The 70,717-nt window shown below is 34.0% G+C and overlaps 11 protein-coding genes across 11 annotated transcripts in view; 7 read left to right on the forward strand and 4 right to left on the reverse strand.

The window, feature by feature from the left end:
* The first annotated feature begins 5,035 nt into the window (after window positions 1-5,035).
* LOC143541019 (uncharacterized) lies at window positions 5,036-8,093 on the forward strand. Its single transcript, XM_077033940.1, has 6 exons — window positions 5,036-5,357; window positions 6,527-6,593; window positions 6,682-7,016; window positions 7,097-7,238; window positions 7,340-7,465; window positions 7,548-8,093. The coding sequence occupies exons 1-6, from the start codon at window positions 5,036-5,038 to the stop codon at window positions 7,930-7,932; spliced, it is 1,377 nt and encodes a 458-aa protein (XP_076890055.1). The 3' UTR covers window positions 7,933-8,093.
* Window positions 8,094-12,007: 3,914 nt separating this feature from the next.
* Window positions 12,008-13,724, reverse strand: LOC143541045 (uncharacterized). Its single transcript, XM_077033961.1, has 2 exons — window positions 13,493-13,724; window positions 12,008-12,640 (listed from the first exon to the last, which is right to left on the reverse strand). Exons 1-2 carry the CDS (start codon window positions 13,640-13,642, stop codon window positions 12,008-12,010), a joined length of 783 nt encoding a protein of 260 aa, XP_076890076.1. The 5' UTR covers window positions 13,643-13,724.
* Window positions 13,725-22,881: 9,157 nt separating this feature from the next.
* Window positions 22,882-24,056, forward strand: LOC143541046 (mitochondrial fission 1 protein A-like). The gene is made up of 5 exons (XM_077033962.1): window positions 22,882-22,981; window positions 23,336-23,474; window positions 23,561-23,682; window positions 23,795-23,858; window positions 23,925-24,056. Exons 1-5 carry the CDS (start codon window positions 22,901-22,903, stop codon window positions 24,008-24,010), a joined length of 492 nt encoding a protein of 163 aa, XP_076890077.1. The 5' UTR covers window positions 22,882-22,900; the 3' UTR covers window positions 24,011-24,056.
* Window positions 24,057-27,438: 3,382 nt separating this feature from the next.
* LOC143541047 (uncharacterized) lies at window positions 27,439-29,153 on the reverse strand. The gene is made up of 2 exons (XM_077033963.1): window positions 28,922-29,153; window positions 27,439-28,071 (listed from the first exon to the last, which is right to left on the reverse strand). Exons 1-2 carry the CDS (start codon window positions 29,069-29,071, stop codon window positions 27,439-27,441), a joined length of 783 nt encoding a protein of 260 aa, XP_076890078.1. The 5' UTR covers window positions 29,072-29,153.
* A 3,901-nt stretch (window positions 29,154-33,054) lies between these two features.
* On the forward strand, window positions 33,055-36,337 carry LOC143541048 (UPF0481 protein At3g47200-like). The gene is made up of 3 exons (XM_077033964.1): window positions 33,055-33,100; window positions 34,427-35,179; window positions 35,573-36,337. Exons 1-3 carry the CDS (start codon window positions 33,078-33,080, stop codon window positions 36,330-36,332), a joined length of 1,536 nt encoding a protein of 511 aa, XP_076890079.1. The 5' UTR covers window positions 33,055-33,077; the 3' UTR covers window positions 36,333-36,337.
* A 5,387-nt stretch (window positions 36,338-41,724) lies between these two features.
* LOC143541020 (uncharacterized) lies at window positions 41,725-43,722 on the forward strand. Its single transcript, XM_077033941.1, has 3 exons — window positions 41,725-42,046; window positions 43,216-43,282; window positions 43,371-43,722. Exons 1-3 carry the CDS (start codon window positions 41,725-41,727, stop codon window positions 43,720-43,722), a joined length of 741 nt encoding a protein of 246 aa, XP_076890056.1.
* Window positions 43,723-43,763: 41 nt separating this feature from the next.
* Window positions 43,764-44,787, forward strand: LOC143541050 (uncharacterized). The gene is made up of 3 exons (XM_077033965.1): window positions 43,764-43,927; window positions 44,029-44,154; window positions 44,237-44,787. The coding sequence occupies exons 1-3, from the start codon at window positions 43,779-43,781 to the stop codon at window positions 44,619-44,621; spliced, it is 660 nt and encodes a 219-aa protein (XP_076890080.1). The 5' UTR covers window positions 43,764-43,778; the 3' UTR covers window positions 44,622-44,787.
* Window positions 44,788-48,697: 3,910 nt separating this feature from the next.
* Window positions 48,698-50,414, reverse strand: LOC143541051 (uncharacterized). Its single transcript, XM_077033966.1, has 2 exons — window positions 50,183-50,414; window positions 48,698-49,330 (listed from the first exon to the last, which is right to left on the reverse strand). Exons 1-2 carry the CDS (start codon window positions 50,330-50,332, stop codon window positions 48,698-48,700), a joined length of 783 nt encoding a protein of 260 aa, XP_076890081.1. The 5' UTR covers window positions 50,333-50,414.
* A 9,156-nt stretch (window positions 50,415-59,570) lies between these two features.
* On the forward strand, window positions 59,571-60,745 carry LOC143541052 (mitochondrial fission 1 protein A-like). The gene is made up of 5 exons (XM_077033967.1): window positions 59,571-59,670; window positions 60,025-60,163; window positions 60,250-60,371; window positions 60,484-60,547; window positions 60,614-60,745. Exons 1-5 carry the CDS (start codon window positions 59,590-59,592, stop codon window positions 60,697-60,699), a joined length of 492 nt encoding a protein of 163 aa, XP_076890082.1. The 5' UTR covers window positions 59,571-59,589; the 3' UTR covers window positions 60,700-60,745.
* A 3,391-nt stretch (window positions 60,746-64,136) lies between these two features.
* Window positions 64,137-65,851, reverse strand: LOC143541053 (uncharacterized). Its single transcript, XM_077033968.1, has 2 exons — window positions 65,620-65,851; window positions 64,137-64,769 (listed from the first exon to the last, which is right to left on the reverse strand). The coding sequence occupies exons 1-2, from the start codon at window positions 65,767-65,769 to the stop codon at window positions 64,137-64,139; spliced, it is 783 nt and encodes a 260-aa protein (XP_076890083.1). The 5' UTR covers window positions 65,770-65,851.
* Window positions 65,852-69,744: 3,893 nt separating this feature from the next.
* Window positions 69,745-70,717, forward strand: part of LOC143541054 (UPF0481 protein At3g47200-like) — a 3,283-nt gene continuing 2,310 nt past the window's right edge. Inside the window, exon 1 of the mRNA XM_077033969.1 lies at window positions 69,745-69,790. Coding sequence (XP_076890084.1) covers window positions 69,768-69,790 — 23 coding nt within the window. The 5' untranslated portion in view covers window positions 69,745-69,767. The remainder of the gene's footprint in view (window positions 69,791-70,717) is intronic.

Consider the following 70,717-nt stretch of genomic DNA (forward strand, 5'->3'; position numbering starts at 1 on the left):
AAAATGATTCGGTTCATTGCATGATATTGCATATGATGTTGGCAATGATACAAACTTCAATTTTTTTTTTAACTTTTTGAGGTTTTATTATAGAAGAAGGATATCATTCATAGAAAATTGACAAATGGTAACTCGTTACTAGCTATGTAACCGAATCAAACTTTATTGCATTGCTTGACTAGGAACCCGTTTATATCCATTAATTTGATGAGAAAATAAACTCTTGTTCGTTCATTTACGTTCATGAACATAGTTACTATTATTTATGGTTGTTCATTTACGTTCATTCTTTCATATATTCGTTTAAAAGTTATTAGTGACTAGTCTCATCATGTATCAACCAATCTTCACAGTCAAATTTTGAAACCAAGACTTAGGTTACTGACTAATGACTACGTACAAGAACACCTTCGTTTTCCCTGTTTATATTCGTACATTTAACTTCACTTAGAATATTAACAAAAGAATATAAACGAACTCAAAACACATTTGCTTTCTTAAAAGATAACTGAAGTAACGCACTTGTAGTTGTAGACTTGTAGTTGTCCTCCTGTCCAATTGTCCAGTCCATACTATAACCATATTCTTATAACCCATAACAGCTATATGGGCCCGATAGGCCCAACAGTTCCCAGAATGGTCCGGTCTAATAAGCAAAATGGTTACATTTTAAAGATCTACAATTTGTGGACACAAAACCAATTTAAAAATTAAAACCAACAAAATTTGTTTTAAACTTATTCGAATCAAATCAAGAAAATCAAAACTGGATCTGATCTGTCCAAACGGTTTATTTAGAAACCAGTTTATAAGAGAAAAAATTTGATCAACTCGGTTTCAACCAGTTTCATCCTATTTAAATCTCTATTTTTGATATAAAATAAAAAAGACGTGCTCTGCAATCTAGACATGACAAACTTACAGTATCAATGAACCTAACAAATATAGGCGGAATGCACTTATGATCTGCTTCATAAATGGGAGATTGGCTCGAAATCTCATTGTGAGATTAGGGATTCGTATATATTATCACACGCATAAACATAAGTGAGGAAACTCCTGATTCTAAATAAAAAGAACCCCTATGAAGGTACCCTTGGGCACCAATGACGTTCTTCTTGTTTGAAATTGGGATTACCTCTCTCTTAATATGATATTCTTTTTGCTATTTTTCAAACCGACGAACCAAATCGATTATGGACCAGTTTCATCCAAATCGATTTCATTATAAGACTATGTGTTGTGGTTGTAGGAATATGGGTAACCTTTTATATTAAAATTAATACAAATAATAACGATACTCTCGTTATTAACATGATAAAATAAGTAGTACAAATACCGTAATACAAAATAAAAATAAACAATGAAAAACATAACAGATATGTTAAATGATTCAACTCAAGAACTTCAAATGATAAAGTCTTCAACTTGTTATTCAGCGACATCTTCTTGTAATCTCCCTGACAAGAACTTAAAAATATTTTTTTCAATTTTTACCACAACAACGGCTTCTAGTAGTCTCTTTGGCTGCAAGAATGAACAAAACAAAAGTGGACGGTTGAGGCTGAGACACATGTTTAACACGCTTCCCTTAAAACAGATTATACGCCTCTACATAAGATAGCGCGTCTGTCTCCCATGGTACAATATCCGAAGCAGTTTGTACTGTGACGTAAGCTGTCGCGGTCTACTCAAAAACAATTAATTAAAGACTTAAATACCTACAACTAGTACGGGTAAGTAAGGTCGTCTCCACATGGACTGAAGGAAAGTGCAAGTTTATTTAATTTATAACTAATTATTTAACCTAAGCGGACAGACGATGTCAAGCGGTTTTTAGAAAAAGATTTAATTAAAACTAATTATTACTTAAAAATATTTGTAAACAATATTAATTAAAAGTATTCATTCTAGGTTCGGGTTATGTGTTCCATACGTTAATCATAGATTCTCTGGTCTTTGATTTTATAATACAGTAGAAACTCTATAAAATAATACACTTGGGATCACCAAAATTTATTAATTAAAAGAGTTATTAATTAATCGATAAATTAATAATTATTAATTTATATATTAATTAATATTTTATTAATTTATAGTAGAATACTTAGTTTACAAACATCTTTCAAGCTTCCACTTAATTATTGTATACAATGCATGTATATCAAATGAACGGCCCAATTTGAAAAAACAACACCAGAAGTTCTTACCATGCTAAGGAAAATTAGAGACGAGATTCAAGGGGAAATTGATTTCAACAAAAAACAAAAGACAATTGAGTCATTTTTCAAGAAACCTTCATAAATCATTCATGTAATATGCTATATATAAGGAATTATTAATTTATATTTTATATGGGGTCTAAAGAAATTATCAAAAATGTATTATCTTATAATTTTAACGAATTATTAATTTAGCACCCTATCCCCGAGTCGGGACCGGCAAAAAACATTATCTTAGAGAGTTTATTAAATAATCGAGTTTCTACTGTAATTGCTAGTCCTATGGTTTGATTTATGATGACAAACGATACCCTAACCGAATTGTTGACACAAATGAACCCGGACACCACAATTACCAATTCTATGTCTAAGATGATTAACTCAATGATAAGGTTTGATGATTCTAAGCCAATGACATAAGAGCTTAACCCTAAGTATTGATGAACAACCAAACAAACGTTACACAAATCAATAATCGCAAACTCAAGCTTTAATCAACCAAATACTAATTAAGTAAGACAAATCATATAAAATCGATCAAGCTATATTTATGAAGCACAAGAATCTGATCATAACAGTATATTACACAAAACCTTAGCCTAGAACGAACACACACGACTAGCCGGACATCGACATAATCGTTAAAGCACTTATCTTGATGAACATATGATCGTAGGACAAACCGGAAGCCTTGGGATGGATGAAAGTCGCCTTAGAACACCTCTTCTGCCTTTGGAAATCGTAATTAGCCGAATGGGGAGGTTAAGGGGTTTATATAAGGCAAACCTAAATTTTTGGCCGACTTAAGCATCTTCGCGTATTGCGAAGATGATAGGGATGCTTCTTCGCGTATCGCGAAGGACAAAATAGTCGCGGCCGGATTTCTGCAACTTCGCGTATCGTGAAGTTGCCCTTCTTTGCATCTTCGCGTATCGCGAAGATGTAAAACTTCAGATTTTTTTATTTTTCTTTTCTTGACTGCCTCGTGATGCGTGCACGTCCAATCTCTCACTTCTCGATCTTCATTCCAAGCCCGTAAATATTCTCATTAAGCTCCAAAGCTTCCAATGTCCTGAAAACACATAACAACGCTTGAAGTGCTAATGTTCATTCGATTATTTAACTAAAATTAACTAATTAATATATAAAATAAACTAACTTTTACCCAACCATCATACTGTCGAAGATGTCCACGCGCCCGAGGTTACATCAGGTAAATTTTAGTGTTAGGACTTGTGGAAAAAAAAGAATGAAAAGGTAGATGAATAATAGAGAAACTAATCTCTATATGTTCTTAACATACGGGTCTTTTCAAGACTTTCTTCTTCACCAAGAACTTTTCATGTATGCATACATTTTTTCTTCTATTTTCAAGCTTATATTTTTTTTCTACCATTATAAAAAATGAGGCAAATAGCCTACTATGTATAAGGGACTGTTTGGTAGCCTACTTAAGAGTTTTTCACCATGTGAAGAATTTAATATTAATATAAATTCAAATGGATTGTGAATTTTTAGTAGCCTACTTAAGAGTTTTTCACCACATGGATGGTGAATAATCTCTCTTAATTAGAGAAATAAAGTCTAATAAAAACTAATCAAGTTCATTGAGAGCTCTACTTAAAAGTTTTTCATATATGAAAAATTTAATATTAATATAAATTCCAATAAATTAAACAACTAACATGAAGAATTTACTATTAATAATTTAATAAATTTCCATTCACATTATCCAATTTTTTAACAGTGGCCAGCCAACGGCTGGCGCACGCCACAACACCCTCGCTTCACCACTCGCCGTGAGCGGGTGCTGCGACTTCGGATGAACATACTCGCTAAAGGAGGAAAATTGATGGGTTAGCTCGTGAATGGATGAATTTAGCGGCGCGAACGACAACGGGGTGAATTCAACAGTGGCACGACCGACAAGGGTTGAAGAGTTTGATCCAATAAGCGCCACGTCCACATCTAACTTCTAACTACTATTAAAGCAAGGTGGTTTTTCCACATGGCACCATTATAAACTGTCCACATTGAATTCCACATATACAATTCACTTATATACATTTTCCACCTAATTAACATTCATTAAAATGTATAACAATTCATTAAATACATAAAATCTTCTATATGTTATTTTTCATTTAATTACCATTATAAAATTATATTAACTTATTCACATAAATTTATAGTGTCTAATCATTAACCTTTTACAAATCAATATAAAATTCTTCATTAATTTTATTTTATAATCATTTAAATCAATAACAAAAGTTTGACTATATAAATCAATACAACGGCTAATCTTGAAAAATTATTAAATGGTGAAAATTTTGAACAAATATTTTAATATTTTTTTATATACATGTATTTCAATTTTAATGCTTTAAGTTATAATTTGATTTAAATGAATATAAAATAAAAGTTATAGAAAAAAATTATTATATAATAATTTTTATTTTTATTATAATTTCTACCCGTTTAAAATACGGGATCTAACCTAGTTACAAAATAAGATAGGATACCATGACAGATAGTCTAAGTTGCATCGGTTATCCATATAACTATATTTATATTTTTTTAAAGACAAATTTATTGTACTTTCTGAATTTCACCAAATCAGATATCTATTTGTGATGGGAAACTTACCTGTGTCTACAATTAGATACGACAAGAAGATTGAGTTTTCCTTGGTGAGTAAGAAATAAATAATTTTGTTCCTTTGATAAGCCCACGTACCTTACCTTCTCTCCAGTCTCCACCGTTTCAAACCCACCGCGTTCATAGTAATCAGGTGCTTCCTTCATCCAAATATGGAGCAACCGCTGCTCAATGGTACAATTTCCCACTCAATTACCAATTTAACTCTACCTACTTCCTTACGTAATAATAATAATAATAACAATAATCCAAACCTTTGCTTGCTTACTTGTTTTGCAGAAAAAGAAAAAAGCGGAGAAATCGAGAAGTGGCATTCGTATCCCTCCGTGGGACGAACAGGATCCATGGTTCCGACTGCTTCTGAAGTCAGCGTTGACGAAATTCGATCGGCTGCCACCGCCTCCGATCGCTATCCACCTTCTCTCCACTCTCCCTTGATCAGTTCTCCTGAGCCTCCTCCGTATATTGCAGCTGGTACACTACATCTCATCTCAATTGATTGATTATCTGTTTCTGTTATGTTGCTTTGCTTTCATTTCATTTCATTTCATTTCTAGGGTTTAGATATATATCCCCTTTTTCGTCTAATTTCATAAGCTGTAAACTAGCCGAGCCCGAGCTTGCTCATTTTGACTTCTGAGAACTCCAGCTATTTAAGGCTCTTTTTCTGAAGGCTGGGTTCAGCGTGCGAGTCGCTTTTTTAACCTTGGGCTCGGCTCGTTTATAATTTATTAAATTAGTTTATACATTTTTAATTGCTTTTATATCATCATCATCATCGTACTCAGTATATCCCACCAATAGCAATGCTATGGTAGGGTCTGACGAGGGTAAGATGTAGACAGCCTTACCTCTATCCCATAGGGATAGAGAGGCTGCTTCCGGTGAGACCCCCGGCTCGATAGTAGTTTTGCATCAAGCAATGCTATGGTAGGGTCATCGGGACACCGGCTGATCGGTGCATGTGCCCTTGTCTTTCGGCTATCAACGCCACCACATGATGCCTGATTAACCTTCCGCCACTTTTAACGTTATTTTCACGAGATTAGTAAAATAACGTCAAAATTAGTGCAATTTTACTTTTGCCCACCCGAGGGTTCACACATATATACATTATATGCGCGCACCGCAAGCAGGGCGTTTTAATTGCTTTTATATAAAATGAGAAAAACATTAAACAAGCTTAAGTTCAGCCAGAGCGGCCCGACCTCGTGTAGTACCTTAAACGAGCCAAAGCTCGGCTTGAGCTCATATTTGCAGTGTGAAATTAGTACATAGAAGTCTTAAAAGAAGTAAAACTTAAAAATACACAAGGCTCGACGAGCCTCCCATACATGGTTCGAGCTCGGACTTAATAACTAAACAAGCTTTATTTGAGGCTCAGGCTCGGCTTGAGCTTGAAAACCTTGGCTTGTTTCGAACTTTTTATCAATCCGATCTCGAGCAGTTCATGTGCGGCTCGGCGAGCTTATATGAGCTTTTCATACAAGGCTTAAGCTCAGGCTCGATAACAAAACACGCGTTATTTGAGGCTCGGTTAGATCTTGAAAAAGCTGGGCTCGTTTTGAGCTTTTTATCGATTCAAACTCGAGTACACTTCTTTGGGGTAGTTGCACCACTAAAATTGTTTTCTTTTCTTTCAGATCAAGCTTATCCTTATGAGGCAGGATATGGAGGGCAAATTGGTAAAACTGAACATCAACCTGCTAGGTATAAGTTAGATTCTATTTTATCTTTATTTGAATTAATCGAAATGGGCTGACAGTTTAACATGTATATTTGTTGTGTATTTTAACAGGCAGATATTGGATGAAGTTGAGATTCGTGAATTACTGATCGATCATGTTGGCCATCGTTGTTGTTGGGGAAGTCGTCCTGCACGCACATGGAAAATCCATTCTATTGAAGACTGCAATGTTTATATCGGGACTCTCGAAACGTTTGTGGAAGAACGGGAAGTTATAACCGAAACAGAACCGTATAATGGTGATAGCAATGTTGATGGAAAAGATAAGGGGCCTGAACTTGGTGTTTGGGAGCTAGATTTGAGGTCAGAGTTCCCGGTTTTGTTCACGAATCACAAAGAGTCACGGGCCAACATTCCTCACTCTGAGACCGTTGGCAAATGTTCAGGTAATTGTGTTATATGACCTAAAGTATGGTTTTAGTTCATCTTATTGTTGGACTCGTATGATATCTTGTTTTGATGGCAGATTGTGCGGGAAAAGGAGATGTTATTTGTGTTGCATGCAATCCGGATCAAAAACCGGGAGTGAATAAAGAAGATTTAATGGCCCATTGTGCTGCATGTTATGGCAGGGGTTTGATTGCTCACAGAGATGGTTCTGATACATTGTAAGCCATTTTACATTTAATGATGATAAAAATTAAGGCTTTATAAATTACAAGACGACCGACCGACTTATTATTATTATTTTTTTCAATCTTTTTTGTAGATGTGTGAAATGTAATGGGAAAGGAAAGATACCTTGTGCAACTTGTGGATCTAGCGGGCTCGTTAAATGCTTGAAATGTTTAGGCAGTGGTTCGCTTTTGACACACAAAATAGCAGTTGTTAAATGGTACGTCTACTAGATGTTAATTTACCAAATCCTTTATTGAATTATTATTTGTTAATTTAACCAAATGATGATATTTTTGTAGGAATACACATGCAACCAGAAAACTGAATGCGACAAGTGGGGCCGCCTCAGTGCCTGATGATGTGTTCCACCGAGCCAAAGGGGTGCAGTTGTGCAACACGCAAGCGTACCAATGCACACCGGCGTTCTTTGCTGATTCCTTTTTCCTGAACCAGTTTTCTTCAGAGGTAATATCTGAGCGGCCTCTGATTCCGCCTACGGCTAGGGTGATATGTGAGAGGCATACCATTTCTGTGATCCCAGTTACGCGTGTGACGATGGTGAACCGTGGTCAGGCCTTTAGTTTCTACATTGTTGGTTTTAGCCGAGAGGTGTATCTCAAGGATTATTATCCTTCTAGGTTTTGTTGGGGGTGTTGTCCTTGCTTAGACTGGCTCAATATATGATTTAAGTGTGGGTGTGTGCTACTTTGAGGTTGGAAAGTGTTTATTGTAATGCATTGTTTATATGTTTGAAGTATGGATGGGTGCGTAGTAATGTGAATAAATGTTGAGAAAATATTATTATCATGGTATTACAGAAGTGTGTTTTGAAACACGGTCTTTGATTGTAATGCTCTGTTTTTCATTAGTGGCTTTTTATGTTATTTAAAATGGTATCTTTGTTTTTCAAGATAACTTGAGCCTTGAGGTGATAGCCTAGTCATTTTAGCTTTGGATGGCCAATTTGATAAAAATGCAATTAGTTTGTTTTGTAATCCAATAGCCCTCAAATCTTATTATGATTAGAAAACTTTTGAGCCCATAAGTTACCATATAGTCACGGGTCAATCCTCCTGACTTTATGTGGCGTTCAAAGGTCAGTAGATTCGTCCTGCTTATGATAAGGGTCTAATGATTTCGTCATGCCTTGGACTCATTAGGCTAGCGACACCAGCTCGCGACCAATAATGCGTTCATCGTGCAAGCACAACTAGACATGTACACGTCAATTATCCCGCTGAGGCTATGTCTGGTGGAGTCGTAACTAGCCAGCAAACCCAAGCCTTCAAACTTACTAAGCAATTTGACCTTTAGATGTTTGGTCTGGGACTGTATACCCTTGTCAAATAGTAGGTTGGCTAATTTTTATAAGCTAATTATTAATTGTAAAACAACACAAAAGAATATTAATTAGTATGGAGTTGGATCCTATTCACGTTCAAGCAACTTAATCTTTGTTAACTTCATCATCAAGATAATCATTTTATCTTCCGGATCACTCAAGAGTGTGCTTTGTTTAATGATTTTTTGGTGATCAATCTAAGAACCATGACCATACTAGAAAAACGAAAAACAAACATATAAATATGCATCATGACAAACCAACAATATAGAAATATCATAACTGATTTAAATACAAAATTGGGTTTTCTTGTGCCAAACTTAAGTCCTCCCTAAGCAAACACTATGTCTATATTCCAAATGCAATAACAATTAACATATATACACGTTCATGTAATCATGTTGTCACAATTTAAAAGAATAAACATCAATGAGTAAATGAATTAGGTATTGCAACATAGCAATAGTAATTCAGGGACTTGAATGTCATTTTGTAACAGAAAAGAACTAAAACTGTAATAGTTGGTTAGTAACTTAACTAACGAATTGAATTTTAGGGGTGTTCGTCGGATCGGATAGCTAATTATTTGATTTATTCGGTTCGGATTTTTTGGATTTGAAAGTTTTAGATTAGGGATATTCCTATCTTAATTCAATTCGGATCAGATTCGGATAAAATTCGAATACTCAAAATTATCCGAATAATCCGAAAATAACCTAATAACAAGATTTGCCTAGTTTTTGGTCCTAACATTTTTCACACATTTAGAATAACAACAAACATACAAAACCGGAAAAAAGAAATTAGTCTTGAACATAAATTCAAAGCTCAAACTTCAAACAATTGAAATAAACATACAAAACTAGAAAATTCCACTAAAAACATGTTATTTATTCAGATTAAACGGATATCCAAATAATCTGAACAATCCGACCTTTTAAATTACATATCCGAATCCGAATTAGTTATTCGGATATTTGGATTGATCATATCCGAATAAGAATTCGTATTGGTTTATTTGGTTTTGGCTTGGATTTCGATTATTTTTGGATTTCGGTTTTCATGAACACCACTAGTTAATTCTATTAAATACCTAATACACAAACGAGCTGGCCATGCTTGATTGATCGAATTCTCCCTCTCTCTGATTTCTCATTTATATTTTATTAAGTGGTATCAGAGCCTTCAACTTCTTAAAAGCTATTGATCGAAATCCAATTTCAAACCCTAACGATTCGGAATCACACACTTGAACAAGTCGAAGATATATCACTGTTATAGCATCAACCCCCCCCCCCCCCCCAACTATATAATTTGTATTGCATGACGACAAACAAGTCGAATAAATAATTATATATGAAAAAATGAGGTAGGTAGTCATTTTACTAATAATCCAAGGAAGTTACATAAGCAATTCTTAAACTTTGTAATCTTATCAAAAGTACTATTTGTCTGTTAAGTCATTCATCAATTTGATAAAAGTGATGGTTGTTAACTCAATTTCCAATCAAAGAGTGCAAGCATTAATCCGGAAAGGTCAAATTATTGTGTGTAAGCATTAATCCGGTATTGGTTTTGCTAATTTGGTAAATGAGTCTGGAATTTAGTGGGTGGGATGAATTGAAATAAAAAAAAAAAAAAAAGTAAAAAATTGAAGTCTTTCACAATTTTAAAACATGTTGGATTCTTTACTTATGAATTTGAGGGATTTTAACTAGACCTTGTTATTTATAACATGCACGTCTGAAAACCAAGATTATGAAGTAATACAAACTTTAGGTTTTTACATTTTAATAGTATAAAGCATACACGAAACAAACGAAAGAAAAATAAAACTTGTAGTAAAAACGGTTAGATTCCTTTGTTTAAAACCAACCGAAAACCGGTTCCAATACTCCCAACCCACGTCCTTAGGCTTAGAACCCTTTCACGTTCCATGTACCCACGTTTCATCCGTTACCAACACATCCATTCTCCTTATCTTCTTCATTCACAATCTCAATCACCCCCATCATATCATGTCAGACTTCCAAATCACCAAGAAATGGAGGGAAAAAACCAAACTCTTACGATCAATCATCCACGGCACACTTCTCAGCAACAACAAGTTCAAACTCAACTTCAAGTTCAAGTCATTTTCTCTTCATGCAGATGATCATAAGGTTCACGACAGTGTTGATCATCACCAGTCTCCTGTGTTTTGTAAACTCGGGTTGCTGCCCTCGTTGGCTCGGGTTCCTAGCCAAGGGTTGAAGAAGATCGGTCGAGCGGTTTCGATGCGTAAACATGAAGATGAAGAAGTTGGGAGTTTGGAACTGTGCAAGAAGAGGATAATGATGGGGAAGAAGTGTCGACCGTTGAATGTATCGGGTGCTCTTCATTATGATAAGAATGGTGTTTTGGTACCTGAAGCATTGTAGTTTAGTAGCTTTTGTATTTTGTTAACTAACTATTACTAGCTTAAGTTTTACTGCTTTGGTTTAGTGTTTGTTGCATGTTATCATACATATTACATAATCAAATTGCTAAACACAATCATTGTCTAGGAACATTAACACGTACTTTTATATTTAATCGTCTGATGAAGCAAGAGCCGAGTGTAATGAAGAAGGATTTTCTCAGACAAAATGGATAAAATCAGTGGCAAATCTAAAAGAAAAGTTGAGGGGCAGCTCGGGCTAAAAAGATTATAAATAAAATAAAAAATAAAAAAAAAGATGTACTAAAAATGAACTTCCCCAAGAAAATTGATGGTCAACGTTGGATAAATTGTTCTCTACTCGTCGCTTTTTTTCTTTCTAATGCTCAACTAAAAGATACACCAATTATGAAATCGAAATCGGTCTGTAAAGAGTTGATTAACTGAAAGTAGTTCACAAATCACAACCATTTTCATCCACAGATAACCACTCACTTTTCTCCTAATTAAACACCTTTTCTTTTTGGCAAGCAATTCAGTCAAGACCAATATATATTACAAAGTAGTAGAAAACTGTAACGGAATCTCAACTAATACAATAAAACATAAAACGAAGAAACCGAATGTAGGGAACAGAATGACAACCTTGGGAGCGATGCTCGAGGCTTTAGATCAAGAATCATTGGCAACTATGGTGGCAGCTTGGGTTTTGGCTTCAGAAATGCAAATGTGAAATGCTATGAGGGCCAAGGCCGGGTTGTGTTTGCATCGAAAGAACCACATAACGAGAGATCCAATTGTCTTTAAAATTTGATGTACTGAATGCAAAACATGACACCATCTTGGTAGCTATTATCATATATATTATGTTTTATTTCATCATTGACAGTATGAAAAGAAACTGATTATTGGTACACACAGCAATCACTCCATACAAAAATACATTATACCATAATACCAAATAATTATTGATGTTCATGCCATAACACATGCCCTGTTTATCCAACTTTTCCAATCCTTAAATAAACCGGATACGTCAGGCACTTTTCGCCATTATCATCTTCTTTCCAAGCACTTCTAAACTCTTCAATCACACCATCATTCAACAACTCCACGCCCTTCTCTTTAGCCGTTTGGTACGCCGACCACGACCTAATATACGTAAAGAAATCACTCAAACTCATCACCTGCTTCGTTTCAAACTCAAACGGGCCAGTGTTATCACATCCATCCACCGGTTCAAAAGGAAATTTGACACTCGTATACTTGTCATCCACCAATCCACGCTGTGATTCCCAATAAGGTTTTGATTCCGAGTAAAATTTTTGGAACACAGGATCGAATTGGTCGTCGATTTTTGGAATAGTGTAGCACCATGCTGCGATTACACCGTTCGGTTTCTTCAGTATCCATTTGACTTGATTGTAGAAGGCGTCGTTATCGAACCAATGGAGTGCTTGAGCAACTGTAACCAAATCGACACATGATTCTGTCCCGATCTTTTCTTCTAACTCAGACCTTGAAATACTGGCGGAAGTACATTCGTAACGAACGTTCGGGAGCTTTGGAGCGAAATCTAGCTGCGATTTGCTTGTATCGGTGCCAATTACGGTTTTGAATATGCTCGCAAGCTATGAGGAACACATACAATCGATCACGAAATTCAGTTGCTAGTAAATAAATAAGGATGCGCCTTTTATTATCGAATACTGGTACTGTTACTATACAGTACTAAACTGGATCAGCATGTTTTCGGTTTTGGTATCATCTGGTTTTGGTATTTTCAATGATTCCTGTACCCATAGGTACCGAACTGAAAAAGTTGGTACCGTATTATTTGATTTATAGATTCACTCAGTTTGGGTTTCTATAATTTTTGGTACGGTACCGGTGCAGCACCTACACAGTACCAAACCTATATTCGTTTTCCATGTTACCAGTACCCACCGGTGTCAAGCTGAGAAAATCAATACAGTATTTGGTTTATACTTTCCCCCATTTCCGGTTTTGATATATTTTTTCTGGGATGGTACTGGGGATAAATAGGTCTGAGTTTTAATAATTGCATCGAATACTTTTTGATTGGATCAAATACAATGATTTTTATTGTGAGAAGTATACAAATAACTAGAGGAATTATGTGACGTAATTATTAATATTGAATAATTTTGAAGTAGAATAGTTATAATTTACTTTTTCAGCTCGTAAGTACCAAAGTTTCGTTTTTAGTAGGATTGACTTTCCTATTCAAGAAGATTGCGGTGCAGCTTGTTGCTCGTTTGTCTGTCTCATGATTATAATCTTTTATTTAAAAAAAATAAGAGTAAGTACACTTGTACACTGTCTTGTAAAAAAAAAAAAAAGAAGAAGCTGTAATCGTAGTAGCTATTTATAACTTTATTAGTTTAGTAGGTTAATTTTATTTATATGCAATCCCCACTAAAGTAACATAATAGCGGTGAGGGGGTTTTGAAATAACTTACGGAGGTGGCGGCCTGGCCGCTGCCGGTGCCGACGTCCCAAACGACGTCGTGGGTGGGGGACTTGGAGGCGATGAAATCAAAGAGTTGTTGTGGATAGCCTGGTCGAGTCTTCCAGTATTGCTTTGCTTGCTTGAAGAACAGATCAGCCATAGTTAATAACCTAGGAAGTGGGTTATCTCCTTGTCAGCCGCCTCAAAATGGTACAAATTGAGTTTTAGGATATTTTGGGATTTATAGACTCATAAATTACCCAATGTTTTGAAAAGTATTATACGCATGGGAAAATCATGAAGATACATACACAAATTGATCTTTTCTTTGATGTTGATAAAACAACCATTCACTTGTAGCCATTCAATTAACAGTTTATTATAAAATATGGGTGTATAAGTCATCATTTAAAAAAAAGTAATCTATAATATATATAATTGAAAACCCTAAAATCCTACGTGTCGTGATATAGTCGCTCCCCCTTTTATGAAAGCCAACAGATTGTTTGATTTTTAAATGGAGGCCTCTCATTGATTTAACCCAAATTTATGGGTATGGGTCTTACCAAAACCTGATAGCTCTTAAACAGGTTATAACATCTCATTAAATTAAAAATTAATCTTACGAATTATTTGATAAAAAAATCCTATACAATAGGGATATACTAAAATTTAATATCCAATTTAAAAAGAAAAAGATATTATTTATAATTAATAAACAATTTTATAGTAAAAAACATAAGCAGGTCATGGGTCACCAAATCCTGATAGCTTTTAAACGGGTTATAACATACCATTTTTTTATGAAACTCTTTCATCATCAAACCGTAAGTATATTATTAACTTTCCTATAATAAAGAAAATTAAAATCTAAAAAGTAAATATTAAAAAATGAAAAATGTAAAATAAGTATTCTCTCAAGCCATCAGATTGCTTTATTTTTAAATGAAGGCTTCTCACGCATTTGACTCGAATTCACGGGTAAAGGTCTCACTAAATCCATATAGCTCTTAAACGGGTTATAACATCTCATTATATTAAAAATTAATCTCATCAAATATTTGATATAAAAATCCTATAAATTAGGGATATGCTAAAAATTAATATCCTATTTTATTTAAAAAAAGATATTATTTATAATTAAGAAACAATTTTATAATAAAGAAAATAAATGGGTAATGAGTATCACCAAACCCAGATAGCTTTTAAACCGGATTATAACATATCATTTATTTGTGAAACAATTTCATCATCAAACCTCAAGTATATTAATTATTAACTTTCTTATAATAAATAAAATTAAAATCCAAATAGACATATATAAATATTAAAAACAAATAATGTAAAACAACCTCCGTAATACAGGGGATAAAATCTAGTATATGTATAAAGAACGATAAGAATAAGATATTCCCACGTGCATTAATTTTATTAGTTGTTATTGTAAAACCCATTAGGTTTTTTTGTGTCCGTTGAAACCTAGCTACTCGTGTTCTCCAATTTTGCCGGTTGGATTTGCCTATTTTAGTGACGGCTTAATTTCATTGTCTATTTTGTTAATTTTAAAGGTAAAGTTTTCTATTCTCATGATTTTCATTATTCTATTTGCAATCGACATTTAAAAACTGTTATAGGATCCATGATCCTAAATTAAAGAAACAATTTATGATTGATAATTGAAGTGAATGCAAATAATTTAGTACTTTTATGCCACATCAACAATTTTAAGGTTATTATTAAAGTTTGATTTGCATCACCAATTTCTTATGTTTTTTCTTCCAACAAATCTCTTTAATACGAAATTTGTTGGGTTTAATTTTGATGGGTTCTTTGACGGGTTACCAGAAACGGGCCATGGGTTCTTCGATGGGTCATAACAGTTTGCATGTTAAAGTTTTGATTAAGAGGTGGACCTAGTATTATGGAAGTGTGTGGAGTTGTGGACCATAAAAGTAGGACTAGTTGTTTATTTGTTTTCTATTTAAATGCATGTATTTGGTTGTTTTGGATAATGAATTAAGTTGCATTTCAAATGTTATTGTTCTTTCTTTTCTAAAACTTAGGTACAAACTCCTGAATCATTTTGTGTGTGTTATATTTGAGGCTAAACCAACAAAATTTTTATGAGAGTTAACACAGGCCACATAATCATATTACAAATATCACAATAATATTACGAAAGGATAAACTTACGTATTTATTCCCCATAAGTATTCTAAGTAATAAAAACTTAAGTAGTTGAATTAAAATTATATTTTGCAACGCAAATGAAAGAACCAAGAAGATTAAGAAAAAGTAAAACTGTATTTTTAATGTGGCTGAGATATTCGAAATGAACAAATCTCAAAAGTGCTTTTGTCGGCAGAATATATTCAACGTGTCATTGGGCTTGAACTTGGGCCTCAGCTTCCATAAGCTTCCATTTGGGCTCAACAGGTGGGCTTAGGTCCTTTTGGGCTTGAATCCCCTTAATGGGCTTGTGAGACCCATTATCACCATACCCGGCCCAATAAGGCCCAAACTTTCAATTTTGCAATCTTCTTTAAATTTACAAAACAAATGTCCTAATACATTTTTTTCTATAAAATAAAGATATTACAAATAATCTATTTATTACATACCCATATGAATAAATAATTACAAAACTGCCCCTAATTAATTATTACAAACCGAAACTTTGAATAATTAATTACAATCACAACAAACATCCATTTGGTCTACGGCTCGGTCTAGTTTTAACAAATATAACCCGTTATGTCTTAGGAACCCGTTCCAAAACCCCTTGATCTTATCGGGCCTAGCCCAACCCATTTGGGCTTGACCCAATAACTAGATTATGGGCTTCGGCCCACATGTCCAAAACACATGGGCTTCGGCCCAATGAAAGGTCTTATGGGCTTCGGCCCATTCATCCAAAATGGGCTTCGGCCCATTTCACTCGGTTTTATATATTTTTTTTTAACAAAGCCAAAAAATATAACAAGATTAAATACAAAAAAATCATGCATGTTTATTTTTGTATAAAATCTTTCAAGGGGAAAATATAAAACCGAAAACCCGAAGCTTAGTTTTCCGTATCCCAGCTCTGATACCATTTGTTGGGTTTCTATGGAATTTTTAAACTTAGTTAACCATTTAACTAGTCATTAATTAAGGCGGAAGCGTGATATTTACAAACTAAACATATGTATATATTACAAGTTTATATAAGAAGTGTTCATGAACAACCTAGTTTATTCATGTCATAAGATTACCAATAATCTATTTATGAGAAACCCGAAACAAGGATCAAATGATACGGAAAAACTAAACTATCAAAGCTATAAAACTTACATTCTTAACCCTTTAAGAGTGTAGTTGATGTTGAAGAAGATGATGATGTTGATGCTAGACTTTCAAAGGGAAAATCCTCAAACAGAATATACCCCGAGCCTCCAACACACACCGAGCTATGTTAGGAAGCTTGAACACGAGAAACCGAGACCCAAACCTTTTCTTCTAGATTTCGGCCGAACCAAAAAAACAAGAGAGAAAAAGAATGGTGTGTGTTACTTGAAAGGTATGTTTGGTTACTTGTTCCAAAGATATAAAACAAAACCTTTCTCACATCATATGTTAGGTATTTTGGTCAAGTGAAGTTTACTCCATCTATACCATATCCATGACAAGATTTTTGACCAAAACTTTGGGGTGTGGGGCCCACCCAAAACCGGCCCCAAAATATATATATATATTTTTATTTATTTATTTTATACTTTATAAAATATATAAACACCCCATCTTTTATAAACTATTTTATAAAAGAACACATAGTTAAATAATCATTCCAATAATAATTATTTGAATAAATAAATTAACCAACTAATTTATTTAACACTTTCAAGTAGGTATTCAGAAACCCGATTTTCTGAATGTATCGTGTTCTGTATTTGTCTCATAGATCTTATCTTAACAAATACATAATTGGTGTGTGTCTAACTCGTTATTGGGTATGACCCGACTTGGATCAAACACAACTAGCCACATTAACCTAATTATGTGTCTCGGGCATACGGTATTCCAACAAATTGATCGGATGACCGACCGAATCAGTTTGTACAGCCCTAGGGGGGTTTAAGGGCTGTGGAAAAAATTAATTTTTGATGCTCGGGGCTGTTTTGGTTAGTGCTTCGTCAATCGAGTCGGCGGTGCGCGAATTTTCGTTTAAATGTTAAATTGAGAGTTGTAAAAAGGAACCGTCAACCCTATCAACTCGGGTGACATAATCATGATGAATGAAAAGATTAAAATGAGAATTTGGTCCATTTGGGGCTGATTCATTTAACAAATGGTTTTAGGGTTTATTACGCGCGTATTCGACTCGATTTGATTACCCTTGGGCCAAGTGGTTGGGCCTTGGGCCAATTTGTTGGGCCTTGGGCCAAAGTGTTGGGCTTGAATGGCCCATTAGGCAAGAGTTTCTTACGGTCTAGTTTAGTAACGCGTTGTGTATAATTTACAGGCCCTTGCTTGTGATTGTGCACTTAGGGATTTCCTAGCTCGTTGCATGTGTTCGATTGATTTCAGGTGAGTTCATGATGCCCTTTTTACTCTTTTAACTTTTGGGCTAGCATGCACACCTAAGTGATTTCCTACTGGATGAAATGTTTAAACGATTTTATATAGGCTTGCTAGAATAGGGTAGGCCTTGGAATGTTAACGTATATACATATATATAAATTATTGTTTGGCCTCTATTTGGAGAATGTTGTAGTCGTTTCGACTACTAAATGTTGTGCATGCCTACTTTGTGTTTGCATGCGCTGAATGTTACGTGTTTGGGTTGTACGTTTGCTGGACCCTGAATGTTATACGTGAATGTTATATATATATATATATGTTGTTATACATATATGGATGTATTTAAAGGATGTTTACATATGGATGAGAATGTCTAGTCTTCGGTAATGATAACTTAATGAATGTACTCTTTTATTTTTACTTTAAAAACTTTTGGTATGATTATCATGATTTCCATTACTGGTAATATTTATTTAAAACTTGAACTCACTCAGCTCAAGCTGACTTTATGTGCATGTTAGTGTGAGTTTCAGGTTAGGAAGAGGATGCCTTATCGCTTGGACGTGCACGGAGTTACTTGAACGGTGAAGGGCATACTGGGATGAAGAATTGTTTATGAACATTTTATTTCAAATGACTTCTACAAGTTATACTTAATTTGGTTTTGGGCAAAATTCTCGGGTTTCGGGAACTTGTTTCATTTTTCATGTTTTCCGCTAAATTAACACTCTGATATGTTCGTTTTAATGGAAGAAACGGTTTTCAAGTTCAACTATTTCATTAAGTATTTAGAATGAATACCAACTGTGGGGTTCTCGAGATTCGAGGCCTTACAAAGAGCTTTCTCGGCAGGTCCCTCATCCCTATCTTTATAATTACACTAAAAATCACTATATTTATCTCTCATGTTCAATTAAATAATACGTTTTTATACATTTATTATTACAGTTTTTCTCTCCTCTACTCACACCTAGTTCAACAAATATAAAAAATAAATTGACGCAAACAAAGTCTCCCTAAATTTACAAAAATCACTATATTTCTCTCTTCATCCTATAATTTGCATTCATAACCCAACCCTATAATTTGCAAAACCCTCTCATATCATCTTAAGAGAGCTATTGGGAATGCTCTAAGGTCGTGTGTAGTGGACGGCAAAACCCGGCGATTTTGGGCTATAAGGAGGAGGAACACCACCCCCATTGGCGATAGGGGGGCGTGTTTTTGTCGCTGGTGAACATTAAACAAAATTATTATTTTATTCTATATGACCGTTGAACGGTCAAATTTTAAAAAATATCTATATAATTTACAAAATTAATGTAAATACCAAACCAATTCAACCATTTTCATCATTTTCATATACCAACTCAACATTCAAAAACCATTTTCATCATTTTCATATATCAACTTAACCTTCAAAACCCATTTTCATATATGTATTAAAATGTATTTTTCTTTTACTTAATTAATTTAATGAATTTTTTATACCCCTAAAACAATAATTCTTCACTTGCTGACTGGACGTCACATGTCAAAAATCGCCCCGGTTTATAGCTTCTCCACTACACATATCCTAAGAGAGAGAGAATGAAAATACAGGAATAGGAATCTACCGTTTACAATTTTCAAAAAGCATGAAAGAAGACGAAGAGAGCGTCACTTTCAAATTAAAGTAATTGGTAAAAAGTGTTAATTGAAAATTCATAGAGTTTAACTATCTCAATGTTTCGTCAATGAAAAAAGAAGTTCAATTTGAATGTTTAAGTTTAAGTTGTAAAGAGACCAAATACTTTCTTTTTATAGGCAACGAAGTATCATAATGTTTAAGTTGAAATGTCGTGACTCTAGATGAAAAAGTGTGTTAGTTGATGATTGTAACCGTTGTTGATTATTTAGTTATCATAAATATAATTTCGTTATCAATCTAAATTTGGTGATGATGACATGTTATTGATCACCCAAGTTTTTGTTGGTGCAAACTAACTTTTGATAACCCAATTTACTTTTGATCATGGTTGCTACTGACTGCAGTTCTTAATAACGACCAGTTCCCACTTATGTTCATTTACTATTTATATTAGCTAACGACTCATACTCTATTCTTGCTTATGATCGGTTCCTCAACAACTTCTTATCAACCATGCTAATCTAAAACAATTTCTAATTGCTTGTTATAACAATGAGTGAAACTATGTGATAAATCACGAGTTATCACCCCACCCCCATTATATGCATTTGAATAGTCGGTTGATGCCCTGAACACAAGGATGCCCGAACAAGGCGCAAGCTAGGCATGTCTGGACACCAAATCCATACCATACTAAAATAAATATAAGAAACAAGTAAAATTATAAATCAAATACTACACCAACTTCTATCCCAAAATACTTAAAAGGGAGAAACACTCGTCTTTAGAAAAAAAAAATAACTAAAGCTATTTTTACTTTTTAGACCTCCCACTATATTGTATACTATGTAATGTCTTGATTACATATCCTTTTATTTTTGTGTATTTTTTGAACTATATAATCTCTCTACCGTCTCTTTATTTTTTTCTTTTATCAGGGTTGTTTTACATTATTCATTTCTAATATTTATATATATTTTTAGATTTTAATTTTATTTATTGTAAAAAAGTTAATAATATACATAGGTTTTGATGATGAAAGCGTTTCAAAATAAATAGCATATTATAACCTGGTTTAAAAGTTATCTGGGTTTGATGAGACTCATGATCCGCTTATTTTTTTACTATAAAATTGTTTTTAATTATAAACAATATCTTTTTTTAAATCAAATATTAATTTTTAGTATATCTCTATTTTATAGGATTTTCACATCAAATATTTGATTAATTTTTAATTTCATGAGATGTTATAGCCCGTTAAGAGCTATCTGGGTTTGGTGAGAACCATACCCATGAATTCAGGTCAAATGTATGAGAAGCCTTCATTTATAAATAAAACAATCTGGTGACTTGAGATAATTTAGCGAGTAACCAGAGAGCTTTTAAATGTTTGTTTATATATATTTAAGATAAGATTTATCAAACACTTGTTTCTTCATTATCAAGCCTAGGTTATTGACTCGTGTATTACACGGGCATAAATATAAAAAATCGTTCAAGTAAACATATATAATTTCAAACGACAACATTTTTTTAATATGTATTTTGAGACAGCAATATAGTTTATAATTGTAAGTTATATTCAAACGAAAGCATAATACTGAAAGACATGGACTTACAAAAAATGACATTACGTAGTAGAATGTTTACAAGCAAAATTTTAAACTTTAAAACATAAACTTCAAAAGCTACAAATTTTTACTTATAAACAATATTTTTTTGCTTTGTTTGCAAATTTCTCTTGCTTATTTAAAATAAATATTTATTTTTGTTCGTCTCTACTCTTCACTCTTGATAAATCTACATAAAGTTGACCATGTGTAAAACGGGTATTTTAAATATGCCAACCCTTGCTAGAGACCGGCCTAGAATTTTGTTGATGATCATTGCAAAACCTAACTACAACAGAAAACTGTCTTCTCTAAAACTTAAACGGAATCTTTTTTATCTGAAGGTGTCAATTGTGTGTGTGTGTGTGTGTGTATGCTTATATATTTGAACAATTTATAAATTTTGTATTGTGTCAAATTATTTAAAATAAATGCTACACATATAAAAACGCATTTTAATAATCACAAAATTAATAATTCATTTTAGCAAACATAACACTATCTGCCAAACAAATGGTGATTCGTAAACAGTGAGTTGGAGAGAAAGGAATGTAATTTAGGATTATGAAATGTATACAGGTCCATAATTAGTTGTCTAGGAGAAAACGCATCCAATTAAATGATTATTATGATTTTAATTTTGAATTATTTTATTAGTAACAAATTCTATAAAGGTTTATTATTTTTAAAATATAGTAAGATCAACCCACAAAAATGAGCCAAAAAGAATGCTTTTAATGATATTTATTATATAGATTAAATGATTATTATGATTTTAATTTTGAATTATTTTATTAGTAACAAATTTTATGAGGGCTTTTTATCTAATCTAATCTAATCTAACTATATATTAAAGCAACATGATTTTTTCATATGACATTATTCTAGGATTTTCACATAGAATGCCACATAGATGCTAAAGCAACATGATTTTCCCACATGGCATCATTCTAGGGTTTCCACATAGAATGCCACATAGATGCCATGTGAGCAGTTTCCTCAATATGGAGCATGAACCTGTTTAGTTATGTTATAGCCCATAACCCGGTTTCGCTTCAAATACAACCATCTTCATATGAAGATAACACTTTGTAAAATTTTGAAAAATAAATTATTGTTTGATACAAGTTTCGAACCCAATACCTCATGGTTCAAACTAAAGATGCTTACCTACTCTACTTAAATTGTGATGGATTTCTTGACTTATAAATGATATATTGCTAATTCACTTATAATTAATACTAGAAAACCATTAAACAATTAAGTTAACATCCAATGTTGTATTCAAAAGGGCTTTTAGAGATTTATGAATAGTAAAATTTTGTTTAATATCTTATGAATCTATAACGTATGTTATCATGTATATTACTAAATTTAACTTTTGTTGTTTTTAATCATCCATGTATCTATCCTAGTTTTTGGAATATAAAGAATGAGCTAAAATGAATTTTTTAATAGTATATATAGATATAGATTATTTTAGTTTGAATTATATAAAGAAAAACAAATAAAAGTTATATGATATATCTTCTTCACACACGCGTATTTATTCATTGTTATTGTTTCTAGTTTCTACGTTTGGGTGTTGATTACGTGAGTCATCAAGGGTTGTGCAAAGATGAACAAGTTTTCCGAGTCGGTTAACTCCTTCTTCTCCGGCGGCGATCAGCTTCCATGGTGCTCTCGTGATATCATTGCGGTAAAACCCCTAATCACTCTTTGATTCGCTTCTCTTCCGTTATTATTCGATGATTCATGATCAACTGTGCCTGCCGAATATGCGTGTTTATTATTACGTTTTATAATTGAAGGCTTTGGCTTCTTCCATAAGGGTTTAATGTGCTTTTGCATAATTACTAAACCAAATATATAATGTTAAATAACTGCCCTAATTTTATTTTCTCTTCTGAGATGAATTTGTGAATTTAAGCATTATGTTATCATATTTGAATTTGAAGTTGTTATGAATGCTTTATATAAATACAAGTATTAATATAATAGTTATTTTTAATCTTAATTTAAGTGATCTTTGATAATATTACTTACTGAACAGGGTTGTGAGAAAGAAGTTGCTGAGGCTGCAAATGATGCATCTGATGAGGCCAAGAGTGAGGGCATCATGCGCTTGTCGTGGGCTTTGGTTCACTCTAGGCAACCTGAAGATGTGCAGCGTGGAATAGCTATGCTTGAAGGTTATATAATAATAAAATAATATTGTAGATTAGTGTATCGGTATATGTAATTTAAAATCATAAGCTAATTAAACTTGTGTCTGCAGCTTCAATAGTCAACACCAACAGCCCGTTGCAAAAGAGAGAGAAAATCTATCTGTTGGCGGTTGGATATTACCGAAGTGGTGATTTTGCAAAGAGTAGGATGCTCCTTGAACAAGCTTTAGAGGTTTATTTATTTTTCTTTATCATTGAGAGAACAAATTATTGTTGTTTTCAGCTTTTGATCTACCTAATAAAGAAGATTTAGTATTTACATTTTTAAATTCATATTAATCTAGATTGCACCTGATTGGAGTCAAGCTTTGTCACTTAAGAAGGCGATAGAAGATCGCATCACTAAAGGTTGGCCTTCAATTTGTTTTTTATTGTGTCATAAACATCGAATTAATGATTAATATGATTATGCAGATGGTGTGATTGGAATTGGTATTACTGCTACTGCTTTTGGACTTATAGCTGGTGGGATTGCTGCAGCGTTGATCAGGAGGAATTAGTTAACTTCTATGACTGCATTAATAATATCACTCAAACCTTTTTAAGGATTAACACGGTTCCATCTTTTGTAATTTACTGGTAATGAGTTATGCAGCCTCTTTAGTTTTAACTAGTGTTTGTTGCTTGGCAGAAGGTATTTACCTTGTTTTTTTTCTAATAATGCAGTACATAGTAGATCGGTTATTAACGCGCTCAGTTTGCAAATGTATCGTTTTAGGCTTTGAATCATCGTTGCTGTGATTGAATTTTTTGGGTGCAAAAACGTATCTGTAAACTTGAATTATGAAATATGCAATTCTTGGAAAGGGCAAATATGCAATTCTTCTGCTCTGTTTCAAATAAAGTCATAAATATGTGAAATTTGAGTTAGGATCGGGATTTGAGAAATGATTTGGGTTCAATCTGGGTTATGGCCTTTTGATAAGGCTGTTCGTTGTGGTCTCAAGTGGGAGACGCCATCCGGCCACCTCACCCGTTAAAGGGACGCCAAACAACACTCCATTTGTAACTTCGGCACCAAACCATTTTTTGCCCTCTAGCGCCATTCCCTCTTGGTGGGTGGGATTTACTTCAAACAACCAATGACTTTTAAAAAAAAATTATTTAAACCTATTAAACCACCACGTTTGAATTAGTGGGTGACTAGTTATTGGCCCACTACCTATGTGTCCATGATAACAAGCTCTTGCTTGTTATCACATAACACGCAACCTAAGCTTAATTAGTTAATTTGTTAATGAAATACAATACAACCCGTATCTGATCTGGCCCACTGAGCCAAGATCCGGTCCACTTGACTTGGAACTGGCCCACTATAGGCTGGACTAAGCCTAGGGGTGCATAAAAAACCCGAACCTGGAACCTGACCCGAAAAAATACCCGAAACCGGTTTTTTATACCCGTACCTGACCCTATCCATAGGGTACGAATAGGGTATGCATTTTAGAACCAAAACCTGTACCCGGAACCGGACCCGATTTTATACCCGGTAAATACCCGAAACCCGGAACCGGGTTTTTCCAATACCTGAAACTGGGTTTTTTAAATACCCGATCTATACCCGAAATTACCCGAAAATAGCCCTAAAAATTGTAACCCCTTAAAAGAAATCTAATCTATACTTGAAAAAAAACCCGGAAAAAACCCCAAAAAATCCAAAAATAGGGTTTTCAATACCCATAAATAGGGTATTTAAATACCCGGTTTTAGAATACCCAATTCTATACCCGACCCGAACCCGATGCATAGCGTATGGTTTTAGAGACAATACCCGGACCCGAACCCTATCCGGGTATTACCAATACCCGATTTTTCAATACCTGGTCACACCCGAACCCAGTTCCATACCTGAACCCGGGTATTTGAAAAACCCGATTTGTGCACCTCTAACTAAGCCTTCCGATCAGAATCCATATAGCGTATCATGTTGTATGTTGTAGATGATAATAACTAACAATGATTATAAAAATAAAAAATAAAAAAAAAAACTAATTGCTCTAGGTGAGACTTCAACCCTCCACCTCCCACTATGGTCACGGAACCTCCCATAATGAAGTCATGGAACTATCGCCGGACAAATTAGCCTTTGGTATTGGTTTTGCTAATTTGCTAAATGAGTCTGGAATTTAGTGGGTGGGATGAATTGAAATAAAAAAAAAAAAAGTAAAAAATTGAAGTCTTTCACAATTTTAAAACATGTTGTATTCTTTACTTATGAATTTGAGGGATTTTAACTAGACCTTGTTATTTATAACATGCACGTCTGAAAACCAAGATTATGAAGTAATACAAACTTTTGGTTTTTACATTTTAATAGTATAAAGCATACACGAAAGAAAAATAAAACTTGTAGTAAAAACGGTTAGATTCCTTTGTTTAAAACCAACCGAAAACCGGTTCCAATACTCCCAACCCACGTCCTTAGGCTTAGAACCCTTTCACGTTCCATGTACCCACGTTTCATCCGTTACCAACACATCCATTCTCCTTATCTTCTTCATTCACAATCTCAATCACCCCCATCATATCATGTCAGACTTCCAAATCACCAAGAAATGGAGGGAAAAAACCAAACTCTTACGATCAATCATCCACGACACACTTCTCAGCAACAACAAGTTCAAACTCAACTTCAAGTTCAAGTCATTTTCTCTTCATGCAGATGATCATAAGGTTCACGACAGTGTTGATCATCACCAGTCTCCTGTGTTTTGTAAACTCGGGTTGCTGCCCTCGTTGGCTCGGGTTCCTAGCCAAGGGTTGAAGAAGATCGGTCGAGCGGTTTCGATGCGTAAACATGAAGATGAAGAAGTTGGGAGTTTGGAACTGTGCAAGAAGAGGATAATGATGGGGAAGAAGTGTCGACCGTTGAATGTATCGGGTGCTCTTCATTATGATAAGAATGGTGTTTTGGTACCTGAAGCATTGTAGTTTAGTAGCTTTTGTATTTTGTTAACTAACTATTACTAGCTTAAGTTTTACTGCTTTGGTTTAGTGTTTGTTGCATGTTATCATACATATTACATAATCAAATTGCTAAACACAATCATTGTCTAGGAACATTAACACGTACTTTTATATTTAATCGTCTGATGAAGCAAGAGCCGAGTGTAATGAAGAAGGATTTTCTCAGACAAAATGGATAAAATCAGTGGCAAATCTAAAAGAAAAGTTGAGGGGCAGCTCGGGCTAAAAAGATTATAAATAAAATAAAAAATAAAAAAAAAGATGTACTAAAAATGAACTTCCCCAAGAAAATTGATGGTCAACCTTGGATAAATTGTTCTCTACTCGTCGCTTTTTTTCTTTCTAATGCTCAACTAAAAGATACACCAATTATGAAATCGAAATCGGTCTGTAAAGAGTTGATTAACTGAAAGTAGTTCACAAATCACAACCATTTTCATCCACAGATAACCACTCACTTTTCTCCTAATTAAACACCTTTTCTTTTTGGCAAGCAATTCAGTCAAGACCAATATATATTACAAAGTAGTAGAAAACTGTAACGGAATCTCAACTAATACAATAAAACATAAAACGAAGAAACCGAATGTAGGGAACAGAATGACAACCTTGGGAGCGATGCTCGAGGCTTTAGATCAAGAATCATTGGCAACTATGGTGGCAGCTTGGGTTTTGGCTTCAGAAATGCAAATGTGAAATGCTATGAGGGCCAAGGCCGGGTTGTGTTTGCATCGAAAGAACCACATAACGAGAGATCCAATTGTCTTTAAAATTTGATGTACTGAATGCAAAACATGACACCATCTTGGTAGCTATTATCATATATATTATGTTTTATTTCATCATTGACAGTATGAAAAGAAACTGATTATTGGTACACACAGCAATCACTCCATACAAAAATACATTATACCATAATACCAAATAATTATTGATGTTCATGCCATAACACATGCCCTGTTTATCCAACTTTTCCAATCCTTAAATAAACCGGATACGTCAGGCACTTTTCGCCATTATCATCTTCTTTCCAAGCACTTCTAAACTCTTCAATCACACCATCATTCAACAACTCCACGCCCTTCTCTTTAGCCGTTTGGTACGCCGACCACGACCTAATATACGTAAAGAAATCACTCAAACTCATCACCTGCTTCGTTTCAAACTCAAACGGGCCAGTGTTATCACATCCATCCACCGGTTCAAAAGGAAATTTGACACTCGTATACTTGTCATCCACCAATCCACGCTGTGATTCCCAATAAGGTTTTGATTCCGAGTAAAATTTTTGGAACACAGGATCGAATTGGTCGTCGATTTTTGGAATAGTGTAGCACCATGCTGCGATTACACCGTTCGGTTTCTTCAGTATCCATTTGACTTGATTGTAGAAGGCGTCGTTATCGAACCAATGGAGTGCTTGAGCAACTGTAACCAAATCGACACATGATTCTGTCCCGATCTTTTCTTCTAACTCAGACCTTGAAATACTGGCGGAAGTACATTCGTAACGAACGTTCGGGAGCTTTGGAGCGAAATCTAGCTGCGATTTGCTTGTATCGGTGCCAATTACGGTTTTGAATATGCTCGCAAGCTATGAGGAACACATACAATCGATCACGAAATTCAGTTGCTAGTAAATAAATAAGGATGCGCCTTTTATTATCGAATACTGGTACTGTTACTATACAGTACTAAACTGGATCAGCATGTTTTCGGTTTTGGTATCATCTGGTTTTGGTATTTTCAATGATTCCTGTACCCATAGGTACCGAACTGAAAAAGTTGGTACCGTATTATTTGATTTATAGATTCACTCAGTTTGGGTTTCTATAATTTTTGGTACGGTACCGGTGCAGCACCTACACAGTACCAAACCTATATTCGTTTTCCATGTTACCAGTACCCACCGGTGTCAAGCTGAGAAAATCAATACAGTATTTGGTTTATACTTTCCCCCATTTCCGGTTTTGATATATTTTTTCTGGGATGGTACTGGGGATAAATAGGTCTGAGTTTTAATAATTGCATCGAATACTTTTTGATTGGATCAAATACAATGATTTTTATTGTGAGAAGTATACAAATAACTAGAGGAATTATGTGACGTAATTATTAATATTGAATAATTTTGAAGTAGAATAGTTATAATTTACTTTTTCAGCTCGTAAGTACCAAAGTTTCGTTTTTAGTAGGATTGACTTTCCTATTCAAGAAGATTGCGGTGCAGCTTGTTGCCCGTTTGTCTGTCTCATGATTGTAATCTTTTATTTAAAAAAAATAAGAGTAAGTACACTTGTACACTGTCTTGTAAAAAAAAAAAAGAAGAAGCTGTAATCATAGTAGCTATTTATAACTTTATTAGTTTAGTAGGTTAATTTTATTTATATGCAATCCCCACTAAAGTAACATAATAGCGGTGAGGGGGTTTTGAAATAACTTACGGAGGTGGCGGCCTGGCCGCTGCCGGTGCCGACGTCCCAAACGACGTCGTGGGTGGGGGACTTGGAGGCGATGAAATCAAAGAGTTGTTGTGGATAGCCTGGTCGAGTCTTCCAGTATTGCTTTGCTTGCTTGAAGAACAGATCAGCCATAGTTAATAACCTAGGAAGTGGGTTATCTCCTTGTCAGCCGCCTCAAAATGGTACAAATTGAGTTTTAGGATATTTTGGGATTTATAGACTCATAAATTACCCAATGTTTTGAAAAGTATTATACGCTTGGGAAAATCATGAAGATACATACACAAATTGATCTTTTCTTTGATGTTGATAAAACAACCATTCACTTGTAGCCATTCAATTAACAGTTTATTATAAAATATGGGTGTATAAGTCATCATTTAAAAAAAAGTAATCTATAATATATATAATTGAAAACCCTAAAATCCTACGTGTCGTGATATAGTCGCTCCCCCTTTTATGAAAGCCAACAGATTGTTTGATTTTTAAGTGGAGGCCTCTCATTGATTTAACCCAAATTTATGGGTATGGGTCTTACCAAAACCTGATAGCTCTTAAACATGTTATAACATCTCATTAAATTAAAAATTAATCTTACGAATTATTTGATAAAAAAATCCTATACAATAGGGATATACTAAAATTTAATATCCAATTTAAAAAGAAAAAGATATTATTTATAATTAATAAACAATTTTATAGTAAAAAACATAAGCGGGTCATGTGTCACCAAATCCTGATAGCTTTTAAACGGGTTGTAACATACCATTTTTTTATGAAACTCTTTCATCATCAAACCGTAAGTATATTATTAACTTTCCTATAATAAAGAAAATTAAAATCCAAAAAGTAAATATTAAAAAATGAAAAATGTAAAATAAGCATTCTCTCAAGCCATCAGATTGCTTTATTTTTAAATGAAGGCTTCTCACGCATTTGACTCGAATTCACGGGTAAAGGTCTCACTAAATCCATATAGCTCTTAAACGGGTTATAACATCTCATTATATTAAAAATTAATCTCATCAAATATTTGATATAAAAATCCTATAAATTAGGGATATGCTAAAAATTAATATCCTATTTTATTTAAAAAAAGATATTATTTATAATTAAGAAACAATTTTATAATAAAGAAAATAAATGGGTAATGAGTATCACCAAACCCAGATAGCTTTTAAACCGGATTATAACATATCATTTATTTGTGAAACAATTTCATCATCAAACCTCAAGTATATTAATTATTAACTTTCTTATAATAAATAAAATTAAAATCCAAATAGACATATATAAATATTAAAAACAAATAATGTAAAACAACCTCCGTAATACAGGGGATAAAATCTAGTATATGTATAAAGAACGATAAGAATAAGATATTCCCACGTGCATTAATTTTATTAGTTGTTATTGTAAAACCCATTAGGTTTTTTTGTGTCCGTTGAAACCTAGCTACTCGTGTTCTCCAATTTTGCCGGTTGGATTTGCCTATTTTAGTGACGGCTTAATTTCATTGTCTATTTTGTTAATTTTAAAGGTAAAGTTTTCTATTCTCATGATTTTCATTATTCTATTTGCAATCGACATTTAAAAACTGTTATAGGATCCATGATCCTAAATTAAAGAAACAATTTATGATTGATAATTGAAGTGAATGCAAATAATTTAGTACTTTTATGCCACATCAACAATTTTAAGGTTATTATTAAAGTTTGATTTGCATCACCAATTTCTTATGTTTTTTCTTCCAACAAATCTCTTTAATACGAAATTTGTTGGGTTTAATTTTGATGGGTTCTTTGACGGGTTACCAGAAACGGGCCATGGGTTCTTCGATGGGTCATAACAGTTTGCATGTTAAAGTTTTGATTAAGAGGTGGACCTAGTATTATGGAAGTGTGTGGAGTTGTGGACCATAAAAGTAGGACTAGTTGTTTATTTGTTTTCTATTTAAATGCATGTATTTGGTTGTTTTGGATAATGAATTAAGTTGCATTTCAAATGTTATTGTTCTTTCTTTTCTAAAACTTTGGTACAAACTCCTGAATCATTTTGTGTGTGTTATATTTGAGGCTAAACCAACAAAATTTTTATAAGAGTTAACACAGGCCACATAATCATATTACAAATATCACAATAATATTACGAAAGGATAAACTTACGTATTTATTCCCCATAAGTATTCTAAGTAATAAAAACTTAAGTAGATGAATTAAAATTATATTTTGCAACGCAAATGAAAGAACCAAGAAGATTAAGAAAAAGTAAAACTGTATTTTTAATGTGGTTGAGATATTCGAAATGAACAAATCTCAAAAGTGCTTTTGTCGGCAGAATATATTCAACGTGTCATGATGTGGATGGGGTTGCAAGTTTTGTTGGCTTGTAGCGGGTCACGTGTCAGTATTTAGCTCGGCTCCGGTCTTGTCAGTGTAAAATAACACATGCACGCTACCTCATATCCATTTTCATGTTGTAAAAATCCTGCGTGGACACCCATGGAAAGAAACCCAACCTATCCGTGATGAACAGATCTACTCGTCACGGATGGATGGATGAGGTGTCTCCTTAAAAATCATTTTTTTTTTATTTTTTTGTTTTTTTTTAATAATTTTCATCTAATTTTTGTTTTTACTTTTATCTTTTCCGTTTCTTATTCTTCTTTAAACTCGTGTAATATGCATGAGTGCAATATGCTCTAACCTAGTTCTTAAAGGGGAAATATGTATTCATAGGTATTACTTATGCATCAATCAATCATGTACCGTCATCTCAATTATATCCGTAATTATCCACAAACCACATAATTACTGATAGCACATACCTACAAGTATCCCAAAACTTTTTTAAATCATTTTAATTCTTCAATAGTCAACAATAAAACAATTTATGTGATTAACATTTGTCATGGATTGAAGCCATACACCTTACCCACATGAAGCGGGATGGTGCTGCCATATGATTTAGAAGCCATACAACCTACCATATAGGTGCCCTGTTTGCTTAATATTAGTGTTGTACGTTTACCTAGCTAATATTGTTTTGCTAAAATATTATTGGAATATTGGTTTTAAATAATCCCAACTATGGCCTATTGGTAAATATCAGTCCCAACTTTACACTTGCCTACTGACCGTCCCCAACTATTGATGTATTTGTTTTTAACGGGCCGCGACTAACGGATGTTAACTCCGTTAGTGATTTGCTAATGTGGACCTTCTTCTCTGGCCGGAAACCTGCAACTTGCCTCCATTCTCCCTAATATCGTCACACCGTCTCCCTCCCTCTTCAAAAACATCAGAAATTAGAAAATGAAGTAGATTTCATCATCTTTCATGGCCAATCCCTATATACCAAACTTGATTTTATTTTCAAAAATTTGAAATCAATGTTACACGATTTACAAAATAAACATAGGGCTTTTGTTAAAAGGATAAAAACGAGTCGAATGATGTGTCAATTTACCTCGAATGGTGCACGATTGACGAGGGTGGACTTCGCCGGAGACAACAACGGCGGCACGTCGGTTAGGTTTCGAATGAGGGGAAAGATAGAGAGAGATGGTGTAACGATATTAGGGAGAATGGAGGCGAGTTGCAGGTTTCCGGCCGGAGAAGAAGGTCCACGTCAGCAAATTACTAACGGAGTTAATATCCGTTAGTCGCGGCCCGTTGAAAACAAATACATCAATAGTTGGGACGGTCAGCAGGCAAGTATAAAGTTGGGACTGATATTTACCAACATGCCATAATTGGGATTATTTAAAACCAATATTCCAATATTATTTGATATATGTTTGATAACCGGCTAATAAGGTTTATACTACAACGTGTGAAACGACATGGTGCATTTTGGGAAGAATAAGAATCATTTAAAGCAAAAGGATTAAGACTAGAGGGATGTTGGATAGCCAATGTTGCAAGCAAATTACTTATTCCCTGAACTACATTTTGGGAAGAATAAGAATCATTTAAAGCAAAAGGATTAAGACTAGAGGGATGTTGGATAGCCAATGTTGCAAGCAAATTACTTATTCCCTGAACTAGAATGTACACTTTTGACTGCTTTATATTCACCATCTTAAGCACTTCTTCATTTCAAGCAAAGCAATCAATTCAAGTAACCAGTTTAAGCAATGTCTTTAATAGCACCACAAAGGTGACCGTCTCTCTCTTTCTCTATTTTAGATATTTATACACACAATCACACTTATGTTTGTACTCGTCTAGGTGACAAGGCCCTAATCAAAGGTCATGTCATTCGGTTGTTTTCATTAAGGTAATAGTGACTATGTTGTGATATTAGTTACCTAAGGCCTAAGTTTAGTTTAGCGGAACGTTCGACCACGGAATTCGTCTTGTGATTCTAAATGCCATATAAGTTGCTTTAACATGTTAAATGGCTATGCTAAGCCCACACGACTCCAAACATGACATGAAGCCAACATCTTGTGACACATGAACCCGTAATATGAAATGACTTTTCATACGTTGACATGAACATGAGAAGTTTTAAAGTTTTATTTTGTTATTATTTTAGCATATTAATAATCTAAATTATAAGCTTTTAACAAAAAAAGAAAATTACATATGCATATAAAAAAAATTAGGTTTTAAGTTATAGAACTTAATGCTCAAATTTGTTATATCTTTTAACTTTTGAGTTAAAACAGGTAAATATAAACATATGAAAACGTGAGTCCGTTAAATCGACTTGAACATAGCTCATTTAACTAGGCGCCGTGCTCGACTCGACCCAAACCCAAACTGACAACCCATTCACTTAAACTCAAGTGCGTGAATTCCGTCTTACTAGAAATCATCATACACATGCAAATGCCTTATTCATATTGATGCAATCTTTTGGAATTTAGGGGGCATTAGGCCACTCTTTAGTTTGGATCCACGAGGAGATGGACCACTGATCCTCAAGTAGTCAAGTTTGGATCCGATGAAGGCCATCGTAATAAATCAACTGTTGTTCATAAGCTAACAGGATGATCAATCGTTTGCATTCTATTTCAAACTTTGTACGTAACTTAGTGTGTTATTTTCTATATTTTAACTATTAACATGTGTATATATGCTAGAGGACCCCTTACTCGAAGAGCGATCATGTATATGGATTTGCAGAAATAAAAAGATCAGTGAAATTATGTGTTTTTTTAACTCTTCTTTGCAATATTCCCGCTTATCCATATATATACACCAGTACATCACTCAAGTAATAAGTCACTTATCAGGAACTTATAAATTTGATTATTTGGTAGTCTCTTAATGACTCCATTAAAAGGGTATCTCTGAATCGCTTTGTATTTTGTTCAGTAAAAAAAAATTCTTAATGTTTTATGGAACCTCTTAATATCTCTTAATAGCTAAGTTTTAGAGAGCTAGGCTTATTTATGATTCAGCACAAAAGTGCCAAACGTCCCCTTAATTATATGATACTAACTCTCTAATCTACTTTGTACCATTTGGGCAACAGAAACACGTACACAAACTCAACTGAGATGATGGAGATGTCTGAAAATGAGGACGTAATGATTGAAATTCGTGATACTAATCCGGTCAGCACCAACATCGGCTTAGTCAAGGAGTGGGATGGCTTCATAAGAGGTAAAGAGGTCACCAACCGCTATGACCGCGAACGACGCATGGAACGAGTGCCACCACTACTGAAAAAGGGCGAAAAAGGTCACAGAAACCAAGAATACTATGACCCCGCGGTCGTTTCACTCGGCCCTTACCACCATAACCAACCCGAACTAGCCCAAGCCGAGAAGTACAAACGCATTACCCTAAAGGAATTCCGCATTGGCTGCGGTAAAACCATCGGTCACTTATACAACAAGGTATTTGAAGTGGTTAAAGATGCTAGAAAATGCTACGATGGTTCTACGGATGGTTACACCGATGAGGAGTTTGCTCGAATGATGTTACGCGATGCTTGCTTTGTTTTATTCTTCATAGATTGCATATCTCGAGCGAACAATAAGTTCTTGCTGAATAACGAGTATTTGGGCGCGCTAGGGTTCGCAAACGTGGCCCGTGACATATTCTTGTTAGAGAACCAAATCCCGTTTGTTGTACTCGAAGTTCTATTAGATATAAGATTCAGTGATAAAGGGGAAGATGCTCTGAACCGGTTCTTTAACTACTTGAACTACGGTGAGGTGATGAACAGGAGAGAAAAGGTTCTTGAAGACAAGAAGCCACTTCATCTTCTTGAGCTTTACAGGTATCATTAAAGACAATATATTATTTTGGGTTTATTGTACGTTATGTTATATTACATAATCAGAAAGATATTAGATTATCAGTATTTCAACCTCGAACTTGTGACGTACGTATCATGTGTTATTGATAACTCTTTATTTTGTTTTTATTAAAACAAAAAAGATTGGCAACTAAAAATAAATGAAAATGCATTGATGATATAACAATGTCTTTGAATGATTTTTAGCTTAAATGTGCTTTTGTTTTGTTGTATTGTTTTTTCTTTAACGTGGCAATTGCCTCATAGTATATATATACCAAGGAACATAGTCAGGTACTTCTAATTGTTTTAAACTTTTAATAATGTGACGATAGATATATACTAGCTAATTCCTAACTGATATATTAATAATAGGACTTACTTCATCTCAATTCCTGCTTCTGGCCTCGGTTCCACCCATAATTCAACCGGTTCGACCCTGCGCCGAATATGGAATAAAGAGCCAAAACACTCAGACGACGATTACAATTATGTAAAACGAAATCGATCGTTTGCTTCGGTTATGGAACTCAAAGCTAAAGGGATTTTCTTGAAACGCATCGACGACAACGAGTCTTCAAACGAAGACATTAAGTTTGTGTCACATTGTTGCTACGGTGAGCTTGAGCTTGTGCGTCGCGCAGTGTCCGCGAATACCAAAGCCATTTACTTGAACATGATTGCGTACGAGATGTGCGCACATAACCCAAACGACTTCAGGATTTCGACTTACATTCGAATAATGAAGTCGTTGGTTATTCAGCGGGATGATGTGAAGGAGTTGAGGAATAATAATATATTGCTTCATAGTCTAGGACGTGACGAAGAAGTGGTGAAGATGTACGATGAGATTGAAGCACCCGCGGTTAATCTTTACATGTTTAGCCAGCTCCGACGAGAGATCGAGAAGCACTGCAAGAGTAAGTATAAGACGTGGGCGGCGGAGCTGATTAACGTGTACTTTAGTAGTCCGTGGAAGACAATGGCGTTGTTGGTGGCTTCGGCTATTCTGTTTACAAGTTTTCTTCAGACTTACTTCACCATCAGGCCGCTTCCGGATGACTCCAATGCGGATACGATTAAGCTTCTTAAACAATGCATATATCACTTGAAGCCTCCCACAAAGCCTGCTTGATTTCAAGTACGGTACATTCTTATAATAATAAACGCCTTCAAGTTTTTCAAGTATTTCTTTTGAAGTTTTGTGTGAGTTTTATATTTGGTATGGATTTCTTTTGCCATTTTTGTATTATTAAAAGGTGAAAACTACCAAATTTGGTAGTGTTTGTACTTTGTATTATAAGAGTGTACCAAATTTGTTTTTATTTGTGTTTATATATTATAAAGTGTAACAAATTTAGAATTTTGTTTGTAACGTTTTAAGTAATCAATATTACATTATTCTTTATCTGAAAAATTTATAGTGTTTCTAATTATTTTTCTTGTGTCCTCTATGCCCAAGTTATGATTTTGTATGTGACTTTTATTTAATAAAATGATTCGGTTCATTGCATGATATTGCATATGATGTTGGCAATGATACAAACTTCAATTTTTTTTTTAACTTTTTGAGGTTTTATTATAGAAGAAGGATATCATTCATAGAAAATTGACAAATGGTAACTCGTTACTAGCTATGTAACCGAATCAAACTTTATTGCATTGCTTGACTAGGAACCCGTTTATATCCATTAATTTGATGAGAAAATAAACTCTTGTTCGTTCATTTACGTTCATGAACATAGTTACTATTATTTATGGTTGTTCATTTACGTTCATTCTTTCATATATTCGTTTAAAAGTTATTAGTGACTAGTCTCATCATGTATCAACCAATCTTCACAGTCAAATTTTGAAACCAAGACTTAGGTTACTGACTAATGACTACGTACAAGAACACCTTCGTTTTCCCTGTTTATATTCGTACATTTAACTTCACTTAGAATATTAACAAAAGAATATAAACGAACTCAAAACACATTTGCTTTCTTAAAAGATAACTGAAGTAACGCACTTGTAGTTGTAGACTTGTAGTTGTCCTCCTGTCCAATTGTCCAGTCCATACTATAACCATATTCTTATAACCCATAACAGCTATATGGGCCCGATAGGCCCAACAGTTCCCAGAATGGTCCGGTCTAATAAGCAAAATGGTTACATTTTAAAGATCTACAATTTGTGGACACAAAACCAATTTAAAAATTAAAACCAACAAAATTTGTTTTAAACTTATTCGAATCAAATCAAGAAAATCAAAACTGGATCTGATCTGTCCAAACGGTTTATTTAGAAACCAGTTTATAAGAGAAAAAATTTGATCAACTCGGTTTCAACCAGTTTCATCCTATTTAAATCTCTATTTTTGATATAAAATAAAAAAGACGTGCTCTGCAATCTAGACATGACAAACTTACAGTATCAATGAACCTAACAAATATAGGCGGAATGCACTTATGATCTGCTTCATAAATGGGAGATTGGCTCGAAATCTCATTGTGAGATTAGGGATTCGTATATATTATCACACGCATAAACATAAGTGAGGAAACTCCTGATTCTAAATAAAAAGAACCCCTATGAAGGTACCCTTGGGCACCAATGACGTTCTTCTTGTTTGAAATTGGGATTACCTCTCTCTTAATATGATATTCTTTTTGCTATTTTTCAAACCGACGAACCAAATCGATTATGGACCAGTTTCATCCAAATCGATTTCATTATAAGACTATGTGTTGTGGTTGTAGGAATATGGGTAACCTTTTATATTAAAATTAATACAAATAATAACGATACTCTCGTTATTAACATGATAAAATAAGTAGTACAAATACCGTAATACAAAATAAAAATAAACAATGAAAAACATAACAGATATGTTAAATGATTCAACTCAAGAACTTCAAATGATAAAGTCTTCAACTTGTTATTCAGCGACATCTTCTTGTAATCTCCCTGACAAGAACTTAAAAATATTTTTTTCAATTTTTACCACAACAACGGCTTCTAGTAGTCTCTTTGGCTGCAAGAATGAACAAAACAAAAGTGGACGGTTGAGGCTGAGACACATGTTTAACACGCTTCCCTTAAAACAGATTATACGCCTCTACATAAGATAGCGCGTCTGTCTCCCATGGTACAATATCCGAAGCAGTTTGTACTGTGACGTAAGCTGTCGCGGTCTACTCAAAAACAATTAATTAAAGACTTAAATACCTACAACTAGTACGGGTAAGTAAGGTCGTCTCCACATGGACTGAAGGAAAGTGCAAGTTTATTTAATTTATAACTAATTATTTAACCTAAGCGGACAGACGATGTCAAGCGGTTTTTAGAAAAAGATTTAATTAAAACTAATTATTACTTAAAAATATTTGTAAACAATATTAATTAAAAGTATTCATTCTAGGTTCGGGTTATGTGTTCCATACGTTAATCATAGATTCTCTGGTCTTTGATTTTATAATACAGTAGAAACTCTATAAAATAATACACTTGGGATCACCAAAATTTATTAATTAAAAGAGTTATTAATTAATCGATAAATTAATAATTATTAATTTATATATTAATTAATATTTTATTAATTTATAGTAGAATACTTAGTTTACAAACATCTTTCAAGCTTCCACTTAATTATTGTATACAATGCATGTATATCAAATGAACGGCCCAATTTGAAAAAACAACACCAGAAGTTCTTACCATGCTAAGGAAAATTAGAGACGAGATTCAAGGGGAAATTGATTTCAACAAAAAACAAAAGACAATTGAGTCATTTTTCAAGAAACCTTCATAAATCATTCATGTAATATGCTATATATAAGGAATTATTAATTTATATTTTATATGGGGTCTAAAGAAATTATCAAAAATGTATTATCTTATAATTTTAACGAATTATTAATTTAGCACCCTATCCCCGAGTCGGGACCGGCAAAAAACATTATCTTAGAGAGTTTATTAAATAATCGAGTTTCTACTGTAATTGCTAGTCCTATGGTTTGATTTATGATGACAAACGATACCCTAACCGAATTGTTGACACAAATGAACCCGGACACCACAATTACCAATTCTATGTCTAAGATGATTAACTCAATGATAAGGTTTGATGATTCTAAGCCAATGACATAAGAGCTTAACCCTAAGTATTGATGAACAACCAAACAAACGTTACACAAATCAATAATCGCAAACTCAAGCTTTAATCAACCAAATACTAATTAAGTAAGACAAATCATATAAAATCGATCAAGCTATATTTATGAAGCACAAGAATCTGATCATAACAGTATATTACACAAAACCTTAGCCTAGAACGAACACACACGACTAGCCGGACATCGACATAATCGTTAAAGCACTTATCTTGATGAACATATGATCGTAGGACAAACCGGAAGCCTTGGGATGGATGAAAGTCGCCTTAGAACACCTCTTCTGCCTTTGGAAATCGTAATTAGCCGAATGGGGAGGTTAAGGGGTTTATATAAGGCAAACCTAAATTTTTGGCCGACTTAAGCATCTTCGCGTATTGCGAAGATGATAGGGATGCTTCTTCGCGTATCGCGAAGGACAAAATAGTCGCGGCCGGATTTCTGCAACTTCGCGTATCGTGAAGTTGCCCTTCTTTGCATCTTCGCGTATCGCGAAGATGTAAAACTTCAGATTTTTTTATTTTTCTTTTCTTGACTGCCTCGTGATGCGTGCACGTCCAATCTCTCACTTCTCGATCTTCATTCCAAGCCCGTAAATATTCTCATTAAGCTCCAAAGCTTCCAATGTCCTGAAAACACATAACAACGCTTGAAGTGCTAATGTTCATTCGATTATTTAACTAAAATTAACTAATTAATATATAAAATAAACTAACTTTTACCCAACCATCATACTGTCGAAGATGTCCACGCGCCCGAGGTTACATCAGGTAAATTTTAGTGTTAGGACTTGTGGAAAAAAAAGAATGAAAAGGTAGATGAATAATAGAGAAACTAATCTCTATATGTTCTTAACATACGGGTCTTTTCAAGACTTTCTTCTTCACCAAGAACTTTTCATGTATGCATACATTTTTTCTTCTATTTTCAAGCTTATATTTTTTTTCTACCATTATAAAAAATGAGGCAAATAGCCTACTATGTATAAGGGACTGTTTGGTAGCCTACTTAAGAGTTTTTCACCATGTGAAGAATTTAATATTAATATAAATTCAAATGGATTGTGAATTTTTAGTAGCCTACTTAAGAGTTTTTCACCACATGGATGGTGAATAATCTCTCTTAATTAGAGAAATAAAGTCTAATAAAAACTAATCAAGTTCATTGAGAGCTCTACTTAAAAGTTTTTCATATATGAAAAATTTAATATTAATATAAATTCCAATAAATTAAACAACTAACATGAAGAATTTACTATTAATAATTTAATAAATTTCCATTCACATTATCCAATTTTTTAACAGTGGCCAGCCAACGGCTGGCGCACGCCACAACACCCTCGCTTCACCACTCGCCGTGAGCGGGTGCTGCGACTTCGGATGAACATACTCGCTAAAGGAGGAAAATTGATGGGTTAGCTCGTGAATGGATGAATTTAGCGGCGCGAACGACAACGGGGTGAATTCAACAGTGGCACGACCGACAAGGGTTGAAGAGTTTGATCCAATAAGCGCCACGTCCACATCTAACTTCTAACTACTATTAAAGCAAGGTGGTTTTTCCACATGGCACCATTATAAACTGTCCACATTGAATTCCACATATACAATTCACTTATATACATTTTCCACCTAATTAACATTCATTAAAATGTATAACAATTCATTAAATACATAAAATCTTCTATATGTTATTTTTCATTTAATTACCATTATAAAATTATATTAACTTATTCACATAAATTTATAGTGTCTAATCATTAACCTTTTACAAATCAATATAAAATTCTTCATTAATTTTATTTTATAATCATTTAAATCAATAACAAAAGTTTGACTATATAAATCAATACAACGGCTAATCTTGAAAAATTATTAAATGGTGAAAATTTTGAACAAATATTTTAATATTTTTTTATATACATGTATTTCAATTTTAATGCTTTAAGTTATAATTTGATTTAAATGAATATAAAATAAAAGTTATAGAAAAAAATTATTATATAATAATTTTTATTTTTATTATAATTTCTACCCGTTTAAAATACGGGATCTAACCTAGTTACAAAATAAGATAGGATACCATGACAGATAGTCTAAGTTGCATCGGTTATCCATATAACTATATTTATATTTTTTTAAAGACAAATTTATTGTACTTTCTGAATTTCACCAAATCAGATATCTATTTGTGATGGGAAACTTACCTGTGTCTACAATTAGATACGACAAGAAGATTGAGTTTTCCTTGGTGAGTAAGAAATAAATAATTTTGTTCCTTTGATAAGCCCACGTACCTTACCTTCTCTCCAGTCTCCACCGTTTCAAACCCACCGCGTTCATAGTAATCAGGTGCTTCCTTCATCCAAATATGGAGCAACCGCTGCTCAATGGTACAATTTCCCACTCAATTACCAATTTAACTCTACCTACTTCCTTACGTAATAATAATAATAATAACAATAATCCAAACCTTTGCTTGCTTACTTGTTTTGCAGAAAAAGAAAAAAGCGGAGAAATCGAGAAGTGGCATTCGTATCCCTCCGTGGGACGAACAGGATCCATGGTTCCGACTGCTTCTGAAGTCAGCGTTGACGAAATTCGATCGGCTGCCACCGCCTCCGATCGCTATCCACCTTCTCTCCACTCTCCCTTGATCAGTTCTCCTGAGCCTCCTCCGTATATTGCAGCTGGTACACTACATCTCATCTCAATTGATTGATTATCTGTTTCTGTTATGTTGCTTTGCTTTCATTTCATTTCATTTCATTTCTAGGGTTTAGATATATATCCCCTTTTTCGTCTAATTTCATAAGCTGTAAACTAGCCGAGCCCGAGCTTGCTCATTTTGACTTCTGAGAACTCCAGCTATTTAAGGCTCTTTTTCTGAAGGCTGGGTTCAGCGTGCGAGTCGCTTTTTTAACCTTGGGCTCGGCTCGTTTATAATTTATTAAATTAGTTTATACATTTTTAATTGCTTTTATATCATCATCATCATCGTACTCAGTATATCCCACCAATAGCAATGCTATGGTAGGGTCTGACGAGGGTAAGATGTAGACAGCCTTACCTCTATCCCATAGGGATAGAGAGGCTGCTTCCGGTGAGACCCCCGGCTCGATAGTAGTTTTGCATCAAGCAATGCTATGGTAGGGTCATCGGGACACCGGCTGATCGGTGCATGTGCCCTTGTCTTTCGGCTATCAACGCCACCACATGATGCCTGATTAACCTTCCGCCACTTTTAACGTTATTTTCACGAGATTAGTAAAATAACGTCAAAATTAGTGCAATTTTACTTTTGCCCACCCGAGGGTTCACACATATATACATTATATGCGCGCACCGCAAGCAGGGCGTTTTAATTGCTTTTATATAAAATGAGAAAAACATTAAACAAGCTTAAGTTCAGCCAGAGCGGCCCGACCTCGTGTAGTACCTTAAACGAGCCAAAGCTCGGCTTGAGCTCATATTTGCAGTGTGAAATTAGTACATAGAAGTCTTAAAAGAAGTAAAACTTAAAAATACACAAGGCTCGACGAGCCTCCCATACATGGTTCGAGCTCGGACTTAATAACTAAACAAGCTTTATTTGAGGCTCAGGCTCGGCTTGAGCTTGAAAACCTTGGCTTGTTTCGAACTTTTTATCAATCCGATCTCGAGCAGTTCATGTGCGGCTCGGCGAGCTTATATGAGCTTTTCATACAAGGCTTAAGCTCAGGCTCGATAACAAAACACGCGTTATTTGAGGCTCGGTTAGATCTTGAAAAAGCTGGGCTCGTTTTGAGCTTTTTATCGATTCAAACTCGAGTACACTTCTTTGGGGTAGTTGCACCACTAAAATTGTTTTCTTTTCTTTCAGATCAAGCTTATCCTTATGAGGCAGGATATGGAGGGCAAATTGGTAAAACTGAACATCAACCTGCTAGGTATAAGTTAGATTCTATTTTATCTTTATTTGAATTAATCGAAATGGGCTGACAGTTTAACATGTATATTTGTTGTGTATTTTAACAGGCAGATATTGGATGAAGTTGAGATTCGTGAATTACTGATCGATCATGTTGGCCATCGTTTTTGTTGGGGAAGTCGTCCTGCACGCACATGGAAAATCCATTCTATTGAAGACTGCAATGTTTATATCGGGACTCTCGAAACGTTTGTGGAAGAACGGGAAGTTATAACCGAAACAGAACCGTATAATGGTGATAGCAATGTTGATGGAAAAGATAAGGGGCCTGAACTTGGTGTTTGGGAGCTAGATTTGAGGTCAGAGTTCCCGGTTTTGTTCACGAATCACAAAGAGTCACGGGCCAACATTCCTCACTCTGAGACCGTTGGCAAATGTTCAGGTAATTGTGTTATATGACCTAAAGTATGGTTTTAGTTCATCTTATTGTTGGACTCGTATGATATCTTGTTTTGATGGCAGATTGTGCGGGAAAAGGAGATGTTATTTGTGTTGCATGCAATCCGGATCAAAAACCGGGAGTGAATAAAGAAGATTTAATGGCCCATTGTGCTGCATGTTATGGCAGGGGTTTGATTGCTCACAGAGATGGTTCTGATACATTGTAAGCCATTTTACATTTAATGATGATAAAAATTAAGGCTTTATAAATTACAAGACGACCGACCGACTTATTATTATTATTTTTTTCAATCTTTTTTGTAGATGTGTGAAATGTAATGGGAAAGGAAAGATACCTTGTGCAACTTGTGGATCTAGCGGGCTCGTTAAATGCTTGAAATGTTTAGGCAGTGGTTCGCTTTTGACACACAAAATAGCAGTTGTTAAATGGTACGTCTACTAGATGTTAATTTACCAAATCCTTTATTGAATTATTATTTGTTAATTTAACCAAATGATGATATTTTTGTAGGAATACACATGCAACCAGAAAACTGAATGCGACAAGTGGGGCCGCCTCAGTGCCTGATGATGTGTTCCACCGAGCCAAAGGGGTGCAGTTGTGCAACACGCAAGCGTACCAATGCACACCGGCGTTCTTTGCTGATTCCTTTTTCCTGAACCAGTTTTCTTCAGAGGTAATATCTGAGCGGCCTCTGATTCCGCCTACGGCTAGGGTGATATGTGAGAGGCATACCATTTCTGTGATCCCAGTTACGCGTGTGACGATGGTGAACCGTGGTCAGGCCTTTAGTTTCTACATTGTTGGTTTTAGCCGAGAGGTGTATCTCAAGGATTATTATCCTTCTAGGTTTTGTTGGGGGTGTTGTCCTTGCTTAGACTGGCTCAATATATGATTTAAGTGTGGGTGTGTGCTACTTTGAGGTTGGAAAGTGTTTATTGTAATGCATTGTTTATATGTTTGAAGTATGGATGGGTGCGTAGTAATGTGAATAAATGTTGAGAAAATATTATTATCATGGTATTACAGAAGTGTGTTTTGAAACACGGTCTTTGATTGTAATGCTCTGTTTTTCATTAGTGGCTTTTTATGTTATTTAAAATGGTATCTTTGTTTTTCAAGATAACTTGAGCCTTGAGGTGATAGCCTAGTCATTTTAGCTTTGGATGGCCAATTTGATAAAAATGCAATTAGTTTGTTTTGTAATCCAATAGCCCTCAAATCTTATTATGATTAGAAAACTTTTGAGCCCATAAGTTACCATATAGTCACGGGTCAATCCTCCTGACTTTATGTGGCGTTCAAAGGTCAGTAGATTCGTCCTGCTTATGATAAGGGTCTAATGATTTCGTCATGCCTTGGACTCATTAGGCTAGCGACACCAGCTCGCGACCAATAATGCGTTCATCGTGCAAGCACAACTAGACATGTACACGTCAATTATCCCGCTGAGGCTATGTCTGGTGGAGTCGTAACTAGCCAGCAAACCCAAGCCTTCAAACTTACTAAGCAATTTGACCTTTAGATGTTTGGTCTGGGACTGTATACCCTTGTCAAATAGTAGGTTGGCTAATTTTTATAAGCTAATTATTAATTGTAAAACAACACAAAAGAATATTAATTAGTATGGAGTTGGATCCTATTCACGTTCAAGCAACTTAATCTTTGTTAACTTCATCATCAAGATAATCATTTTATCTTCCGGATCACTCAAGAGTGTGCTTTGTTTAATGATTTTTTGGTGATCAATCTAAGAACCATGACCATACTAGAAAAACGAAAAACAAACATATAAATATGCATCATGACAAACCAACAATATAGAAATATCATAACTGATTTAAATACAAAATTGGGTTTTCTTGTGCCAAACTTAAGTCCTCCCTAAGCAAACACTATGTCTATATTCCAAATGCAATAACAATTAACATATATACACGTTCATGTAATCATGTTGTCACAATTTAAAAGAATAAACATCAATGAGTAAATGAATTAGGTATTGCAACATAGCAATAGTAATTCAGGGACTTGAATGTCATTTTGTAACAGAAAAGAACTAAAACTGTAATAGTTGGTTAGTAACTTAACTAACGAATTGAATTTTAGGGGTGTTCGTCGGATCGGATAGCTAATTATTTGATTTATTCGGTTCGGATTTTTTGGATTTGAAAGTTTTAGATTAGGGATATTCCTATCTTAATTCAATTCGGATCAGATTCGGATAAAATTCGAATACTCAAAATTATCCGAATAATCCGAAAATAACCTAATAACAAGATTTGCCTAGTTTTTGGTCCTAACATTTTTCACACATTTAGAATAACAACAAACATACAAAACCGGAAAAAAGAAATTAGTCTTGAACATAAATTCAAAGCTCAAACTTCAAACAATTGAAATAAACATACAAAACTAGAAAATTCCACTAAAAACATGTTATTTATTCAGATTAAACGGATATCCAAATAATCTGAACAATCCGACCTTTTAAATTACATATCCGAATCCGAATTAGTTATTCGGATATTTGGATTGATCATATCCGAATAAGAATTCGTATTGGTTTATTTGGTTTTGGCTTGGATTTCGATTATTTTTGGATTTCGGTTTTCATGAACACCACTAGTTAATTCTATTAAATACCTAATACACAAACGAGCTGGCCATGCTTGATTGATCGAATTCTCCCTCTCTCTGATTTCTCATTTATATTTTATTAAGTGGTATCAGAGCCTTCAACTTCTTAAAAGCTATTGATCGAAATCCAATTTCAAACCCTAACGATTCGGAATCACACACTTGAACAAGTCGAAGATATATCACTGTTATAGCATCAACCCCCCCCCCCCCCCCCAACTATATAATTTGTATTGCATGACGACAAACAAGTCGAATAAATAATTATATATGAAAAAATGAGGTAGGTAGTCATTTTACTAATAATCCAAGGAAGTTACATAAGCAATTCTTAAACTTTGTAATCTTATCAAAAGTACTATTTGTCTGTTAAGTCATTCATCAATTTGATAAAAGTGATGGTTGTTAACTCAATTTCCAATCAAAGAGTGCAAGCATTAATCCGGAAAGGTCAAATTATTGTGTGTAAGCATTAATCCGGTATTGGTTTTGCTAATTTGGTAAATGAGTCTGGAATTTAGTGGGTGGGATGAATTGAAATAAAAAAAAAAAAAAAAGTAAAAAATTGAAGTCTTTCACAATTTTAAAACATGTTGGATTCTTTACTTATGAATTTGAGGGATTTTAACTAGACCTTGTTATTTATAACATGCACGTCTGAAAACCAAGATTATGAAGTAATACAAACTTTTGGTTTTTACATTTTAATAGTATAAAGCATACACGAAACAAACGAAAGAAAAATAAAACTTGTAGTAAAAACGGTTAGATTCCTTTGTTTAAAACCAACCGAAAACCGGTTCCAATACTCCCAACCCACGTCCTTAGGCTTAGAACCCTTTCACGTTCCATGTACCCACGTTTCATCCGTTACCAACACATCCATTCTCCTTATCTTCTTCATTCACAATCTCAATCACCCCCATCATATCATGTCAGACTTCCAAATCACCAAGAAATGGAGGGAAAAAACCAAACTCTTACGATCAATCATCCACGGCACACTTCTCAGCAACAACAAGTTCAAACTCAACTTCAAGTTCAAGTCATTTTCTCTTCATGCAGATGATCATAAGGTTCACGACAGTGTTGATCATCACCAGTCTCCTGTGTTTTGTAAACTCGGGTTGCTGCCCTCGTTGGCTCGGGTTCCTAGCCAAGGGTTGAAGAAGATCGGTCGAGCGGTTTCGATGCGTAAACATGAAGATGAAGAAGTTGGGAGTTTGGAACTGTGCAAGAAGAGGATAATGATGGGGAAGAAGTGTCGACCGTTGAATGTATCGGGTGCTCTTCATTATGATAAGAATGGTGTTTTGGTACCTGAAGCATTGTAGTTTAGTAGCTTTTGTATTTTGTTAACTAACTATTACTAGCTTAAGTTTTACTGCTTTGGTTTAGTGTTTGTTGCATGTTATCATACATATTACATAATCAAATTGCTAAACACAATCATTGTCTAGGAACATTAACACGTACTTTTATATTTAATCGTCTGATGAAGCAAGAGCCGAGTGTAATGAAGAAGGATTTTCTCAGACAAAATGGATAAAATCAGTGGCAAATCTAAAAGAAAAGTTGAGGGGCAGCTCGGGCTAAAAAGATTATAAATAAAATAAAAAATAAAAAAAAAGATGTACTAAAAATGAACTTCCCCAAGAAAATTGATGGTCAACCTTGGATAAATTGTTCTCTACTCGTCGCTTTTTTTCTTTCTAATGCTCAACTAAAAGATACACCAATTATGAAATCGAAATCGGTCTGTAAAGAGTTGATTAACTGAAAGTAGTTCACAAATCACAACCATTTTCATCCACAGATAACCACTCACTTTTCTCCTAATTAAACACCTTTTCTTTTTGGCAAGCAATTCAGTCAAGACCAATATATATTACAAAGTAGTAGAAAACTGTAACGGAATCTCAACTAATACAATAAAACATAAAACGAAGAAACCGAATGTAGGGAACAGAATGACAACCTTGGGAGCGATGCTCGAGGCTTTAGATCAAGAATCATTGGCAACTATGGTGGCAGCTTGGGTTTTGGCTTCAGAAATGCAAATGTGAAATGCTATGAGGGCCAAGGCCGGGTTGTGTTTGCATCGAAAGAACCACATAACGAGAGATCCAATTGTCTTTAAAATTTGATGTACTGAATGCAAAACATGACACCATCTTGGTAGCTATTATCATATATATTATGTTTTATTTCATCATTGACAGTATGAAAAGAAACTGATTATTGGTACACACAGCAATCACTCCATACAAAAATACATTATACCATAATACCAAATAATTATTGATGTTCATGCCATAACACATGCCCTGTTTATCCAACTTTTCCAATCCTTAAATAAACCGGATACGTCAGGCACTTTTCGCCATTATCATCTTCTTTCCAAGCACTTCTAAACTCTTCAATCACACCATCATTCAACAACTCCACGCCCTTCTCTTTAGCCGTTTGGTACGCCGACCACGACCTAATATACGTAAAGAAATCACTCAAACTCATCACCTGCTTCGTTTCAAACTCAAACGGGCCAGTGTTATCACATCCATCCACCGGTTCAAAAGGAAATTTGACACTCGTATACTTGTCATCCACCAATCCACGCTGTGATTCCCAATAAGGTTTTGATTCCGAGTAAAATTTTTGGAACACAGGATCGAATTGGTCGTCGATTTTTGGAATAGTGTAGCACCATGCTGCGATTACACCGTTCGGTTTCTTCAGTATCCATTTGACTTGATTGTAGAAGGCGTCGTTATCGAACCAATGGAGTGCTTGAGCAACTGTAACCAAATCGACACATGATTCTGTCCCGATCTTTTCTTCTAACTCAGACCTTGAAATACTGGCGGAAGTACATTCGTAACGAACGTTCGGGAGCTTTGGAGCGAAATCTAGCTGCGATTTGCTTGTATCGGTGCCAATTACGGTTTTGAATATGCTCGCAAGCTATGAGGAACACATACAATCGATCACGAAATTCAGTTGCTAGTAAATAAATAAGGATGCGCCTTTTATTATCGAATACTGGTACTGTTACTATACAGTACTAAACTGGATCAGCATGTTTTCGGTTTTGGTATCATCTGGTTTTGGTATTTTCAATGATTCCTGTACCCATAGGTACCGAACTGAAAAAGTTGGTACCGTATTATTTGATTTATAGATTCACTCAGTTTGGGTTTCTATAATTTTTGGTACGGTACCGGTGCAGCACCTACACAGTACCAAACCTATATTCGTTTTCCATGTTACCAGTACCCACCGGTGTCAAGCTGAGAAAATCAATACAGTATTTGGTTTATACTTTCCCCCATTTCCGGTTTTGATATATTTTTTCTGGGATGGTACTGGGGATAAATAGGTCTGAGTTTTAATAATTGCATCGAATACTTTTTGATTGGATCAAATACAATGATTTTTATTGTGAGAAGTATACAAATAACTAGAGGAATTATGTGACGTAATTATTAATATTGAATAATTTTGAAGTAGAATAGTTATAATTTACTTTTTCAGCTCGTAAGTACCAAAGTTTCGTTTTTAGTAGGATTGACTTTCCTATTCAAGAAGATTGCGGTGCAGCTTGTTGCTCGTTTGTCTGTCTCATGATTATAATCTTTTATTTAAAAAAAATAAGAGTAAGTACACTTGTACACTGTCTTGTAAAAAAAAAAAAAAGAAGAAGCTGTAATCGTAGTAGCTATTTATAACTTTATTAGTTTAGTAGGTTAATTTTATTTATATGCAATCCCCACTAAAGTAACATAATAGCGGTGAGGGGGTTTTGAAATAACTTACGGAGGTGGCGGCCTGGCCGCTGCCGGTGCCGACGTCCCAAACGACGTCGTGGGTGGGGGACTTGGAGGCGATGAAATCAAAGAGTTGTTGTGGATAGCCTGGTCGAGTCTTCCAGTATTGCTTTGCTTGCTTGAAGAACAGATCAGCCATAGTTAATAACCTAGGAAGTGGGTTATCTCCTTGTCAGCCGCCTCAAAATGGTACAAATTGAGTTTTAGGATATTTTGGGATTTATAGACTCATAAATTACCCAATGTTTTGAAAAGTATTATACGCATGGGAAAATCATGAAGATACATACACAAATTGATCTTTTCTTTGATGTTGATAAAACAACCATTCACTTGTAGCCATTCAATTAACAGTTTATTATAAAATATGGGTGTATAAGTCATCATTTAAAAAAAAGTAATCTATAATATATATAATTGAAAACCCTAAAATCCTACGTGTCGTGATATAGTCGCTCCCCCTTTTATGAAAGCCAACAGATTGTTTGATTTTTAAATGGAGGCCTCTCATTGATTTAACCCAAATTTATGGGTATGGGTCTTACCAAAACCTGATAGCTCTTAAACAGGTTATAACATCTCATTAAATTAAAAATTAATCTTACGAATTATTTGATAAAAAAATCCTATACAATAGGGATATACTAAAATTTAATATCCAATTTAAAAAGAAAAAGATATTATTTATAATTAATAAACAATTTTATAGTAAAAAACATAAGCAGGTCATGGGTCACCAAATCCTGATAGCTTTTAAACGGGTTATAACATACCATTTTTTTATGAAACTCTTTCATCATCAAACCGTAAGTATATTATTAACTTTCCTATAATAAAGAAAATTAAAATCTAAAAAGTAAATATTAAAAAATGAAAAATGTAAAATAAGTATTCTCTCAAGCCATCAGATTGCTTTATTTTTAAATGAAGGCTTCTCACGCATTTGACTCGAATTCACGGGTAAAGGTCTCACTAAATCCATATAGCTCTTAAACGGGTTATAACATCTCATTATATTAAAAATTAATCTCATCAAATATTTGATATAAAAATCCTATAAATTAGGGATATGCTAAAAATTAATATCCTATTTTATTTAAAAAAAGATATTATTTATAATTAAGAAACAATTTTATAATAAAGAAAATAAATGGGTAATGAGTATCACCAAACCCAGATAGCTTTTAAACCGGATTATAACATATCATTTATTTGTGAAACAATTTCATCATCAAACCTCAAGTATATTAATTATTAACTTTCTTATAATAAATAAAATTAAAATCCAAATAGACATATATAAATATTAAAAACAAATAATGTAAAACAACCTCCGTAATACAGGGGATAAAATCTAGTATATGTATAAAGAACGATAAGAATAAGATATTCCCACGTGCATTAATTTTATTAGTTGTTATTGTAAAACCCATTAGGTTTTTTTGTGTCCGTTGAAACCTAGCTACTCGTGTTCTCCAATTTTGCCGGTTGGATTTGCCTATTTTAGTGACGGCTTAATTTCATTGTCTATTTTGTTAATTTTAAAGGTAAAGTTTTCTATTCTCATGATTTTCATTATTCTATTTGCAATCGACATTTAAAAACTGTTATAGGATCCATGATCCTAAATTAAAGAAACAATTTATGATTGATAATTGAAGTGAATGCAAATAATTTAGTACTTTTATGCCACATCAACAATTTTAAGGTTATTATTAAAGTTTGATTTGCATCACCAATTTCTTATGTTTTTTCTTCCAACAAATCTCTTTAATACGAAATTTGTTGGGTTTAATTTTGATGGGTTCTTTGACGGGTTACCAGAAACGGGCCATGGGTTCTTCGATGGGTCATAACAGTTTGCATGTTAAAGTTTTGATTAAGAGGTGGACCTAGTATTATGGAAGTGTGTGGAGTTGTGGACCATAAAAGTAGGACTAGTTGTTTATTTGTTTTCTATTTAAATGCATGTATTTGGTTGTTTTGGATAATGAATTAAGTTGCATTTCAAATGTTATTGTTCTTTCTTTTCTAAAACTTAGGTACAAACTCCTGAATCATTTTGTGTGTGTTATATTTGAGGCTAAACCAACAAAATTTTTATGAGAGTTAACACAGGCCACATAATCATATTACAAATATCACAATAATATTACGAAAGGAAAAACTTACGTATTTATTCCCCATAAGTATTCTAAGTAATAAAAACTTAAGTAGTTGAATTAAAATTATATTTTGCAACGCAAATGAAAGAACCAAGAAGATTAAGAAAAAGTAAAACTGTATTTTTAATGTGGCTGAGATATTCGAAATGAACAAATCTCAAAAGTGCTTTTGTCGGCAGAATATATTCAACGTGTCATTGGGCTTGAACTTGGGCCTTAGCTTCCATAAGCTTCCATTTGGGCTCAACAGGTGGGCTTAGGTCCTTTTGGGCTTGAATCCCCTTAATGGGCTTGTGAGACCCATTATCACCATACCCGGCCCAATAAGGCCCAAACTTTCAATTTTGCAATCTTCTTTAAATTTACAAAACAAATGTCCTAATACATTTTTTTCTATAAAATAAAGATATTACAAATAATCTATTTATTACATACCCATATGAATAAATAATTACAAAACTGCCCCTAATTAATTATTACAAACCGAAACTTTGAATAATTAATTACAATCACAACAAACATCCATTTGGTCTACGGCTCGGTCTAGTTTTAACAAATATAACCCGTTATGTCTTAGGAACCCGTTCCAAAACCCCTTGATCTTATCGGGCCTAGCCCAACCCATTTGGGCTTGACCCAATAACTAGATTATGGGCTTCGGCCCACATGTCCAAAACACATGGGCTTCGGCCCAATGAAAGGTCTTATGGGCTTCGGCCCATTCATCCAAAATGGGCTTCGGCCCATTTCACTCGGTTTTATATATTTTTTTTTAACAAAGCCAAAAAATATAACAAGATTAAATACAAAAAAATCATGCATGTTTATTTTTGTATAAAATCTTTCAAGGGGAAAATATAAAACCGAAAACCCGAAGCTTAGTTTTCCGTATCCCAGCTCTGATACCATTTGTTGGGTTTCTATGGAATTTTTAAACTTAGTTAACCATTTAACTAGTCATTAATTAAGGCGGAAGCGTGATATTTACAAACTAAACATATGTATATATTACAAGTTTATATAAGAAGTGTTCATGAACAACCTAGTTTATTCATGTCATAAGATTACCAATAATCTATTTATGAGAAACCCGAAACAAGGATCAAATGATACGGAAAAACTAAACTATCAAAGCTATAAAACTTACATTCTTAACCCTTTAAGAGTGTAGTTGATGTTGAAGAAGATGATGATGTTGATGCTAGACTTTCAAAGGGAAAATCCTCAAACAGAATATACCCCGAGCCTCCAACACACACCGAGCTATGTTAGGAAGCTTGAACACGAGAAACCGAGACCCAAACCTTTTCTTCTAGATTTCGGCCGAACCAAAAAAACAAGAGAGAAAAAGAATGGTGTGTGTTACTTGAAAGGTATGTTTGGTTACTTGTTCCAAAGATATAAAACAAAACCTTTCTCACATCATATGTTAGGTATTTTGGTCAAGTGAAGTTTACTCCATCTATACCATATCCATGACAAGATTTTTGACCAAAACTTTGGGGTGTGGGGCCCACCCAAAACCGGCCCCAAAATATATATATATATTTTTTTTTATTTATTTTATACTTTATAAAATATATAAACACCCCATCTTTTATAAACTATTTTATAAAAGAACACATAGTTAAATAATCATTCCAATAATAATTATTTGAATAAATAAATTAACCAACTAATTTATTTAACACTTTCAAGTAGGTATTCAGAAACCCGATTTTCTGAATGTATCGTGTTCTGTATTTGTCTCATAGATCTTATCTTAACAAATACATAATTGGTGTGTGTCTAACTCGTTATTGGGTATGACCCGACTTGGATCAAACACAACTAGCCACATTAACCTAATTATGTGTCTCGGGCATACGGTATTCCAACAAATTGATCGGATGACCGACCGAATCAGTTTGTACAGCCCTAGGGGGGTTTAAGGGCTGTGGAAAAAATTAATTTTTGATGCTCGGGGCTGTTTTGGTTAGTGCTTCGTCAATCGAGTCGGCGGTGCGCGAATTTTCGTTTAAATGTTAAATTGAGAGTTGTAAAAAGGAACCGTCAACCCTATCAACTCGGGTGACATAATCATGATGAATGAAAAGATTAAAATGAGAATTTGGTCCATTTGGGGCTGATTCATTTAACAAATGGTTTTAGGGTTTATTACGCGCGTATTCGACTCGATTTGATTACCCTTGGGCCAAGTGGTTGGGCCTTGGGCCAATTTGTTGGGCCTTGGGCCAAAGTGTTGGGCTTGAATGGCCCATTAGGCAAGAGTTTCTTACGGTCTAGTTTAGTAACGCGTTGTGTATAATTTACAGGCCCTTGCTTGTGATTGTGCACTTAGGGATTTCCTAGCTCGTTGCATGTGTTCGATTGATTTCAGGTGAGTTCATGATGCCCTTTTTACTCTTTTAACTTTTGGGCTAGCATGCACACCTAAGTGATTTCCTACTGGATGAAATGTTTAAACGATTTTATATAGGCTTGCTAGAATAGGGTAGGCCTTGGAATGTTAACGTATATACATATATATAAATTATTGTTTGGCCTCTATTTGGAGAATGTTGTAGTCGTTTCGACTACTAAATGTTGTGCATGCCTACTTTGTGTTTGCATGCGCTGAATGTTACGTGTTTGGGTTGTACGTTTGCTGGACCCTGAATGTTATACGTGAATGTTATATATATATATATATGTTGTTATACATATATGGATGTATTTAAAGGATGTTTACATATGGATGAGAATGTCTAGTCTTCGGTAATGATAACTTAATGAATGTACTCTTTTATTTTTACTTTAAAAACTTTTGGTATGATTATCATGATTTCCATTACTGGTAATATTTATTTAAAACTTGAACTCACTCAGCTCAAGCTGACTTTATGTGCATGTTAGTGTGAGTTTCAGGTTAGGAAGAGGATGCCTTATCGCTTGGACGTGCACGGAGTTACTTGAACGGTGAAGGGCATACTGGGATGAAGAATTGTTTATGAACATTTTATTTCAAATGACTTCTACAAGTTATACTTAATTTGGTTTTGGGCAAAATTCTCGGGTTTCGGGAACTTGTTTCATTTTTCATGTTTTCCGCTAAATTAACACTCTGATATGTTCGTTTTATTGGAAGAAACGGTTTTCAAGTTCAACTATTTCATTAAGTATTTAGAATGAATACCAACTGTGGGGTTCTCGAGATTCGAGGCCTTACAAAGAGCTTTCTCGGCAGGTCCCTCATCCCTATCTTTATAATTACACTAAAAATCACTATATTTATCTCTCATGTTCAATTAAATAATACGTTTTTATACATTTATTATTACAGTTTTTCTCTCCTCTACTCACACCTAGTTCAACAAATATAAAAAATAAATTGACGCAAACAAAGTCTCCCTAAATTTACAAAAATCACTATATTTCTCTCTTCATCCTATAATTTGCATTCATAACCCAACCCTATAATTTGCAAAACCCTCTCATATCATCTTAAGAGAGCTATTGGGAATGCTCTAAGGTCGTGTGTAGTGGACGGCAAAACCCGGCGATTTTGGGCTATAAGGAGGAGGAACACCACCCCCATTGGCGATAGGGGGGCGTGTTTTTGTCGCTGGTGAACATTAAACAAAATTATTATTTTATTCTATATGACCGTTGAACGGTCAAATTTTAAAAAATATCTATATAATTTACAAAATTAATGTAAATACCAAACCAATTCAACCATTTTCATCATTTTCATATACCAACTCAACATTCAAAAACCATTTTCATCATTTTCATATATCAACTTAACCTTCAAAACCCATTTTCATATATGTATTAAAATGTATTTTTCTTTTACTTAATTAATTTAATGAATTTTTTATACCCCTAAAACAATAATTCTTCACTTGCTGACTGGACGTCACATGTCAAAAATCGCCCCGGTTTATAGCTTCTCCACTACACATATCCTAAGAGAGAGAGAATGAAAATACAGGAATAGGAATCTACCGTTTACAATTTTCAAAAAGCATGAAAGAAGACGAAGAGAGCGTCACTTTCAAATTAAAGTAATTGGTAAAAAGTGTTAATTGAAAATTCATAGAGTTTAACTATCTCAATGTTTCGTCAATGAAAAAAGAAGTTCAATTTGAATGTTTAAGTTTAAGTTGTAAAGAGACCAAATACTTTCTTTTTATAGGCAACGAAGTATCATAATGTTTAAGTTGAAATGTCGTGACTCTAGATGAAAAAGTGTGTTAGTTGATGATTGTAACCGTTGTTGATTATTTAGTTATCATAAATATAATTTCGTTATCAATCTAAATTTGGTGATGATGACATGTTATTGATCACCCAAGTTTTTGTTGGTGCAAACTAACTTTTGATAACCCAATTTACTTTTGATCATGGTTGCTACTGACTGCAGTTCTTAATAACGACCAGTTCCCACTTATGTTCATTTACTATTTATATTAGCTAACGACTCATACTCTATTCTTGCTTATGATCGGTTCCTCAACAACTTCTTATCAACCATGCTAATCTAAAACAATTTCTAATTGCTTGTTATAACAATGAGTGAAACTATGTGATAAATCACGAGTTATCACCCCACCCCCATTATATGCATTTGAATAGTCGGTTGATGCCCTGAACACAAGGATGCCCGAACAAGGCGCAAGCTAGGCATGTCTGGACACCAAATCCATACCATACTAAAATAAATATAAGAAACAAGTAAAATTATAAATCAAATACTACACCAACTTCTATCCCAAAATACTTAAAAGGGAGAAACACTCGTCTTTAGAAAAAAAAAATAACTAAAGCTATTTTTACTTTTTAGACCTCCCACTATATTGTATACTATGTAATGTCTTGATTACATATCCTTTTATTTTTGTGTATTTTTTGAACTATATAATCTCTCTACCGTCTCTTTATTTTTTTCTTTTATCAGGGTTGTTTTACATTATTCATTTCTAATATTTATATATATTTTTAGATTTTAATTTTATTTATTGTAAAAAAGTTAATAATATACATAGGTTTTGATGATGAAAGCGTTTCAAAATAAATAGCATATTATAACCTGGTTTAAAAGTTATCTGGGTTTGATGAGACTCATGATCCGCTTATTTTTTTACTATAAAATTGTTTTTAATTATAAACAATATCTTTTTTAAATCAAATATTAATTTTTAGTATATCTCTATTTTATAGGATTTTCACATCAAATATTTGATTAATTTTTAATTTCATGAGATGTTATAGCCCGTTAAGAGCTATCTGGGTTTGGTGAGAACCATACCCATGAATTCAGGTCAAATGTATGAGAAGCCTTCATTTATAAATAAAACAATCTGGTGACTTGAGATAATTTAGCGAGTAACCAGAGAGCTTTTAAATGTTTGTTTATATATATTTAAGATAAGATTTATCAAACACTTGTTTCTTCATTATCAAGCCTAGGTTATTGACTCGTGTATTACACGGGCATAAATATAAAAAATCGTTCAAGTAAACATATATAATTTCAAACGACAACATTTTTTTAATATGTATTTTGAGACAGCAATATAGTTTATAATTGTAAGTTATATTCAAACGAAAGCATAATACTGAAAGACATGGACTTACAAAAAATGACATTACGTAGTAGAATGTTTACAAGCAAAATTTTAAACTTTAAAACATAAACTTCAAAAGCTACAAATTTTTACTTATAAACAATATTTTTTTGCTTTGTTTGCAAATTTCTCTTGCTTATTTAAAATAAATATTTATTTTTGTTCGTCTCTACTCTTCACTCTTGATAAATCTACATAAAGTTGACCATGTGTAAAACGGGTATTTTAAATATGCCAACCCTTGCTAGAGACCGGCCTAGAATTTTGTTGATGATCATTGCAAAACCTAACTACAACAGAAAACTGTCTTCTCTAAAACTTAAACGGAATCTTTTTTATCTGAAGGTGTCAATTGTGTGTGTGTGTGTGTGTGTATGCTTATATATTTGAACAATTTATAAATTTTGTATTGTGTCAAATTATTTAAAATAAATGCTACACATATAAAAACGCATTTTAATAATCACAAAATTAATAATTCATTTTAGCAAACATAACACTATCTGCCAAACAAATGGTGATTCGTAAACAGTGAGTTGGAGAGAAAGGAATGTAATTTAGGATTATGAAATGTATACAGGTCCATAATTAGTTGTCTAGGAGAAAACGCATCCAATTAAATGATTATTATGATTTTAATTTTGAATTATTTTATTAGTAACAAATTCTATAAAGGTTTATTATTTTTAAAATATAGTAAGATCAACCCACAAAAATGAGCCAAAAAGAATGCTTTTAATGATATTTATTATATAGATTAAATGATTATTATGATTTTAATTTTGAATTATTTTATTAGTAACAAATTTTATGAGGGCTTTTTATCTAATCTAATCTAATCTAACTATATATTAAAGCAACATGATTTTTTCATATGACATTATTCTAGGATTTTCACATAGAATGCCACATAGATGCTAAAGCAACATGATTTTCCCACATGGCATCATTCTAGGGTTTCCACATAGAATGCCACATAGATGCCATGTGAGCAGTTTCCTCAATATGGAGCATGAACCTGTTTAGTTATGTTATAGCCCATAACCCGGTTTCGCTTCAAATACAACCATCTTCATATGAAGATAACACTTTGTAAAATTTTGAAAAATAAATTATTGTTTGATACAAGTTTCGAACCCAATACCTCATGGTTCAAACTAAAGATGCTTACCTACTCTACTTAAATTGTGATGGATTTCTTGACTTATAAATGATATATTGCTAATTCACTTATAATTAATACTAGAAAACCATTAAACAATTAAGTTAACATCCAATGTTGTATTCAAAAGGGCTTTTAGAGATTTATGAATAGTAAAATTTTGTTTAATATCTTATGAATCTATAACGTATGTTATCATGTATATTACTAAATTTAACTTTTGTTGTTTTTAATCATCCATGTATCTATCCTAGTTTTTGGAATATAAAGAATGAGCTAAAATGAATTTTTTAATAGTATATATAGATATAGATTATTTTAGTTTGAATTATATAAAGAAAAACAAATAAAAGTTATATGATATATCTTCTTCACACACGCGTATTTATTCATTGTTATTGTTTCTAGTTTCTACGTTTGGGTGTTGATTACGTGAGTCATCAAGGGTTGTGCAAAGATGAACAAGTTTTCCGAGTCGGTTAACTCCTTCTTCTCCGGCGGCGATCAGCTTCCATGGTGCTCTCGTGATATCATTGCGGTAAAACCCCTAATCACTCTTTGATTCGCTTCTCTTCCGTTATTATTCGATGATTCATGATCAACTGTGCCTGCCGAATATGCGTGTTTATTATTACGTTTTATAATTGAAGGCTTTGGCTTCTTCCATAAGGGTTTAATGTGCTTTTGCATAATTACTAAACCAAATATATAATGTTAAATAACTGCCCTAATTTTATTTTCTCTTCTGAGATGAATTTGTGAATTTAAGCATTATGTTATCATATTTGAATTTGAAGTTGTTATGAATGCTTTATATAAATACAAGTATTAATATAATAGTTATTTTTAATCTTAATTTAAGTGATCTTTGATAATATTACTTACTGAACAGGGTTGTGAGAAAGAAGTTGCTGAGGCTGCAAATGATGCATCTGATGAGGCCAAGAGTGAGGGCATCATGCGCTTGTCGTGGGCTTTGGTTCACTCTAGGCAACCTGAAGATGTGCAGCGTGGAATAGCTATGCTTGAAGGTTATATAATAATAAAATAATATTGTAGATTAGTGTATCGGTATATGTAATTTAAAATCATAAGCTAATTAAACTTGTGTCTGCAGCTTCAATAGTCAACACCAACAGCCCGTTGCAAAAGAGAGAGAAAATCTATCTGTTGGCGGTTGGATATTACCGAAGTGGTGATTTTGCAAAGAGTAGGATGCTCCTTGAACAAGCTTTAGAGGTTTATTTATTTTTCTTTATCATTGAGAGAACAAATTATTGTTGTTTTCAGCTTTTGATCTACCTAATAAAGAAGATTTAGTATTTACATTTTTAAATTCATATTAATCTAGATTGCACCTGATTGGAGTCAAGCTTTGTCACTTAAGAAGGCGATAGAAGATCGCATCACTAAAGGTTGGCCTTCAATTTGTTTTTTATTGTGTCATAAACATCGAATTAATGATTAATATGATTATGCAGATGGTGTGATTGGAATTGGTATTACTGCTACTGCTTTTGGACTTATAGCTGGTGGGATTGCTGCAGCGTTGATCAGGAGGAATTAGTTAACTTCTATGACTGCATTAATAATATCACTCAAACCTTTTTAAGGATTAACACGGTTCCATCTTTTGTAATTTACTGGTAATGAGTTATGCAGCCTCTTTAGTTTTAACTAGTGTTTGTTGCTTGGCAGAAGGTATTTACCTTGTTTTTTTTCTAATAATGCAGTACATAGTAGATCGGTTATTAACGCGCTCAGTTTGCAAATGTATCGTTTTAGGCTTTGAATCATCGTTGCTGTGATTGAATTTTTTGGGTGCAAAAACGTATCTGTAAACTTGAATTATGAAATATGCAATTCTTGGAAAGGGCAAATATGCAATTCTTCTGCTCTGTTTCAAATAAAGTCATAAATATGTGAAATTTGAGTTAGGATCGGGATTTGAGAAATGATTTGGGTTCAATCTGGGTTATGGCCTTTTGATAAGGCTGTTCGTTGTGGTCTCAAGTGGGAGACGCCATCCGGCCACCTCACCCGTTAAAGGGACGCCAAACAACACTCCATTTGTAACTTCGGCACCAAACCATTTTTTGCCCTCTAGCGCCATTCCCTCTTGGTGGGTGGGATTTACTTCAAACAACCAATGACTTTTAAAAAAAAATTATTTAAACCTATTAAACCACCACGTTTGAATTAGTGGGTGACTAGTTATTGGCCCACTACCTATGTGTCCATGATAACAAGCTCTTGCTTGTTATCACATAACACGCAACCTAAGCTTAATTAGTTAATTTGTTAATGAAATACAATACAACCCGTATCTGATCTGGCCCACTGAGCCAAGATCCGGTCCACTTGACTTGGAACTGGCCCACTATAGGCTGGACTAAGCCTAGGGGTGCATAAAAAACCCGAACCTGGAACCTGACCCGAAAAAATACCCGAAACCGGTTTTTTATACCCGTACCTGACCCTATCCATAGGGTACGAATAGGGTATGCATTTTAGAACCAAAACCTGTACCCGGAACCGGACCCGATTTTATACCCGGTAAATACCCGAAACCCGGAACCGGGTTTTTCCAATACCTGAAACTGGGTTTTTTAAATACCCGATCTATACCCGAAATTACCCGAAAATAGCCCTAAAAATTGTAACCCCTTAAAAGAAATCTAATCTATACTTGAAAAAAAACCCGGAAAAAACCCCAAAAAATCCAAAAATAGGGTTTTCAATACCCATAAATAGGGTATTTAAATACCCGGTTTTAGAATACCCAATTCTATACCCGACCCGAACCCGATGCATAGCGTATGGTTTTAGAGACAATACCCGGACCCGAACCCTATCCGGGTATTACCAATACCCGATTTTTCAATACCTGGTCACACCCGAACCCAGTTCCATACCTGAACCCGGGTATTTGAAAAACCCGATTTGTGCACCTCTAACTAAGCCTTCCGATCAGAATCCATATAGCGTATCATGTTGTATGTTGTAGATGATAATAACTAACAATGATTATAAAAATAAAAAATAAAAAAAAAAACTAATTGCTCTAGGTGAGACTTCAACCCTCCACCTCCCACTATGGTCACGGAACCTCCCATAATGAAGTCATGGAACTATCGCCGGACAAATTAGCCTTTGGTATTGGTTTTGCTAATTTGCTAAATGAGTCTGGAATTTAGTGGGTGGGATGAATTGAAATAAAAAAAAAAAAAGTAAAAAATTGAAGTCTTTCACAATTTTAAAACATGTTGTATTCTTTACTTATGAATTTGAGGGATTTTAACTAGACCTTGTTATTTATAACATGCACGTCTGAAAACCAAGATTATGAAGTAATACAAACTTTAGGTTTTTACATTTTAATAGTATAAAGCATACACGAAACAAACGAAAGAAAAATAAAACTTGTAGTAAAAACGGTTAGATTCCTTTGTTTAAAACCAACCGAAAACCGGTTCCAATACTCCCAACCCACGTCCTTAGGCTTAGAACCCTTTCACGTTCCATGTACCCACGTTTCATCCGTTACCAACACATCCATTCTCCTTATCTTCTTCATTCACAATCTCAATCACCCCCATCATATCATGTCAGACTTCCAAATCACCAAGAAATGGAGGGAAAAAACCAAACTCTTACGATCAATCATCCACGGCACACTTCTCAGCAACAACAAGTTCAAACTCAACTTCAAGTTCAAGTCATTTTCTCTTCATGCAGATGATCATAAGGTTCACGACAGTGTTGATCATCACCAGTCTCCTGTGTTTTGTAAACTCGGGTTGCTGCCCTCGTTGGCTCGGGTTCCTAGCCAAGGGTTGAAGAAGATCGGTCGAGCGGTTTCGATGCGTAAACATGAAGATGAAGAAGTTGGGAGTTTGGAACTGTGCAAGAAGAGGATAATGATGGGGAAGAAGTGTCGACCGTTGAATGTATCGGGTGCTCTTCATTATGATAAGAATGGTGTTTTGGTACCTGAAGCATTGTAGTTTAGTAGCTTTTGTATTTTGTTAACTAACTATTACTAGCTTAAGTTTTACTGCTTTGGTTTAGTGTTTGTTGCATGTTATCATACATATTACATAATCAAATTGCTAAACACAATCATTGTCTAGGAACATTAACACGTACTTTTATATTTAATCGTCTGATGAAGCAAGAGCCGAGTGTAATGAAGAAGGATTTTCTCAGACAAAATGGATAAAATCAGTGGCAAATCTAAAAGAAAAGTTGAGGGGCAGCTCGGGCTAAAAAGATTATAAATAAAATAAAAAATAAAAAAAAAGATGTACTAAAAATGAACTTCCCCAAGAAAATTGATGGTCAACCTTGGATAAATTGTTCTCTACTCGTCGCTTTTTTTCTTTCTAATGCTCAACTAAAAGATACACCAATTATGAAATCGAAATCGGTCTGTAAAGAGTTGATTAACTGAAAGTAGTTCACAAATCACAACCATTTTCATCCACAGATAACCACTCACTTTTCTCCTAATTAAACACCTTTTCTTTTTGGCAAGCAATTCAGTCAAGACCAATATATATTACAAAGTAGTAGAAAACTGTAACGGAATCTCAACTAATACAATAAAACATAAAACGAAGAAACCGAATGTAGGGAACAGAATGACAACCTTGGGAGCGATGCTCGAGGCTTTAGATCAAGAATCATTGGCAACTATGGTGGCAGCTTGGGTTTTGGCTTCAGAAATGCAAATGTGAAATGCTATGAGGGCCAAGGCCGGGTTGTGTTTGCATCGAAAGAACCACATAACGAGAGATCCAATTGTCTTTAAAATTTGATGTACTGAATGCAAAACATGACACCATCTTGGTAGCTATTATCATATATATTATGTTTTATTTCATCATTGACAGTATGAAAAGAAACTGATTATTGGTACACACAGCAATCACTCCATACAAAAATACATTATACCATAATACCAAATAATTATTGATGTTCATGCCATAACACATGCCCTGTTTATCCAACTTTTCCAATCCTTAAATAAACCGGATACGTCAGGCACTTTTCGCCATTATCATCTTCTTTCCAAGCACTTCTAAACTCTTCAATCACACCATCATTCAACAACTCCACGCCCTTCTCTTTAGCCGTTTGGTACGCCGACCACGACCTAATATACGTAAAGAAATCACTCAAACTCATCACCTGCTTCGTTTCAAACTCAAACGGGCCAGTGTTATCACATCCATCCACCGGTTCAAAAGGAAATTTGACACTCGTATACTTGTCATCCACCAATCCACGCTGTGATTCCCAATAAGGTTTTGATTCCGAGTAAAATTTTTGGAACACAGGATCGAATTGGTCGTCGATTTTTGGAATAGTGTAGCACCATGCTGCGATTACACCGTTCGGTTTCTTCAGTATCCATTTGACTTGATTGTAGAAGGCGTCGTTATCGAACCAATGGAGTGCTTGAGCAACTGTAACCAAATCGACACATGATTCTGTCCCGATCTTTTCTTCTAACTCAGACCTTGAAATACTGGCGGAAGTACATTCGTAACGAACGTTCGGGAGCTTTGGAGCGAAATCTAGCTGCGATTTGCTTGTATCGGTGCCAATTACGGTTTTGAATATGCTCGCAAGCTATGAGGAACACATACAATCGATCACGAAATTCAGTTGCTAGTAAATAAATAAGGATGCGCCTTTTATTATCGAATACTGGTACTGTTACTATACAGTACTAAACTGGATCAGCATGTTTTCGGTTTTGGTATCATCTGGTTTTGGTATTTTCAATGATTCCTGTACCCATAGGTACCGAACTGAAAAAGTTGGTACCGTATTATTTGATTTATAGATTCACTCAGTTTGGGTTTCTATAATTTTTGGTACGGTACCGGTGCAGCACCTACACAGTACCAAACCTATATTCGTTTTCCATGTTACCAGTACCCACCGGTGTCAAGCTGAGAAAATCAATACAGTATTTGGTTTATACTTTCCCCCATTTCCGGTTTTGATATATTTTTTCTGGGATGGTACTGGGGATAAATAGGTCTGAGTTTTAATAATTGCATCGAATACTTTTTGATTGGATCAAATACAATGATTTTTATTGTGAGAAGTATACAAATAACTAGAGGAATTATGTGACGTAATTATTAATATTGAATAATTTTGAAGTAGAATAGTTATAATTTACTTTTTCAGCTCGTAAGTACCAAAGTTTCGTTTTTAGTAGGATTGACTTTCCTATTCAAGAAGATTGCGGTGCAGCTTGTTGCCCGTTTGTCTGTCTCATGATTGTAATCTTTTATTTAAAAAAAATAAGAGTAAGTACACTTGTACACTGTCTTGTAAAAAAAAAAAAGAAGAAGCTGTAATCATAGTAGCTATTTATAACTTTATTAGTTTAGTAGGTTAATTTTATTTATATGCAATCCCCACTAAAGTAACATAATAGCGGTGAGGGGGTTTTGAAATAACTTACGGAGGTGGCGGCCTGGCCGCTGCCGGTGCCGACGTCCCAAACGACGTCGTGGGTGGGGGACTTGGAGGCGATGAAATCAAAGAGTTGTTGTGGATAGCCTGGTCGAGTCTTCCAGTATTGCTTTGCTTGCTTGAAGAACAGATCAGCCATAGTTAATAACCTAGGAAGTGGGTTATCTCCTTGTCAGCCGCCTCAAAATGGTACAAATTGAGTTTTAGGATATTTTGGGATTTATAGACTCATAAATTACCCAATGTTTTGAAAAGTATTATACGCTTGGGAAAATCATGAAGATACATACACAAATTGATCTTTTCTTTGATGTTGATAAAACAACCATTCACTTGTAGCCATTCAATTAACAGTTTATTATAAAATATGGGTGTATAAGTCATCATTTAAAAAAAAGTAATCTATAATATATATAATTGAAAACCCTAAAATCCTACGTGTCGTGATATAGTCGCTCCCCCTTTTATGAAAGCCAACAGATTGTTTGATTTTTAAGTGGAGGCCTCTCATTGATTTAACCCAAATTTATGGGTATGGGTCTTACCAAAACCTGATAGCTCTTAAACATGTTATAACATCTCATTAAATTAAAAATTAATCTTACGAATTATTTGATAAAAAAATCCTATACAATAGGGATATACTAAAATTTAATATCCAATTTAAAAAGAAAAAGATATTATTTATAATTAATAAACAATTTTATAGTAAAAAACATAAGCGGGTCATGTGTCACCAAATCCTGATAGCTTTTAAACGGGTTGTAACATACCATTTTTTTATGAAACTCTTTCATCATCAAACCGTAAGTATATTATTAACTTTCCTATAATAAAGAAAATTAAAATCCAAAAAGTAAATATTAAAAAATGAAAAATGTAAAATAAGCATTCTCTCAAGCCATCAGATTGCTTTATTTTTAAATGAAGGCTTCTCACGCATTTGACTCGAATTCACGGGTAAAGGTCTCACTAAATCCATATAGCTCTTAAACGGGTTATAACATCTCATTATATTAAAAATTAATCTCATCAAATATTTGATATAAAAATCCTATAAATTAGGGATATGCTAAAAATTAATATCCTATTTTATTTAAAAAAAGATATTATTTATAATTAAGAAACAATTTTATAATAAAGAAAATAAATGGGTAATGAGTATCACCAAACCCAGATAGCTTTTAAACCGGATTATAACATATCATTTATTTGTGAAACAATTTCATCATCAAACCTCAAGTATATTAATTATTAACTTTCTTATAATAAATAAAATTAAAATCCAAATAGACATATATAAATATTAAAAACAAATAATGTAAAACAACCTCCGTAATACAGGGGATAAAATCTAGTATATGTATAAAGAACGATAAGAATAAGATATTCCCACGTGCATTAATTTTATTAGTTGTTATTGTAAAACCCATTAGGTTTTTTTGTGTCCGTTGAAACCTAGCTACTCGTGTTCTCCAATTTTGCCGGTTGGATTTGCCTATTTTAGTGACGGCTTAATTTCATTGTCTATTTTGTTAATTTTAAAGGTAAAGTTTTCTATTCTCATGATTTTCATTATTCTATTTGCAATCGACATTTAAAAACTGTTATAGGATCCATGATCCTAAATTAAAGAAACAATTTATGATTGATAATTGAAGTGAATGCAAATAATTTAGTACTTTTATGCCACATCAACAATTTTAAGGTTATTATTAAAGTTTGATTTGCATCACCAATTTCTTATGTTTTTTCTTCCAACAAATCTCTTTAATACGAAATTTGTTGGGTTTAATTTTGATGGGTTCTTTGACGGGTTACCAGAAACGGGCCATGGGTTCTTCGATGGGTCATAACAGTTTGCATGTTAAAGTTTTGATTAAGAGGTGGACCTAGTATTATGGAAGTGTGTGGAGTTGTGGACCATAAAAGTAGGACTAGTTGTTTATTTGTTTTCTATTTAAATGCATGTATTTGGTTGTTTTGGATAATGAATTAAGTTGCATTTCAAATGTTATTGTTCTTTCTTTTCTAAAACTTAGGTACAAACTCCTGAATCATTTTGTGTGTGTTATATTTGAGGCTAAACCAACAAAATTTTTATGAGAGTTAACACAGGCCACATAATCATATTACAAATATCACAATAATATTACGAAAGGATAAACTTACGTATTTATTCCCCATAAGTATTCTAAGTAATAAAAACTTAAGTAGTTGAATTAAAATTATATTTTGCAACGCAAATGAAAGAACCAAGAAGATTAAGAAAAAGTAAAACTGTATTTTTAATGTGGCTGAGATATTCGAAATGAACAAATCTCAAAAGTGCTTTTGTCGGCAGAATATATTCAACGTGTCATGATGTGGATGGGGTTGCAAGTTTTGTTGGCTTGTAGCGGGTCACGTGTCAGTATTTAGCTCGGCTCCGGTCTTGTCATTGTAAAATAACACATGCACGCTACCTCATATCCATTTTCATGTTGTAAAAATCCTGCGTGGACACCCATGGAAAGAAACCCATCCGTGATGAACAGATCTACTCGTCACGGATGGATGGATGAGGTGTCTCCTTAAAAATCATTTTTTTTTTATTTTTTTGTTTTTTTTAATAATTTTCATCTAATTTTTGTTTTTACTTTTATCTTTTCCGTTTCTTATTCTTCTTTAAACTCGTGTAATATGCATGAGTGCAATATGCTCTAACCTAGTTCTTAAAGGGGAAATATGTATTCATAGGTATTACTCATGCATCAATCAATCATGTACCGTCATCTCAATTATATCCGTAATTATCCACAAACCACATAATTACTGATAGCACCTACCTACAAGTATCCCAAAACTTTTTTAAATCATTTTAATTCTTCAATAGTCAACAATAAAACAATTTATGTGATTAACATTTGTCATGGATTGAAGCCATACACCTTACCCACATGAAGCGGGATGGTGCTGCCATATGATTTAGAAGCCATACAACCTACCATATAGGTGCCCCGTTTGCTTAATATTAGTGTTGTACGTTTACCTAGCTAATATTGTTTTGCTAAAATATTATTGGAATATTGGTTTTAAATAATCCCAACTATGGCCTATTGGTAAATATCAGTCCCAATTTTACACTTGCCTACTGACCGTCCCAACTATTGATGTATTTGTTTTTAACGGGCCGCGACTAACGGATGTTAACTCCGTTAGTGATTTGCTAATGTGGACCTTCTTCTCTGGCCGGAAACCTGCAACTTGCCTCCATTCTCCCTAATATCGTCACACCGTCTCCCTCCCTCTTCAAAAAACATCAAAAATTAGAAAATGAAGTAGATTCATCATCTTTCTTGGCCAATCCCTATATACCAAACTTGATTTTATTTTCAAAAATTTGAAATCAATGTTACACGATTTACAAAATAAACATAGGCTTTTGTTAAAAGGATAAAAACGAGTCGAATGATGTGTCAATTTACCTCGAATGGTGCACGATTGACGAGGGTGGACTTCGCCGGAGACAACAACGGCGGCACGTCGGTTAGGTTTCGAATGAGGGGAAAGATAGAGAGAGATGGTGTAACGATATTAGGGAGAATGGAGGCGAGTTGCAGGTTTCCGGCCGGAGAAGAAGGTCCACGTCAGCAAATTACTAACGGAGTTAATATCCGTTAGTCGCGGCCCGTTGAAAACAAATACATCAATAGTTGGGACGGTCAGCAGGCAAGTATAAAGTTGTGACTGATATTTACCAACATGCCATAATTGGGATTATTTAAAACCAATATTCCAATATTATTTGATATATGTTTGATAACCGGCTAATAAGGTTTATACTACAACGTGTGAAACGACATGGTGCATTTTGGGAAGAATAAGAATCATTTAAAGCAAAAGGATTAAGACTAGAGGGATGTTGGATAGCCAATGTTGCAAGCAAATTACTTATTCCCTGAACTACATTTTGGGAAGAATAAGAATCATTTAAAGCAAAAGGATTAAGACTAGAGGGATGTTGGATAGCCAATGTTGCAAGCAAATTACTTATTCCCTGAACTAGAATGTACACTTTTGACTGCTTTATATTCACCATCTTAAGCACTTCTTCATTTCAAGCAAAGCAATCAATTCAAGTAACCAGTTTAAGCAATGTCTTTAATAGCACCACAAAGGTGACCGTCTCTCTCTTTCTCTATTTTAGATATTTATACACACAATCACACTTATGTTTGTACTCGTCTAGGTGACAAGGCCCTAATCAAAGGTCATGTCATTCGGTTGTTTTCATTAAGGTAATAGTGACTATGTTGTGATATTAGTTACCTAAGGCCTAAGTTTAGTTTAGCGGAACGTTCGACCACGGAATTCGTCTTGTGATTCTAAATGCCATATAAGTTGCTTTAACATGTTAAATGGCTATGCTAAGCCCACACGACTCCAAACATGACATGAAGCCAACATCTTGTGACACATGAACCCGTAATATGAAATGACTTTTCATACGTTGACATGAACATGAGAAGTTTTAAAGTTTTATTTTGTTATTATTTTAGCATATTAATAATCTAAATTATAAGCTTTTAACAAAAAAAGAAAATTACATATGCATATAAAAAAAATTAGGTTTTAAGTTATAGAACTTAATGCTCAAATTTGTTATATCTTTTAACTTTTGAGTTAAAACAGGTAAATATAAACATATGAAAACGTGAGTCCGTTAAATCGACTTGAACATAGCTCATTTAACTAGGCGCCGTGCTCGACTCGACCCAAACCCAAACTGACAACCCATTCACTTAAACTCAAGTGCGTGAATTCCGTCTTACTAGAAATCATCATACACATGCAAATGCCTTATTCATATTGATGCAATCTTTTGGAATTTAGGGGGCATTAGGCCACTCTTTAGTTTGGATCCACGAGGAGATGGACCACTGATCCTCAAGTAGTCAAGTTTGGATCCGATGAAGGCCATCGTAATAAATCAACTGTTGTTCATAAGCTAACAGGATGATCAATCGTTTGCATTCTATTTCAAACTTTGTACGTAACTTAGTGTGTTATTTTCTATATTTTAACTATTAACATGTGTATATATG

Source organism: Bidens hawaiensis, unplaced genomic scaffold, assembly GCF_021521415.1.
Source record: "Bidens hawaiensis isolate Kalapana, Puna unplaced genomic scaffold, B.hawaiensis_p1.1 tig00012466_1, whole genome shotgun sequence".
Classification (NCBI taxonomy): Eukaryota; Viridiplantae; Streptophyta; class Magnoliopsida; order Asterales; family Asteraceae; genus Bidens; species Bidens hawaiensis.

Excerpts from the sequence above, each read along its gene's own strand:
- LOC143541019 (XM_077033940.1), top strand. The coding sequence starts at position 5,036 with ATGGAGCAACCGCTGCTCAATGGTACAATTTCCCACTCAATTACCAAT. Across the intron at positions 6,594-6,681 it reads ACTGAACATCAACCTGCTAG|GCAGATATTGGATGAAGTTG; the intron begins GTATAAGTTAGA and ends GTATTTTAACAG. Across the intron at positions 7,239-7,339 it reads AGAGATGGTTCTGATACATT|ATGTGTGAAATGTAATGGGA; the intron begins GTAAGCCATTTT and ends TCTTTTTTGTAG.
- LOC143541045 (XM_077033961.1), bottom strand. The coding sequence starts at position 13,642 with ATGGCTGATCTGTTCTTCAAGCAAGCAAAGCAATACTGGAAGACTCGA. Across the intron at positions 12,641-13,492 it reads GCGGCCAGGCCGCCACCTCC|CTTGCGAGCATATTCAAAAC; the intron begins GTAAGTTATTTC and ends TGTTCCTCATAG.
- LOC143541046 (XM_077033962.1), top strand. The coding sequence starts at position 22,901 with ATGAACAAGTTTTCCGAGTCGGTTAACTCCTTCTTCTCCGGCGGCGAT. Across the intron at positions 23,683-23,794 it reads TCCTTGAACAAGCTTTAGAG|ATTGCACCTGATTGGAGTCA; the intron begins GTTTATTTATTT and ends ATATTAATCTAG. Across the intron at positions 23,859-23,924 it reads AGAAGATCGCATCACTAAAG|ATGGTGTGATTGGAATTGGT; the intron begins GTTGGCCTTCAA and ends ATGATTATGCAG.
- LOC143541047 (XM_077033963.1), bottom strand. The coding sequence starts at position 29,071 with ATGGCTGATCTGTTCTTCAAGCAAGCAAAGCAATACTGGAAGACTCGA. Across the intron at positions 28,072-28,921 it reads GCGGCCAGGCCGCCACCTCC|CTTGCGAGCATATTCAAAAC; the intron begins GTAAGTTATTTC and ends TGTTCCTCATAG.
- LOC143541048 (XM_077033964.1), top strand. The coding sequence starts at position 33,078 with ATGTCTTTAATAGCACCACAAAG. Across the intron at positions 33,101-34,426 it reads TCTTTAATAGCACCACAAAG|AAACACGTACACAAACTCAA; the intron begins GTGACCGTCTCT and ends TTTGGGCAACAG. Across the intron at positions 35,180-35,572 it reads CATCTTCTTGAGCTTTACAG|GACTTACTTCATCTCAATTC; the intron begins GTATCATTAAAG and ends TATTAATAATAG.
- LOC143541020 (XM_077033941.1), top strand. The coding sequence starts at position 41,725 with ATGGAGCAACCGCTGCTCAATGGTACAATTTCCCACTCAATTACCAAT. Across the intron at positions 42,047-43,215 it reads TCCTCCGTATATTGCAGCTG|ATCAAGCTTATCCTTATGAG; the intron begins GTACACTACATC and ends CTTTTCTTTCAG. Across the intron at positions 43,283-43,370 it reads ACTGAACATCAACCTGCTAG|GCAGATATTGGATGAAGTTG; the intron begins GTATAAGTTAGA and ends GTATTTTAACAG.
- LOC143541050 (XM_077033965.1), top strand. The coding sequence starts at position 43,779 with ATGGCAGATTGTGCGGGAAAAGGAGATGTTATTTGTGTTGCATGCAAT. Across the intron at positions 43,928-44,028 it reads AGAGATGGTTCTGATACATT|ATGTGTGAAATGTAATGGGA; the intron begins GTAAGCCATTTT and ends TCTTTTTTGTAG. Across the intron at positions 44,155-44,236 it reads AAAATAGCAGTTGTTAAATG|GAATACACATGCAACCAGAA; the intron begins GTACGTCTACTA and ends ATATTTTTGTAG.
- LOC143541051 (XM_077033966.1), bottom strand. The coding sequence starts at position 50,332 with ATGGCTGATCTGTTCTTCAAGCAAGCAAAGCAATACTGGAAGACTCGA. Across the intron at positions 49,331-50,182 it reads GCGGCCAGGCCGCCACCTCC|CTTGCGAGCATATTCAAAAC; the intron begins GTAAGTTATTTC and ends TGTTCCTCATAG.
- LOC143541052 (XM_077033967.1), top strand. The coding sequence starts at position 59,590 with ATGAACAAGTTTTCCGAGTCGGTTAACTCCTTCTTCTCCGGCGGCGAT. Across the intron at positions 60,372-60,483 it reads TCCTTGAACAAGCTTTAGAG|ATTGCACCTGATTGGAGTCA; the intron begins GTTTATTTATTT and ends ATATTAATCTAG. Across the intron at positions 60,548-60,613 it reads AGAAGATCGCATCACTAAAG|ATGGTGTGATTGGAATTGGT; the intron begins GTTGGCCTTCAA and ends ATGATTATGCAG.
- LOC143541053 (XM_077033968.1), bottom strand. The coding sequence starts at position 65,769 with ATGGCTGATCTGTTCTTCAAGCAAGCAAAGCAATACTGGAAGACTCGA. Across the intron at positions 64,770-65,619 it reads GCGGCCAGGCCGCCACCTCC|CTTGCGAGCATATTCAAAAC; the intron begins GTAAGTTATTTC and ends TGTTCCTCATAG.